Source organism: Nuphar pumila, chromosome 3, assembly GCF_984573655.1.
Source record: "Nuphar pumila chromosome 3, dmNupPumi1.hap1.1, whole genome shotgun sequence".
Taxonomy (NCBI): Eukaryota; Viridiplantae; Streptophyta; class Magnoliopsida; order Nymphaeales; family Nymphaeaceae; genus Nuphar; species Nuphar pumila.
In genome coordinates, this window is record NC_143251.1 from 77132255 (window position 1) to 77204343 (window position 72089).

The window sequence follows — 72089 nt, forward strand, 5'->3', positions numbered from 1 at the left end:
AGCCTGTATCATGAAACACTTTAAAAGTCCGGTAAAATCAGAGCGAGCAAAGGCATAAAATTGTTTTCCGCTTTTAGCGGTGGTCTTATATATATCAGCCTGTATCATCAAACACTTTAAAAGTCCGATAAAATCAGAGCGATCAAAGGCATAAAATTGTTTTCCGCTTTTTAGCGGTGGTCTTAAATGCCACTAAAGACCTGGGCAGAAACTAGGTCTTTAGTGGTTGTCGAGACTGCTGAAAGGTCATTTTTTAAAAAAAAAATGAGTGCATGGCCCGCACATCCAAAGCTTGTTCAACGATACCCTGCTTCACACACACACACACACATATATATATATATATATATATATATATATATATATATTGGTAATGATAAGGTGCTCCTAGATTTACCTCATTCCACCTAATAGAAGCTTTAGATTTTGAAAAAAAAAATTGGTGCATGCCCACGCTTCTAAGCTTGTTCAACTATACTGCCCTTCATATATATATATATATATATATATATATATATATATATAGATAGATAGATAGATAGATAGATAGATAGATAGATAGATACTGGTAATGATAGGGTGCTCCCGGAGTACCTACTCCTACCTAATAGAAGCTATAGATTTTCAAATTTCTTAAACTTTTTTTTGTTGATCAGACCTAATCGATATGATAGTATAAAACAAGTTTTGGGTCATGTGATTATAGCATACATGTATGTTTTTTAAGACCTTTAAAAATTATCAAAATTTCATGACTTAAAAAATCCTATTTTTATGTCAAAAAATACATGATTCAAAGCATGATTCCTATCAAATAAACTGTGTTGAGTAAATCCATAAGGTTTAATTGAGAAGATACAACCTACAAACCATGATTTATGCCACAATCGACTTAACAAAGCCCATTGTTTTTCATCCTTTTATTCTTTTTATTAAATCTAACTCCATAGACGTGATCTACAAACTCTATTTAGTAGGAATCAGCTTTTGGATTGTCTAAATCTGATACTTATACAGGTCTTTTCTGTCAATGCAAAAATCAACAGTGACAAACATCAAATTTTATCAACTTAAAAAAACATGCTTCAATTGAAAGAACATGAAATAGGGCTGGTTCTCACTAAATCGGCCATGTTGAGTACATCTACGGGGTTAGATTTACAATTAATCTATTAAAATAAAAGGGTCCGCAATTACAATAAATTATGGCAAATGTGTATGCTTATTGGTGTGTATAGGCTACATAATATTTAGTAGAGAACATTGTTTTTTATTTTTTTTCAATTTTTTTTGTGGAACTAACTTTACAGATCTGATTTAGATACTTTGTTTAATAGGAAATAGGTTTTGGATCATGTGTTTGCAACATGCAATATGATCTTTCAAGGGCTTTAAAATTCAACGGTTGCAATACATCAAAATTTCATAAAGCAAAAAAAATATATTTTTGCACGTCAAAAATTGTGACCTAAGGTCATCCCTAGAAAAAAAACTATGTTAAATGTGTATATGAGGTCAAATTGAGGATACAATTTGCACTTATGATTTTCCAACTAGATTATACTTATTGTGAATAATTATAAGTATATAATATATAAATATAAATACACACATGTACAAACATCCACATGAGATACTGTTTGCTACTCCCATGGGTAAGAAACCTACTAGTGACAATTTGTATTTTTTTTTATTTGCACATCTAACACTTCATATATGAACTAGTTGCATGTTTTAGTAGAAACTCATCCTTTTTTTTTCTCATAAAGGAACGGAAACAACACCCTAGAGTGTAAACCCATGCACACCCCCCTTGAACCCAAGGAGCCACCGGCTTCAACTTACGCAAGGAGCCACCCGACTGCCTGTCTCACACTTGAGGACTGTTTCAACTAGGCTACCCACTCAGGTCTAGTAGAAACTCACCCTTGGATCATGTTTTCTCAACGTGTATGTCAAATTTTTTAAATGTTAAAAAATCGTAGGCTTAAAATGTACAAATTTTTCAACCTCAAAAATTCATATTTTTACATTGGAAAAATATCATCTATATAACAATCAATTCTTACTATTTATTTACACCCATGTAATCAAATTCTGTGAAAACAATATCCCAATGAGTTCGATTCCGTGCCCACAAGGATAGCAAATACTCTTCATTTAAATTATCTTCCCATTAAATGGTCCTCCCACCTGTCATTCATCTTCAAAAGTCATTTGTAGGACAAAACTGACTGCACACCCACCTGTCATTCACCTCCAAAAGTCATTTGTGGAGGACATATTTCAACAAAACTGACCGAACGGATGTGATCTCCTAGGTCGAAAACGTAGACTTTTTACATCATTTTTTAATGTGTAAGTAAGACTTTATAAGAATCTAAAAATCATTGGTTCCAAAATTTTTAAAATTTTCTACAATATAAAATTCCATCTACACGTCAAAATAATTTGATCCAAAAGTTTATTTCTAGGTTTCGGACCATGGAGATTATATCCGTACGATTATATTTGCCAGAAAATACCTCCTTACAACTTTGAAGGTAAGAACAAGTGGGTGGACCATTTAGTGGGGACCTCTCGCGAGGATGTACTTTGGGTGAAGGGTCCTTTTCCCCATTCTCGAGTCCTGGCATGATTAATTTTGCACGATAGGATCCAGACCCACAATAATTTAAAGAAGTGGGGCATTCAGCTCCCGAGTTGGTGCGTGCTTTGTCAAGCTGCAGAAGAATCTATGTTTCACTTGTTCTGATCTTGCCCAATATTTGTGGAACCCTTTAGCAGGACCTGGAGGCATCCATAAGTGTTTGTTAAGAAAGAGTCTTTTGCGCTAGATCTGATCTTGGGCCCGGTTTGTATTAGGCGCAACATGAGGTGGAGGTTCATCTGGCGAACGTGGTTGCTTACTTCTTGGTGGTTTGTTTGGATGGCACGAAACGATGCTCATTTTTGTCAAATTCTGGTTAACATTCAAAACCTGGTGCATAAAATCTTGGTAAATGTTTATGCGATCTTGCGTATGCATCTTAGTGATCTTCTGCTCCCTCCTGCTGACGCTACCTCTCTTTTGCCACAATTTGGGCATGCGGCTCCGGCATGAGCCCATTTTTTCTTTTCTGCTTGCTTTATTTGTTTTGACTTTGCTTTTGTTCAGTTCATGGGTTCAACATTTTGTTGATCTTCATGGGTGGTAATGTTGAATTTCTTTTCTCTCTCTCTCTCTCTCTCTCTCTCTCTCTCTCTCTCTCTATATATATATATATATATATATATATATATATAGTAGAATGCAACTGGTGAATTCATAGCTGCTTAACCTACTTTAACTGTTATGGCCATTAGATCTAAATCAAATCCAACGATCACAAAAAAAGCATTTAAACCTTTTTTTGGATCTATCTTTACCTATTTTGGCACCCTCCCCTCTCTCTCCCTGTCCCTCTCCTTTGCAACCCTCTCAGAGCCACTCTATACCTTGATCATGTGTTTTCTATGAAAAAAATGATATTTGGAGCCAATTGAACACTTCAAGAACTGATCCCTATATGGTCAAAATTTAAAAATAAAACACAAAAAAACTTGAAAAACTCATTAAGCATATATCACAAGCACCTCTCTCTCTCTCTCTCTCTCTCTATATATATATATATATATATATATATATATATATATATTTATTTATATTTAACTTGATTTGGCGAACAAATAAGATGCCTAATGAGTGGAGGAAAAGTACTTTGGTGCCTTTATATAAGAATAAGGGTGATATACAAGATTGCACAAACTATCGTGGTATAAAACTCATGAGTCATACTATGAAACTTTGGGAGAGGGTGATTGAGTCTAGGTTGAGGAAGGTTGTCATGATATCAGAGAATCAATTTGGTTTTATGCCTGGAATATCAACTATGGAAGCTGTACATCTTCTTAGACAACTTATTGAAAGATATAAAGAGAGGAACAAAGATTTGCATATGGTTTTTATTGATTTAGAGAAGGCATACGATAGAGTACCTAGGGACGTTCTCTGGTGGACAATGATGAAGAAAGGTGTTTCTCTCAAGTACATTAGTATAATTAAAGATATGTATGAAGGAGTAGTAACCAATGTCCGCACTTGTGGAGGGGTGACAACCAATTTTCCGATAACGGTTGGGTTACATCAAGGATCTGCTTTAAGCCCTTTCCTATTTGCGATAGTGATGGATGAGCTTACGAGATCAATTCAAGAAAATGTACCGTGGTGTATGTTGTTTGCTGATGATATTGTTTTGATTGATGAGTCTAGAGTTGGGGTTAATGCTAAGTTAGAATTATGGAGACAAACATTGGAAGCTAGAGGTTTTAAGTTGAGTAAGAGTAAGACTGAATATATGAAATGTCGGTTTAGTAAGCAACGAAGTAGTGATGGGAGTGTAGTGAAGCTTGGTGAGCAAGAAATACCGGTGAATGATTATTTCAAATATTTGGGATCCATCATTCAAAAGTATGGAGAAATTGATGGAGATGTAAATCACAGGATAAAGGTTGGGTGGATAAAATGGAAAAGTGCAACTGGAGTGTTGTGCGATCGTAGAATGCCAATGCGGTTGAAGGGAAAGTTTTATAGGACGACTATTAGACCCGCTTTACTATATGGTACGAAATGTTGGGCTGCCAAGAGACATCATATTCAAAAAATGAGTGTAGCTGAGATGTGGATGCTTAGATGGATGTGTGGAAATACAATAAAAGATAAGATTCAGAACGAGGAGATACGTAAGAAGGTAGGTGTTGCACCCATTGAAAATAAGATGCGAGAGAATCGTTTACGGTGGTTTGGACATATTCGGCGAAGGCCTAATGATGCTCCAGTTAGAAGGTTAGAGAAATGGGAAAATATATTAGTTAAAAGAGGTCGGGGTAGGCCTAGGAAGACTTGGATGGAGATGATAGGAAAGGATATGAATGCTTTGAACCTCACCGAGGACATGGCATTGGATAAAAATGATTGGAGGAAAAGGATTCATGTGGAAGACCCAAAATGAATTTCTTTTTTGGTTTATATCGCTGACCCCAATTGTTTTGGGATGAAGGCGTAGTTGTTGTTGTTGTTTGTTGTATATATATATATATATATATATATATATATATATATATATATATATATATATATATATATATATAGGGCACTGGCTGGGTGGTAGGCATGGACCTCCGGCGAGCATCTGGCATAGAGGTACGGTCCTCCAGCTTGAAGCATACACATTGATTGAAAGGGCCTCCGGTGTGGAGCGCCTCTGAGAGGGTTTCAGAGGAGAGGGATAAGGAAAGGGGAGGATGCGAAAATGGGTAAAGATGGGTCAAAAGAGGGGTTTAAATATATATATATATATATATATTGTGGTCATTGGATGTGATTTAGATGCAATGGCCACAATATTTAAGTTGGGTTAAGCAGCTATAGATTCAACATCTATGAGAGATCTAATAATACAAATGTGTTTAACATGGTGTATTTAATATATTAGAAGCTTTTTATTATGATTAATACATCATAAGATTCAATTTATAAGAAAATGAAAATCAGTGGTTCACAATTCATCAAAATAAGGGTGGTTTAATTTAAAAATCGTATAAAATAATATATTTCAGTGAATTTTAACACTTAATAGTAAATAGAACATGTTAAACATGATCGAAATGTGATTATTTTGCATTTGGAGGTTAGATCTTTGTAAATCAAGTTTGTTGCCACCGTAGAAGCACCCATATATATATATATATATATATATATATATATATATATATATATATATAATCAAGAGGGGAAATATCCTGCCTCTTTTTTGTTAGGTCACCTTGAAGACCTTTCAAAAATCATAGTTTCATGGGTTTTATGCTTGATGTGAACCATTAGATGTGTTTATCAATACTTTTTTTTATTAATAAATAAGCTTTATTTTAAATTGATTTGATGTAAAAATATGAACATTTTGGTACAATATCAACCATTGATTTTTTATGTTTTTAACATATACATCTAACCATAAAGATGCTTAATTAAGCACATATTCTCTATTGAATAAGTAATGATACCTGAAACTATGATTTTTGGAAGGTCCGGTGACCCAACCAGAATGGATAATCCTTGTTCTCATTCATATTATATATATATATATATATATATATATATATATGAGTGATTAGTTCCTCCTAATGGTAGTAGGGTGCAAAAAGTTTAAATTTTTAAGCTTTTAATTTATTTGTTTGGAATCTAACCTTATGTATGTAGTCCTCTTTAGTAAAAATAGACTTTTGGATCATTTGATTATGACATGCAAGTAGATTTTTATAAAGCTTCAAAAATCAATGACTCTAAATTTCTATAAATTGAAAAACTCAAAAATTCATATTTTGTCATTAAAAACATGATCCAAGTCAATTCCTATCAAATGAAACATGTTGAACATATCTTTAGGGTCAAAATTGCCAAAACATAGCCTAAAACATAAGAATTCAACACTGTTTAGAAGGAGACAATTTTCCTCTCTCTTTCTCCCTCTCTATATATAATATGTATATATATATATATATATAGGGTTCATATTTGGTAGTCATATGTTAGGTGCAAATGCCGTTTTTATTTTATTTTTCAGTTAATTTTCTTGAAACTAACTGTATAGATGTAGGGATGGCAGTGGGGTGGAGCGGGGCGGGGGACTCCACCCCTGCCCCGCCTCAAGATTAGAACCTCCATCCCCGGCAATGATGGATTTTAACCTCCACCCCCGCCTTCATCCTTGTTTCATGTCCTCCATCCCCGATTCAAATGGGGATGAGGTGGGGCGGGGAAAAGTGGCAGGGGCGGGGCGAGAATGAGGCGGGGATCGTGGCGGGGACGGGGTGGGGCAGGGTGGGGAAAAGGGTACATCCATCCCTGAACGGGGATGGATTTTAACCGTCGTCCCCGCCTCCATCCCCGTTTCATACCCTTCATCCCCGATCCAAACGGGGCAAGGCGGGGACCCACTTTCCCCCGTCCACTGCCATCCCTATATAGATGTAATCTTCATGTTTTTGTTAATGGGAATTAGCTCTTAGATCCTCTGATTATGACATGTTTGTATGTTTTCACAAGGCTTCACAAATCAATGCCCTGTAATGTCTGGCATTTTCACAGGTTATGAAATCATGTTTGCTCCTCTAAAAACACTATTCAAAAGCCGATCCCCACAATTTTGGAAATGCTGAATCCATCTTTAAGGTCCAATTGAATGAACACAACCTGCCCCATCATGATCCAAAGGAGTTTGTATATAATAAAGCACTAGTCATATATATATATATATATATATATATACATATATATATATATATATGCTTCTTCCATATTTAGATCTACTCTGTGATTTTTGTGTATTAGGATGGTTTAGGATCGCTTAGACTCATTGTTTTAAATTTTAGATTTTTTATTTTGGCTGAAAAACTTTTTTCTTCATCGGCTGGATTTTCTATGTCAGACTTGAATTTTTTGGTCTGATAAATAGATTGTTTCGGCCGATTCAGAAGGATTTTAAGGCTGGAATTTTAGTATGTCTTAGTTGTACGTGTTTAGACTATTCTTTCCAAATTTCAACTCAATCTGACAAGGGGTTGGGATTTTACGACTATTTTACTGAAGTCGGTTTTGTGGCCCTGCAGAAATCCGACCTCTGGTTTTAGTTGCAGCGATTTTTGAAAATGAATTTTATTTTATTTTTAATTTTTTTGTAAGAGTCAAATTATATATATATATATATGGTTGCCTAGTCCCCAATCACGACTCTTACTGACTCCTCCCCACCCACCACCATCCTCTCTTCTTACTCACCGTCTTCATCTCCCTTCACAATACTCACCATTTATCTTTATCTTTCTAAGATATGGTCTTTGTTTTATGCTTGTCTTCTTTTGGTGGCTGTTTATCTTGTGGGGGAGGGTTAAGGAAGTTGGTCTTTGTTCTGAGGGTTTGAAAGTTTCTCATGGCTCTTTGTTTAAGATTCATCCATTGAAAACTGGATGTTCATTGAACCATTGACCCCAGATTATCGTGCTCTGCTGGATCCTTGTCTAGGGTTTACTGGGTCATCTTTTGTTTGCTCCCCAACGTTTATTTTGTCACTCCTTGTTTGCTGTGTTCAAATTGTGGGGGATAAAAAGGTCAAGGATTTCGTGTTGGACTTGTTCCTCACTCACAGTTGCCGTGTGCCTCCTTTTGCTTCCCTTGGTGTGGAATTCTGGGGCCTCTTGGACCGATTCAGGTTGGGAAAATGCTTCCTCCCTGTTTTCTGCGCCTCCCCAACAGTTCATTAGTGGGCGGTGGGAGGGATTCCTGATGCAGAGGGATTGAATGGTTGGTTACCATGGTTGAGGGAGATGGAGAGGAGAGCTCCCGAAGGGACGGTCTATCCTCAGGGCAGCAGAGGAAAACCTATTGGAGATCAGCTTCATGGTCGTCGCACTCCGCTTCTTCGAGCTCTGATCGTCGCGGCGACAATTCACAGCCGAGCTCCGCTTTTGTCGCCGCCGAGACGAGCAGGTCTCCCTTCTCCGTCGGCCTCCCGGCTCCATTGACCCCTCGCTCTTCTCACCACTGCTCCAAGGCGCGGTCCGCGCTTCCGCCCCTGCAACCCCTTTCCATCTCCCGGAGGAGCGTCGATGAATGGCCGAAGGCTGGGTCGGACGATTTGGGCGAGTGGCCCCATCCCCCGACTCCCGGCGCGAATATGAGGTCCTACAACATGGCTGGCCTGAATCTCGACCTCAATTCGCCTCGGCAGGGCTTGGAGCGGAAGGAATTTCTGCTCAAGAAGGACAAGATCGCCTTCTTCGACAAGGAGTGTACCAGGATTGCCGAGCATATCTACTTGGGCAGCGACGCAGTCGCGAAGAATCGAGAGATTCTGAGGCGGAATGGGATCACCCATGTCCTGAATTGCGTTGGTTTCGTTTGCCCAGAGTATTTTAAGAAGGATCTTGTGTACAAGACTCTGTGGTTGCAGGATAGTCCCTCTGAGGACATCACCAGCATCCTTTATGATGTCTTTGATTACTTTGAAGATGTGAGGGAGCAGGGAGGTAGGGTGCTGGTCCATTGTTGCCAGGGAGTTTCGCGTTCGACGTCGCTGGTGATCGCCTACCTCATGTGGAGGGACGGTCGGAGCTTCGAGGAAGCGCTCCAGTATGTGAAATCCGCTCGGGGGACGACGAATCCGAATGTGGGGTTTACTTGCCAGTTGCTGCAGTGCCAGAAGAGGGTTCATGCTGCTCCGCTTAGTCCGAGCTCGGTGCTTAGAATGTACAGGATGGCTCCTCACTCAACTTATGACCCACTTCATCTGGTTCCCAAGTCTCTGAATCAGCCTGCTGCTATGGCTCTAGACTCTAGAGGGGCGTTTGTTGTGCATGTTCCTTCGGCAATTTATGTGTGGATTGGCAAGGAATGCGACCCTGTGATGGCAAAGGATGCGAATGCAGCGGCATTTCAAGTCGTTCGATACGAACGAGCACAAGGTCCGGTGATTATGGTCGAAGAAGGTCGAGAGATGCAAGAATTTTGGGATGCCTTGTCCAGAGCTCCTCTACCTATGGAGGATACTGGCAGCGCAAGAAAGAAAAAAGATGAAGTTGATGCTCTTGAGCCTAAGGGAGCTGCAAAGGATCAGGTGTTATTGGCAATTAAGCTTGGAGTTGGTAACAAGAGGGTTCGAGCATATGATGTCGACTACGAGATCTTTCAGAAGGCGCTTTCAGGAGGAGTCGTGCCCCCAGTGGGTTCTGATACTAAACTTCCAGCAAGGGAGAATGAGTGGGGCATACTTAGGCAGAAGTTCAGCAGTGGCAGTGTGAAAGAGTTGGTAGTAGCATCCAAGATGACAGATTGTGATGCTCCTCCTGTTGAGAGCCCACTGAACAGCGATTTGGATTCCTGCAAGGAGGATGGTCTTCTTACTGCTTCCGATCCTTCATGGCCTCCATCTTCTCCTACATTATCACCTGCATCATTCACTTCTGATTCCTATACCAGCTTCAATTCCACTTCCTTATCACCTTCACCATCATTTTCACTATCACCATCAGACTTTTCTAGTTCATGTATACCTTCCCCAGTTGCATCTACATGGTCTGATTTTACGTTCATGTCTTCTCCATCACCATCTCCAACTGCACCCTTTGATAAGCCATTTCCAGTTATGAAACCCGTGGAGCCTGCACCAAAGATAGTTTCTTCCCCAACTCAAGGGCACCCTTTATCTCTTGCTGAGCGCAGGGGAAGTATGTCACCGTCTTTGAAGTTGTCTTCACTGGCTCATCATCATTTTCATGTTTCTATAATGAGGTCACGGTCCGTTTCTCTACCCCTTTCAGACGAATTGAAAGCAAGCGAAAGCAGTCACAGCGTGATTGTGTCTGAAGATCTGGACAGCTCAAGTATAAAAAAACATCGGTTGGATGCCACAGATATGGATAGCGGAGTGGAAGTTAATGTTATACATGAGAAACACATTGAGAACTTGATCCCCAGAGACTTTAATCTGAAATCAAGTATTTCAGATAGAAGTAGTAATCCTAGTGTAACTGTTGCATTGGTTAAAGGCCAAGGTTTTCCATTTTCTAACGTCCCTAAAAAACTGACATCAGATCTCACTAAGTTGTCCTTATTCCAGTGGCCTGATTTACGAGGAGTTGAAGTGCATGGTATTGGCACTCTAGACTCCAGTTCAGTTTTCCTTTTGCCAGTTCCGGCCTTAGAGCTGGAAAATCTTAAAGTTTTATATGTCTGGGTCGGGCACAATGTTGAGCTTGATAGCTGTTATAGAGTGGACGGCAATGATAACACAAGCACTGAGGAAGAGATATATTGGGAGAGCCTTGGTAGTGAATTTCTCAAACAAATAGGGCTGCCGGATGACATCCATGTACAGGTATTTTTGGTTTTTGCAACTTTGTTATTCTTTTGGTCCTGAAACAGTATCTTTTATCATTATGATTATATTCTTCTTATCATCTTGGAAACTGAAGGTCCTGAGAGTTGTAATATACTTCTCTTCTCCCTACTTTAAGATGCCATTGAGTTTAGATGTCTCCTTTTCTTTTTATTCAAACATTATCCTTATTTTCTTATTTTCTTCTCTTTTTCAAAATAACTGTAGTGGGGAGTAAATAAGATGATGATGACTATCATTGTTCATTTTGATATTTTGAGTTTTTAACATCACGTCTTCCTTTCATTCTTTAAAATTTATCCAAGATCTGCGACTGACAGCCTTATTTCTATATCTGTTGCAAATCCTCAACTGCAAATGAGTATTCACATAGTTCTCCCCCCCCCCGGGACTCATCCTTTTTCAAAACTTGTCCTTATGAATGTAGGGGTGGGCATCGGCCGGGCCCGGCCCGTTTAGAGCTCGGCTCGGAGATGGCCCAGCCGGTTTATTAACGGGCCGGGTTTTGGCCCGGTTCTTAATGGGCTCGGGTTTGAAGAGCAGCCCATGGCTCGACCCATCGGGCCAATGTGAAGCGGGCCGGGTCCAGCCCAAATCCATTTGTAAATAGTAATAATTAATAAGTTCCCAACTTTCCATCCACCCAATTAATTATCTTTCTAGTTTCCATAAAATTAATGTAACTAATTAGGTAAATTATAATAGTTACCAAGTTACTATGCAATAGTTAAATTTTTTAAATTTTATATTATTAAAAATTTAATAAATAACCCAGGCCCGGCCCACGTATATAACGGCTTGGGTTTTGGCCTGGGCCCAAAACCGGCTCATGGATGGCTGGGTCGGCTGGCCCATCGGGCCGCCCGGCCCGTTGCCCACCCCTAGTTCTATGTATGCTTCATCCAAAGATATTACCGTTGCACAAGAAGAGCATGAAAAATCAAAGACTAACAATCCTTGCACCTCCAACCCTCCCCCCACCCCGATCCTTCCAAGTTTTTGTCTTTGAAAATTTGTGGAGAAGATTTTGGTTCAAATGGTTCTATGGACCAAATTACACTAGGTTTAATTATGTTAAAATTCAAGATAAACTAACCTAACACAAATTAATACAGTGATATGGAGGTTACCCTTGAAATTCTTTGGAATTTGCCATATATGATCTCATATTTAACAAAGTCCATGCCTGAAGTTCCTGACCAATTTGTGTAAGTCAATGTTTTGGTCATTGAAAAAGTGAAATAAGGTTTAGGGTTGAATAATTAGTAGGGTATATACTGGTGGTAGAAAGAAGAAAGAATGGTGCTTCTGGGCCACCAAGCACAAAGGCAATAAAAAGAGTATAAGGTAAAAGCCATCAAGAAATTTTGCTCATGGATCAGAGGCTGGCAATGGCAGAATCTGTTCTTGTGACGAATAGAATAAAGGTAGCTACCTTTCCAATGGATCAAAGATCAATTAATTTCGAGCTTTGATGCCAAGTTATGCCCATTAGTAAACTATATGAACTTGCGATAAAATTTCTCTGAAACATAAGATAAGCATTAATCTAATTGTGGTTCTTGCTTTCACAATTCAGGCTTCACACATTGATCTTACTATACATCAAACTTAGGGTTCCTTACATTGCATCATGGAAGAAAATCTTCAATGAACAAGCTACATCATAAACCACCTTCATCATTTGACATGCTAATATCTGGATATTCTGTAAATGTGTTTGTTTGCCAGGGGACAAGAAGACACCAGCCATCTTGAGCCACATCATGACCCACAGGCAATATTAACTCCTGAGGAGGTAACCCTGGTGCAGTCGTTCAGACACTTTTCTTATATTTTGGAAAGTGAGGGTTAGGAATCTGTTTTAATGCAATGGGGAAAGGGGATAGCTGAATTGAACAATCTACTGATTCATCTATTGCCAAATGATCAATGGCATAACATGCATTTAAAGATCTATACTCTTCTATTTAGAAGCATTCATGGAAGTATTTGGCCATGAAAAGGGGAGAAGTGAGGTGGCCCCTTTTCACTTGACTGCTCTATGACTTTGGAGTTAACTCCATTCTTATCCCTTAGTCAGATCAAGCTAACCATTGATTTCCTTTTTCATTTGGAGAAAATATAAGGAGCAAAAAGGTCTTTATTACAATTACACTTGAAAACCCACTAAGGCCATTTGTATCCAATGAATAGCATTGTATCAATACTCTTGAATTCTTGTTTGATTCATTTCTAAATGCCCAATTAGGTGCTTGAGCACGACTATAGCTGCTTTTGTAATTGAATCAATGTGATTGTGTCAATCCCTTAACCCAACCAAACTAACAAAGTTTTATCTAGTGACTATCTTTTCTGAGGATGCCTATAATGACTGAAGCAAATATGTCATAAATCACATCTTTTTTTGAGAATGCTACATATTTTTTCTCTTATTGGACAGAATTGTGGAAGGATCAGTTATAATGGATTCTAAATGTTGTCCATCATCTCTAATCAAATGCATAATGTTACAAAAAAGGAATGGGTACAAACTTGTGATGAATACTCGGTATCACCAAGGGGTTTGATAAAGCCCAAAGATCTGTTATATCCTGAGGAACATATTTAGTTGTCATAGGCTTGAAAGAAGATCAAAATAAAGGACTTTAATTTAAGGTTTATTTTGTATTTTTAGGAATGAATCTTAATTTGTAGGGTAGGAAAAACCAAGTGGGTCCATTTCTATCCTAGTGTTAAATCCAAGAATACCTAAATGGTTTCAGTAGGCCCTTGTGAATTGGATCTGTGTTAGAACAAGTAGGCTGACATGCATATAAGTTGGATCTTATCAATCAATTCTGTTTTATGATGGACATCTGTGAGTCTAACCTGATCATAGTCTCGTTAGTGAATTAATGACTAAAGTAGCTCCAACCTTGATCTTACTTGGACATGTTGACTTGTGTGTGGCTTGGATGGCAAGTTGTTTGACTTGGAACTAAGTGACAATTGTTGAATCTCTATGCATTCATATGGCTTGGAACTACGTTGATCCAAGTGAAAAATAGGTGTTCATGCTTGACCTTAGATCCCACAGAACCTGCACATGGCCTAGCTGGAATTTCAACCTATTTGCATCTCTCCGCAAGCCCATGCTGACACTATAATTTGAAATTCACTCAGTTTTTTTTCTTATGACCTTTTCCCCTTTTTGGATACTTTTTAGATTGTGAATGGGAGCTCAAGAATGTGTTTGAAGCTAGATTCAAGCTTGTAAATTATATGTTTTTCTGTCCCACTAAAAAAATGTAGAATTAAGTAGTTGGTTTTAGTATTTTGTGATTTATATGGACTTTTTCCCTGCTCAATGTTTTAATGATTTTCTAGTGGTAAGATGGCTGAGATGTGAAGGTATCACATCAATATTCTTTTTCAAGTTTCTTTTTCGTCTTTATTTGGACACAATAGAACTGGATAATTTTCATTTTAACATCATGTCTTAACTCTCCTATTTGATACTCTTAAATCTTAAGTGTTGCTTTGTTTTTGTTATGCTTTGTTTAGTTCATATTTGCAATTCTATGGTTATGGCAGTTTTTTTCCCAGTTTTGTAGTAGCTGTGCATTTGATCGTTAGGAGTCATTTCTTTCTTTTTCTTTAAAACTTGAAGATTCAAGGCTCACTGTGTAGTCATACCATAGTCCACCACCATGATCCGAGTCACATGGTCCACATTTGCTTCTTTCATGTCATATGTGTCATGTTTTGTTCTATTGGTGTAGGCATAACATAGTTTATTAATGATTAATCAGCTCTCTCTCTCTCGTCCTCTTCCCATGCCTAGTGACTGCCTATCTGTCTATTTCATACACAAATACAAGGTTAAGTTTTAATAACGCCAAATTCAATGTGATTGGACCTGGGTTTGGAACCGTATTGGGTGACTCTTGGATGTATCCAGTTAGAGAACTCCAAATTTTCTTGTTTTTCCATCCATCAAGAATCAAAAGATTATATACGATTCTCTTAGAAGATAAACTTCAAATGTATAATCACTTTGACAACACAGAACTTTTAGTTGTAAACTTACAATGCAGTTCATGCATTTAGATTGTTGAACATTATTTTTTCAGTGGCAGCAGTAGGTTAGTTGCAGGATTGACACAATCCACAGGGCAATGAAGCAACTAGGGTATGCTAGGAGCTTGTTTGCTCATCCTTGGCTTCAAGTATTCTTAATGCCAATATTTTATGGTAGTAAAGGTACGCTTGTCCACTAGGTTTGGTTGTAATATTAGAAACTCTATAGATATCATATGCAGTCTAGATCTGAAGTGCATGGAGCTCACATGATTCTTCATTTTCCTGGCTAACCATTATTTCCTTTTACCTCAACCGTTCGGTGTCGTGAAATTTGAAGAAGCCTCATTTAGTAGTGTAGGCTAGACATTTGGCTTTGAACATTCGAAATTCTTCATCATATTATGAATCTCGTTTGTTAGAATTCATTTTCAGGATTGCCAAGCAATGTGGTCAAGGTGATGGTTGTTTGGGAGTCTCACTATTTAGTTTTCCCAAGTCTATGAACTCTTCCTTTAGAGCACGTTTGAAAGCAAGAAAGATGTAGGAAAAGTGACGCAAAATGGAAAATCCGTATGGATTTTCCAACCCTTCAAATGAGAGACTTTTTCGCTGAGAGAGTTTTTCTAAAAGGTACACATTTTGATTGAAAACATTCCTCCATGGGTAGTAGTGTAGGCTAGACATTTGGTTTTACAACAACAACAACAACAACAACAACTACGCCTCCATCCAAAAACAATTGGGGTCAGCGATATGAACCAAAAAAGAAAATCATTCTGGGTCTTCCACATGAATCCTTCTCCAATCATTTCTATCCAATGCCATGTCCTCGGTGAGGTTTAAAGCATTCATATCCTTTCCTATCATCTCCATCCAAGTCTTCTTAGGCCTACCCCGACCTCTTTTAACTAATATATTTTCCCATTTTTCCATCCTTCTAACTGGAGCATCATTAGGCCTTCGCCGAATATGTCCAAACCACCGTAAACGATTCTCTCTCATCTTATTTTCAATGGATGCAACGCCTACCTTCTTACGTATCTCCTCGTTTCAAATCTTATCTTTTATTGTATTTCCACACATTCATCTAAGCATTGTTAAATTATGTATCGATATTTGTAATCTCCTATATATATATATATTTTTCTTATCCACCCAAAAAGGGTATTTATGTAAATTTCTGTTTTACGCATATTCCATTTTGGAATATGCTTGTAACCTCTCTTTTTACTTTATTTTTTTCCTTTTTTTCTTTATTTTTTTTTTGTATTTCGTGCCACGTAGGGAGGCTCCCCAAAGAGTCGTTGGGGAGCCTTTAACGGTCACATATGTGATCGTTGGGGGCTCCCAACGACTCTCTTGGGAGCCCCCTATGTGGCTCCTTTGCTTTCTTATAAATAAGGGATTCTCCCTCTTGTATTTTTATGGCTTTGAGTCAAAGCCCAAGTGCTCAATAAAGTGATTCTAATATTTTTTATGCCGTTGTGCATTTGTGAGATTTTGTGAGTTGTGCTTTTGTGTACAAGTGTTCTAAAGTGTTCTTATTGTGCATGTGTGTCAAGTTTATTATCAAGAATATTAAGGTCTTGATCTTAGTATTTTGTTGGAGATACTTTTACATGGTATCAAAGCCTCGTTGAAGAAGGGGAATCGTGCATCTCTTCATTTTTGAAGTGCCTCAAAAAACGTGCATTCAAGCTATTGGAGTTTGAAGTGGATCATCTTCTTCGGGCAACATTTTAGAAGCCTCTAAAGACTTGAAAATCTTTTGAGGTACGTGTTATTTTTTATCTTCTACCCTCTCTAATGGGTGAAAAAAACTCTCACTTCTCCTTTGGTTTTAAACTTAGTGGTTCAAACTATCATGTTTGGGCCGGCAATATGGAAGCCCATATCAAAAGAAATGGCCTTTGGGGGTACGTTCAAGGTTCAATACCGGAACCCGAACCCAAACTTACTATCATTGAAAAAAGGGATATTAAGATTCTTGAGGGGGAAGATAGACAAAAAGCTCTAGAAGATTATTCAAAAAGGCATGATGAGTGGGAGATGAAGAACTTCAAAATCTTGTCTTGGATTTTTTCGTCTGTAGAAACCAAGATCAACGCCAACATCATTAAGTTCAAAAAGGCCTCCGAAGCTTGGTTGTACCTTGAAAAAATGTATACTTCAAGGGACTTATCATACAAGTATCACACCTCTAAAAGAAGGCTTTGACCCTTCAACAAAACGATTTGTCTATTCGGGAATATTTTGCCGAACTATTGTCTCTTTGGGACGAGCTTGCTATGCTCGAACCAAAATGGAGCGGATAAGCAATTGAGTTAAGACACAAACAACTAGAGGAAGATCGATTCTTCAATTTTCTAAATGGACTTAGACTCGAATTTGAACAAATTCGGTCCTCTCTTCTATCCGCCTTCACATCTCCCTCTATTGAAGATGTAACCACTAAGCTTAGTGGTGAGGAGACCCGTATGAGGATTAGTAAGAATAATCCTAGCATCCTTGCTACTTCTTCTTCTTAAGATGATTGTGAAGGGGTTAATGCCGTGTCTAGACCGGGAAACAATATGAAGGCTTACAAACCTCCTCATTTCAAAAATCAAGGACAAGGAAAAAATGATCGATATGACAAAAGAGACTATAGCAAATTAACTTGTCATTTTTGTAAACAACCTGGGCATATCAAACCCATTTGCCCCAAATGGAAGAAAATCCTTGCTGCGGCCATGGTATCCCAACCAGAGGAACGACCATCTTCATCAAATGAGCCTCTTTCCCTTCAACAAATTGTGGATGCTCTACAGCCTCTTCTCAAGGGAGGCATTTCTGGAGCTGCTATGACATCCTCCTCATCTCTCGGTAAGACATCTTGGCTCCTAGATTCCGGTGTATCTTTTCACATGACTCCAAGTGCTTGTTCTCTTTTCGATTTTTCTAAAAATTCTCTTCCATCTTTTGTCTCAACGGCGAATGGAACACCTCTTGAAATTAAAGGAATAGGCAATTTTAAAAAATAAGACTTCTTTATTCCAAAAATTCGTCTTATACCAAAACTTAACTTAAACCTTCTTTCGGTCTCTCAACTCTCGGACTATGGTTGCGATATAAAATTCTCTTCTAATAAATGTTGGATACATGATCGCCAGTCCGGGAAGTTGATTGGGGAAGGCTCTAGGAGAGGAGACCTCTACTATTTGATTTTCTCTAAATCCCCAAGAACCAATTTTGTAATGTTGCTCAAAACAAAGATATTCATGTATGGCATAAGAGACTGGGGCATCCCAACATTGTTAAAATCTCTTATTTGCCTTTTATTAAGCATCTTTGTAATGAGAATTTTGTATGTAATGAATGTATTATTGGGAAAATGAAAAGTCTACCGTTTACTCAAAGATCCATGTTCACAACAAAATCTTTTGAAATTGTTCACTCCGATGTATGGGGTCCGGCTCCTGTGATATCTAAAGGAGGTTTCATATACTATGTTATTTTTGTGGACGATTTCACTAGATTTTGTTGGATATATTTTCTTAAACATAAACATGGAGTTTTTTTCAATTTTTAAAACATTTCATATGATGATTTTAAATCAATTCAATGAAAGTTTAAAAATTCTTAGAATCGACTCCGGTGGCGAATATCTTTCAAATGAATTCAAAAGTTATTTTGATAGTTATGGTATTCTCCATCAAAAATCTTGTCCAAAAACCCCACAACAAAATGGGTTGGCTGAACGAAAACATAGGCATATCATTGAAACCACTAGAACCTTGCTCATCTCTCAGAATATTCCGAAAAGACTCTGGGCTGAGACAACCCTTACATCGGTCTATCTCATAAATAGACTCCCATCAAAAAATTTGAACAAGGTTTCCCCATTTGAATGATTGTATGAAAAAGAACCTGATTATAGCAGGTTACAGGTTTTTGGATGTAAATGTTTTGTCCTTACTGACAAAAATGATAAACTCTCCCCCAAGGCTATTCCTTGTGTCTTTCTTGGTTATTCCGAAACTCAAAAGGGTTTTCAGTGTTATGATATTAAAAATGATAAACTATATGTTTCTAGAAACGTAAGTTTTTTGGAAAATCTCAGTGGTTTTGAAAAAAGTTGAATCTAATGACGATAATGTAGACTATTCTTTTCTATTTGATCTTTTAACTGAAGGTGATGAAACTAGTGATGATGAGTCAAATCAGAATGACTCAAGTGATAATGAAACCAGTCATGTGTCCTCTTCATTTCATCAACATGTCAATGAGGAACTGCATAGAGATCCCATAACCTATACTCATAGAGATAGAAATACTTTCAGAAGTGCCCTTGAAAGATATGATGATAGGACTGCTCCTCAAAGTGAGGAAAACCTTCGTAGGACCGAAAGACATAAAAAAACCCCTTCTAGGTTCATCTCATGAGTCTTTTTCACCTAAACATAGAGCCTGTTTACGCGCCATTCATTCTTACATAGAACCTAGAAACTTCGAGGAAGCACGAAAAAGTCCTGAATGGGTAGCCGCAATGGATAATGAACTCGAAGCTCTGCGAAGAGCCAAGACATGGGTATTTCAAGACCTTCCTAAAGGTAAGAAAGCAATATGGTGTAGATGGGTATTTAAGGTTAAGACTAAGAGTGATGGGACCCTCGAGAGATACAAGACCCGTTTGGTGGCAAAAGGATATAGTCAAGAATATGAGATTGATTATGAAGAGACCTTTGCCTCGGTAGCTCGAATGGTCACTGTCCGATGTCTTATAACTGTTGCCTCAATTAACAAATGAAACATTTATCAAATGGATGTTAAGAATGCATTTCTAAGCAGAGATTTAAATGAAGAAGTGTATATGGATGCTCTTCTTGGAATGAAGTCTGCTAAAGGAAAGGTGCTTCACCTTCGTAAATCACTTTATGGTCTGAAACAAGCCCCCAAGGCTTGGTATGATAGGTTTAATTCCGTAATGATAGAAAATGGTTTTTCATCCTGTTTTACTGATACTGCTTTGTTTGTTAAAAAAACCAATGTAGGGATTGTTATTTTACTTCTATATGTGGATGACATGCTTATAACTGGAAGCGATTCTAAAAGGGTTGAAAGCATAAAATCAATTTTAAAGGATAGGTTTGAAATGTCTGACTTGGGATTTCTAACTTATTTTTTGGGTATTGAAGTAGCATACTCTCATAGAGGGTATTTTTTGTTTCAAACTAAGCTTGCATCTGAGATTATTGTCAGGTCAGGTATTACTGATGATAAGGTTTGTGAAACTCCTGCTATAGTAGGAGCTAAAATGAAAATTGATGATGGTGTTCTTCTCTCTGATCCTACCCCCTACAGACAGCTTGTAGGATCGTTGATGTACCTGAGTATTACCAGACCAGATATCTCACATGCAGTTCATACGGCAAGTCAGTTTCAACATGCACCTACTTCTGTTCACATGAGTGCCGTCTTATGAGTCGTAAGATACCTAAAGGGTACTCTAAATAAGGGAGTTTTTCTGTCATCCTCTTCTGAGTTAAAATTAATTGCTTATACTAACTCTGATTGGGGAGGTGACCCAAATAACTGTCACTCCACCACTGGTTTTTGTGTGTTCTTAGGTGATTCACTGATCTCGTGGAGATGTAAGAAACAATAAAAAATTTCTCTATCTTCGACTGAAACTGAATATCATGCCATGACAACTACTACCATGGAAATTGTATGGATTCATCAGCTGCTTAAAGACATGGGGATCACCATTAAAGGGCCTACTAAGCTGTGCTGTGATAACAAGAGTGTAATTTACATTGCCAAAAATCATACTTTCCACGAGCAGACTAAGCACATTGAAATGAACTGTCACTATGTTCGTGAAGCCTACTTGCAAGGAGTCATTGATCTACCTTATGTTACTTCAGAATATCAGTTGGCAGATTTTTTCACCAAAGCCTTATGTGCACCAAGATTCAACTTTCTCCTTGGCAAACTTTCGGTCATCATGCCCTAAGTTTGAGGGGGGGGGGTGTTAAATTATGTATCAATATTTGTAATCTCATATATATATATTCATATATATATATATATATAGAGAGAGAGAGAGAGAGATACATACACATATGTACTATATATATATATATATTTCTTATCCACCCAAAAAGGGTATTTCTATAAATTCCTGTTTTACGCATATTCCATTTTGGAATATGCTTGTAACCTTTATTGTTTTCCTTTTTTCTTTTTCTTTTTTCTTTTTATTTCGTGCCACATAGGGAGGCTCCCCAAAGAGTCGTTGGGGAGCCTCCAACGGTCACATATGTGACCGTTGGGGGCTCCCAACGACTCTCTTGGGAGCCCTCTATGTGGCTCCTTTGCTTTCTTATAAATAGGGGATTCCCCCTCTTGTATTTTTATGGCTTTGAGTCAAAGCCCAAGTGCTCAATAAAGTGATTCCAATATTTTTTATGCCGTTGTGCATTTGTGAGATTTTGTGAGTTGTGCTTTTGTGCACAAGTGTTCTAAAGTGTTCTTATTGTGCATGTGTGCTAAGTTTATTATCAAGAATATTAAGGTCTTGATCTTAGTATCTTGTTGGAGATACTTTTACAAGCATACACATCTCAACTACATTCATTTTTTGAATATGATGTCTCTTGGCAGCCCAACATTCCGTACTATATAGTAAAGCGGGCCTAATTGTCGTCCTATAAAACTTTCCCTTCAACCGCAATGGCATTCTACGATCGCACAACACTCCAGTTGCACTTTTTCATTTCATCCATCCAACCTTTATCCTATGATTTCTCCATCAATTTCTCCATACTTTTGAATGATAAATCCCAAATATTTGAAACAGTCATCCACCGGTATTTCTTGCTCACCAAGCTTCACTACACTCCCATCACTACTTCGTTGCTTACTAAACCGACATTCCATATATTTTGTCTTACTCTTACTCAACTTAAAACCTCTTGCTTCCAATGCCTGTCCATAATTCTAACTTAGCATTAACCCCAGCTCTAGACTCATCAATCAAAACAATATCATCAACAAACAACATACACCACGACACATTTTCTTGAATTGATCTCGTAAGCTCATCCATCACTATAGCAAATAGGAAGGGGCTTAATGCAGATCCTTGATGTAACACAACCGTTATAGAAAAATTGGTTGGCACCCCTCCACAAGTGCAGACATTGGTTACTACTCTTTCGTACATATCTTTAATTATACTAATGTACTTGAGAGAAACACCTTTCTTCATCATTGTCCACCAGAGAACATCCCTAGGTACTCTATCGTATGCCTTCTCCAAATCAATAAAAACCATATGCAAATCTTTGTTTCTCTCTCTTTATCTCTCAATAAGTTGTCTAAGAAGATGTATAGCTTCCATAGTTGATCTTCCAGGCATTTGGTTTTAAAAATTCAAAATTCTTCATCCTATTATGATTCATTTTCAGGATTGCCAAGCAATTTGGTCAAGGTGATGGTTGTTTAGGAGTCTCACTATTTAGTTTTTCCCAGGGCTATGAACTCTTCCTTTAGAGCACGCTTTTAAGTGAGAAAGATGTAGGAAAAGTGATGCAAAATGAAAAATCTGTATGGATTTTCCGACCCTTCCAAATGAGAGACTTTTTGCTAAGAGAGTTTTTCTAAAAAGTATACATTTTGATAAAAAACATTCCTCTGTGGGTGGGTGGGTGGGTGGGTGGGTGGGTGGGTGGGAGGGGTGGAGGAATGTTTCCTACCAAGAGAATTTATTTTTACGCTCTCCACCACCCACCATCTCACCACCATCCTCCTCTTTCTCATTTTTTCACATTTTTCCACTCTGTTTTTCTCATGCTACACAAACAAGCGAAAAAATTTCTTTTTGAGAACTTCTCATATAAAAAACTCTCAAAGGCAAAACTTTCTTTTCCAAGTGAGGAAGATGTAGAAAAACTGATACAAGGTGTGGGAAAACCGTACAATTTTTCTGACCCTTCCAAATGAGAGAAACTTTTTTTTTGAGACTTTTTCTAAAAAGTACACTTTTTGATATGAAACATTCTTCCAAGAGGAGGGAGGTGGAGGAATGTTTCCCACCAAGAGAAAATGGTGATTTACACTCACCACCATCCATCTCAAACAAGAGAAAATGGTGATTTACACTCACCACCACCCATCTCACCATATCTCACCACCATCACCATCCATCTCACCACCACCCACCACCCACCACCATCCATCTCACCACCACCCACCACCCACCTCCCGGAAAATTGCACCGGAGAAGCTCCACCGCCACCACCACTACCCACGATGATTTTCCACTACCACCTCCATCACCCACCTCCAGGAAAACCATGCCGAAGAAGCTCTACCACCACCACCACCTCCCTTCTCCTATCTTTCATTCTTTTAAGATTTTTCATTTTATTTTTCTCATGCTATCGAAACAAGTGAAAAAATTTCATTTTTGAGAAATTATCATATCAAAATTTTCTTTTCGTATGAGAGTTTTTCTTGCTTCCAAATGTGCCCTATTTGACATGGACTAAAAATCAGAAGCTAACTTTTTCTCTGAGGAGAAAAAGTCGGACCGCTGGGGGTCCTGATTTTCAAATATGAGGAGAAAACTCCCCACAAATGTGCCCAGTGTCGGGTGTTTCTTTGGTGAGTTTGATAGTGCCAGGGGCCCCCATGTCAAGAGGGGATAAAATACCCTGGCCGACTTGCCTTCAGCGCTATCAAACACTCCTTATTTTCTGTTACATTTCTCACTTCAAGGCTAGGTATTTATTGGGGGAGGGGGGCAGTGGGCCCTGTTCCTAGGCAGGCTCCTCATCAAAAAAGAAAAATTAAAAAACCTTAAATCAGAATAGTTGAAACGCAAGCTTTCACTTTCAACTTGCTAGATGAGTGTCCAAGGGAACTTTGTTGCTGATCTAATCTATTTGAATTTTATTGCTTTGTCTCACTTCATTCCCCTTTTGTTTCTGAACTTAATAAGATATTTATTCCTGTATGAACAGATAGTCAGAGAGGAAAATGAGCCAGAAGAATTTCTAGACCATCTTAAGTCTATTTCATCATACCACATGGGAGATGGCTGCCAAAGTGAAGCCACGAGCGATAAACCGGTTGAGTAACAGATGTGGCATTTGGTTATCTTTTGGTTCTTGTGTGTAGCAGATCTGCAAGGCCAAGCCATTTATCAACAGTAATCTGTTTTCACGAGGTAGGGTCACTGAATCAGATCTGCTTTCCCGTGTTAAGTCCCTGAACAGAATCTGTAGTATGTACAGCATGGTCCGTCCAAAGAAACTGCTGAATTTGATGGAAGGTTCACAAAGGTAACAGTTAAAGTGAACGGAAAGATCAGCCCTTCAGTTCTGCTGTTCTCACATGTGCATTAAAGCATAGATGCAACCAACGCCAAAGGTGTTGCGTTGATATAATGTTCAATAGTACAATAAGAATGTAAAACGCTTTCACTGAAGCACATACTGAATCCTATTTTTGATTAGTAATCAGGGGTTAGGCAGACCCCAACCAGAGAATACAAGTATTAAGAACCCAAAATGGAACATTACAAGCTGCTGGTATTTGGAAGCCAATTAGGTGGTTTATCCTTCCAGGTGCGAATTTCCCTCAATAAGCTCATGTTGGCCAATAACCTTGCAGAGTTGTTCTTATCTTTATCAGCCATCTTACATTGAAATCGAAGGAATTTGAAAATCTGTTGCAGCAGCGTTTCATTCCTTTACTCGGGTCTTCCTCTTCCTTCAATCATGGAGTTAAAATCTTATACATCTCTTCTTGATGATTCCAAAATGATATTGTTATTTTGAATCCTTGGCACATTTTATTTCTTATGTTCGTTTTTTCCTTTTAATTTTCATTAAATTCTGGTTGTTTGGTCCTGGTGGGATTGCTTACTATATTTGTAAATTTGATCTCTGCAACTCGTGTCATGATTATGCGATGCTGAAACACTAGCTCTAGGTTATGGGGCAAAAGACAACAAAGAGAGAAACAAGGGGAGAAACCAAAATGTAACAGAAACCCTTATGATGCTCTACTGTTGTGCAACTAGTTCAAGGTTGATGAAGAAAGTTAACGGGTTTGATTTTGTGCTGGCGTGTTGGGGGTGGGGAGGTGCATCTGATGGGTTCATGCCCCGGATCACTACGGAGCTCAATATCTATGTCGACTTAATCCCTAGAGGCTCGTGCGGCAGAAGGATATGCAACAAAATAGGCCGCCACTGTCTAAAGTGGTATATGCAACACTATGGTAGCGGGGCTTCTTCCGCTCACAATGATAAGGATCCAGCTTATCAAGCTAGGATCACCAGCCAAACCACAGACTGCCACGGGGTGTCTCACCTGCGTGAGCCTACAAACACAAATACTCAGCCGTGCAAGACTGGTTTACAAACCACAAATGGCCAAACGGGGGTACGCAGACCCTCAAGTACAACCCAATTAAAAATGCCTGCGAAAAATAACAAAAACACATACAAGGGATTTGGATGGATCTGAGCAAATGAGTCCACTGAATTGATCTTTGGGCCTGGGTTGACCGTGCGCAGGTGCATCCTGCTGCCAACTGACACTGCCTTAGCTGTCCCTGTATGTGCCTTGTGTGCGCGTGCATGCTGTTGTGCGCAGACAGCTGCAGCACACCACCTGTCTGCGAGCGAGGCTGTGCATCAACCTTGTGTACTTCCTGTGTGCAAGGGAGGTTCACAGCTTCCTGCAGCAGGGGTGGCCTGCGGTAAAACTGCACAGTTTAACATAATAGAGCTATTGTTATTTTTTAGCCCACTTCGCCGACGTCCACCAGTAGCTGGATGATGCGCTCCACTGATCTGGTGAGACGGTACAGAGGAGGTGCCAAAGATGCCTGCCGCTCTACCGGGAAACATCGGATGTCATCGAAGAATTGGCCAAAAAATGATGCCTGAACCACTGTTACTGCTGGTGTTGTTCCTGCTGTAACAGAAACACCTCTGTGACAGAGTGGGTGCTTTCGCGCCTTGTTGCCAAAAAACTGACCGGTCTTCAGGTGATCTGAACTCTCGACATGGCCACGAAGACAATGATACCCATCTCATTTTCAGATGTCGCCGGACGGCACCGAAAATCGCTCGTAAAGTTGGCCAAAATTCACAGCACAGATATATATTCAATTTCTCATAAACGACAAAATGGACCGATCTGTCGGGAAGCTTACGATCATGAATACTATGCTAAATTCGATAAATAAATAGTCAATTTGGTAGTACTTGGAATGAAAATCGTCAAGAAAGTGACAGATTTTATCGTACGCACTCAGGTCGACCAAAAAAGTCACCATAACACTAAAATCGTTATCACTAAGTGAAAAGTGGTAGAACGTGATTTGATGCACACAGTTATGGTGCGTAAAACTTGAATGTTTATGTTCACTAAATGTGAGCTATTAAATATCAGCTGAAATTTTATTTGAATTAATCAAAGGGCTAATTCTAGAATTTGACAGGTGTCCAAGTCTGGAGTGCCAAAGAGATGAATTGACATTCAAAACAACTTTACCATCCATCTCGAAGATATATAGTCCATTATGCATCCTACCCACTCCAATCTTCGTCTTCAAGTGAAGGTCCAACAAAATACAGTGATTTTTCATGAATATGAATTCATAGTTATTATCTCGAATGAGTTTGCTGACAGATATTAGATTGAACTGAAAATTTGGGATGCATAAGACATTTGATAGGGTGATGTTGGGTGATAGCTCGACATTGCCAGAATGTGTGACTTGACTGGTCGACCCATTAGGCATGCCTACAGGTGGACATTTGGATGGTATAGGAGATATTAGGTTGTGAATATTGTTGGTCATATGGTCGGTTGCACCAGTGTCTATGACCCATATTTGGATTGTGGACAAAAAAGCAAATTTGGGTTGAGAGGAGATTATAGCTGCAAGGTTTGCTACAAGGTTTGGGTTACCTTGGCTTATGAGAGCCATGATTTTCTCGTACTGATCTGGAGTGAATTGTGATTGGGGTTTCTCAACATTGACATTGGCAGCGTTGGCGTAGGTTTGTGTTGAAGAAGATTCTCCTTGGCGTGGTGGGAATTCATGAATAAAGAAACATTTTGCCTTGATATGACTGAGTTTTTCGCAATGTTCGCATTTTGGCCTAGGGCAATTTTGACATCCTCTATTATTAACTTCTCAGCTGGGAAACGTCTTAATGGCAACTGCAATTTCAGTTGGTGCATCGACTGATTCAGACATTGATATACTCCTTACGTCACGTTGTCGCTCTTCTTGAATAACTAGTGCATATGCCTTGGCGACAAAAGGCATAGGATCCATGAGAAGGAGTTGGCTACGAACGACACTAAAGTTATCATTGAGTCCCATAAGAAATTGAATGAGACGTCCTTGTTGTTGTATGTCATTCAAAAATTTCATGGCTCCACATGAACATGTGGCTATCAGAATGTACGTGGATAACTCGTCCCACATTCCCTTGAGTTTATTGAAATATGTGGATACAGAGCTTTGCATTTGCTTATGATTGATTATCTCGTGCTGGATCTGATAAATTCGGGGGCCGTTTGACTGAGAGAATCGGTCTCCGAGTTCATTCCAGACTTCCGCTGCAGTTTCGGCATATATCACGCTTGCCGCAAGGTCCTTGTGAATAGCATTGAGGATCCACGAAAGCACCATGCCGTTGCATCTTTTCCAGGCAGCTGCATCGGGCGAGGATGAGTCGGGCTTTGGAATAGATCCATCAACAAAGCCTAGTTTATTCTTCGCGCTGAGCGCCATATATATGGCCCGATGCCATATATGAAAGTTTTCTCCAATTAGCAAACGTGAGACCAGACTAGTTCCAAGGCTATCAGATGGGTGAAGATAGAACACCGAATCTGAGCTCGTCGAAGATGTTAATGAAGTTGAATTTCTGTATGAAAATGTTGAGCTTGATGCCATTGATAGTGCTCAATTATCAGAAGGCTCTGATACCATGAAAAGTGGTAGAACATGATTTGATGCACACAGTTATGGTCCGTAAAACTTGAATGTTTATATTCACTAAATGTGAGCTATTAAATACATATGTTTATATACAGTAACAGAATGCTTTTACAAGTGTGCTAACTGGATTTTCCAGTTTTGTAGGCTTTACTTGTGAACTAACTCGAAACTCGAATTTGAATTCAAGTTTGAATTCAAATTTGATTTGTCCTCAGCAAGCCAACTTGATTTTTTTCCCTGATTCGTAGGCTAAATTTATGAGTTGAGATTTGAATTTGAATACTAAGCCTGATTTTTTGGGCAGAAACAATAAGGAGCATCCACACAATCAAATCAAGCAATTCGAACCGTGTAAATAAGAGGAATTCACTACAGATCGGTTCTAAACTATCTGGCCTACATGAACCATCCATCTACGCATCTCAATCCCTATAATTCATGCATCTGAAACTCAGATTGTGCGTTTATGAGAGTTGTCACTGAAAATCATTTTAGAAACGTTGAATGATGAGCTTCATGGTGAGGATTTGATGATTAGCCCGCCTCCTTAAGTAATCAAACGTTGTAGACGCCGGAGCACCACCGGGCGTGTGCCTATTCTGCCAAAAACAACGATCACACATTTGTGCCAGCCCAAGTTACCGTGGACCATCAGATTCCAGCATCACTGTAGACAAATTTGGAGATGAAATCTCCTGATTCTACAGACCACAAGAGAGAGGAAGAAAACCAGAGAAAAGGGAGAAATCAAATTTCTGATTTCAAAGATGGCCATAGATCTGAAATGAAACTATTTTATATGAGGTGGGAAGTGGTTTCCCAAACTCCAAAACAGCAAAACCGAAAACCCCTACTGGTTTCCAACAGTCGACTCAAGTTGTTGTAAGTCGTCTGATCGAGCTATGCTGGACTGTGCTGACTGCATGGGGCTCAGTCGCGGGTGCCACGGGTCGGGGATTGAACCCACCATGCTCCGCATCTTCGACCTCAAAGACCAACAAGTGCTGAACTTTTCCTGTAAAATCCAAGAAGTTGTAACTTTGTCGTCCCATTTCGTAACTTCCTGATACGCTTCCCTTGCCTCATGTTGTACCGACCTTACCTTTGTTGATGCATACCTGCTACAACTCATCATTGATATGGACCTTTTCCCCTTGAAATGGCTCGCTTATTAATGGCTTCAACAATGAAAGTTGAAACACTGAGTGTATCCTGGATGTTGCTCTATCCTCTCTATCACCTTATAGGGCTCAATGTACTTAGGCACCAACTTCTCATACATAGATTTTTGACACTAGGCACGGACGTGCCCTCTTTAGCCATACCCAGCTTCCCACTTTAAATGAAGGGTCACTGTCCTCGGTCGAAGTGGTACTTCATTCTGGCATGTGCTTTGACTATGTTCCGTTTGAGGTGGTAGAAGATCTCATCATGCGTCCTCAACTCCTTGTCAACCCTCAATAGCTTGTCAACCCTCTTGCCGTCTTGCTCTCTGTGAGGGACCCCATTAGACCCGATTGCAGTTGGCAGGTGTTACTTACCTCTCTCTCTCTCTCTCTGCTGGTCGGTTCGGTGCAGCGACAGAGAATGGTCGAAAAGATTACGACAATGACATACCGATGGCCGAATGGTGGTTTGAATTATAAAAATATTTGGCCCATGACAAATATAATGGTCATCGGTTTGGCTTGTTACTAGTGAAGCATCTTTAATAAGTCTTTAGAGTCCAGTTTTCAAGCTTTGTTTGGCCGTCAATCTATGTATGAATTGCTATACTAAAGCGGATATCTGTTCTGCGCCAAAGTATTTCTATCATCTTGGGAGCACCTGCATTGTCCTGGTCGGAAGGCTTGGACAATATGAGGAATTGTAGCTCCTTTGGCTAAGGGAATAAAGTGAACATACTTGGTCAACCTATTGACCTCTAAAAAACCATCTCAAAATAATCATAAGGTCATGGCTTTAATGAAGTCCATGCTAATGTCCTGCCGAGCACCATGTGAAATAGGTAGAGGGGCCTGATGACTCATGGCCTCATACTTGTTTGCCTGACAGGTACTTCATAACACTTGCCCCTCACATGCTGGAAGCATATCAGGTCATGCTAAACATTAGTGTTTTTTGATCATGCTGGCATCGTGGTCGTCTGTTTGCATTTTGGATGAATGGTTTACAAGCTGCAAGTTGCAAGTTGCAAGACTGGTTTACAAGCCGCAAATGGACAAGCAGGGGTGCACTGACCCTTAAGTACAATCCAATTAAAAAATGCCCACGAAGAATAATAAGCAAACACACACAAGGGATCTGGATGGATATGAGAAAATGGATCCACTGAATTGATCATGGGCCTCTGTGGACCGTGCACAAGTGCCCTCTGTGCGCGAACAGCTGCGCAAGCGCAACTGTGCATCAACCTTATGCACCGCCTGGGCACATGGGAGGTTCACAGCCTCCTGACATAGGTGGCATGTGGATAGACTGCAATCACTCTGCACAGTTAAATAGAACATGGCTTCTGTTACTCTGTAGCCCACTTCTCCAACGTCCACCAGAAGATCTACCAACAACTGGATGATGTGCTCCACTGATCTAGTGAGACGATACAGAGGAGGTGCCAAAGATGCCTGTTTCTCTGCCCGAAAATACCAGATGTCATCGAAGAATTGGCCAAAAAATGATGCCTGAACCACTTCTACCGCTGGTGCTATTCCTGCTGTTACAGAAACACCACTGTGATAGAGTGGGTGCTTTCATGCCTTGTTGCCGAAAACCTGGCCAGTCTTTGGGTGAAGATCTCAGGTGATCTGAACTCTCAACATGGCCAGGAAGACAATGATACCTATCTCGTTCTCAGATGTCACCAAAAATCGCTCAGTAAAGTCGGACAAAATTCACAACAAGGTATATATTCAATTTCTCACAAACGATAAAGCCGACCGATCTTTTGAGAAGCTTACAATCATGAATATGTTAAAATATCTCTCTCTATATATATATATTCTGTTTTATCCAAAATACCTGATAGGGGTATTTTGGACTTTTCACATGTAATATGAGTTGTTTTAAAAAACTTAGTTTTAGGTTTTTCTTTTCTTTATTTTTTTTTATCTCCCTTTTGGATCATTGGGTTGTCATTGGGGTCCCCAACGACTCCTTTGTGGGGAGTCCCAACACTCCATCTCTCTTCCTTTTACTTTATATATAAAGGGGTGCTCTCCCTCTCATTTTGTAGTTGTTCTTTTACATTCTATCAATAAAATCATTACCCCTTTGTGGGTTTATATATTTGCACTTTATGTGCATGTAATTTTCTCTTTGTGGGTTTGCGTATTTGCACTTTATGTGCATGTATTTTCTTGTTCATTATTAGACCTTCAAGTGTTATCACTTGTTATTTGTATTTTTGCCTATTTTCTTACATGGTATCAGAGCTCGGTTATGATTAAGCTATTCTTTTGGTACATTGAGAAGCATGTCATTCAAATTTTGAGAAGGTAGTGAAGTATTAGTTACCTCTCCTTTCTTTTCTTTTTCTTGGATTTACTCGATATGAATTTTACATTTCTTAAGTATTCTTTTGTGTTATTTAACTCATGCATTATGCATAGAAAAATATCTATTTTCTTTATCATTATACATGTATATAACTTATTTTCTTTATTGTTATATATACATTGTTCCATATTATTTCTTTTAAATTAAAAATAAAACAAAATGGATGCTTCAAAATTTTTAAAATGGTATTTTTATAATCGTTGATTTTTTTTTCTTATCTTTTTTGCTTCTCTTAAGAAAAACTAGATATATGTATCATGTTTGAATATTGATTTTTTTTAAAAACTTGCTTTAATATATATATATATATATATATATATATATATATATATATATATATATATATATATATATATATATAATCATGTATGTTTGAACATGTGTTGTTGGCCTTAGATGGTTTGTTTAAGGCAATCATGATAATAAAAAGTCAAATCATGTTCATATCTTAAAATAATTTGATAATGATGTTGTATTTCACAAAGTATAATTTTACTTGAATTTGTGTGTATAACAATAGCGATGACATTAGGTGTTTTGGAACTTATGATTATGTTGTTGATCTCATGTAATTATCTTATATCCCTTGCATGTGATTTAATATTGTGTTGCATACTTGGTGGACATGCGTGTTCATATTTTAAAACTCTTAACTCGTTGAATACTTAAAATATAATTTTTTATATAATGCCGTTAGTGCTTTAATCTATCACTTATATATATGCTTAAATTTGTTCGTATGCATGTCTTTGGCATGAGATATATGACTTTACGTTACTTAGATTATTACATATACATGAGTCTCTTTGATCTCTTTATGAGGATATATGTATTTGGATTTTCGTATGGTTCTTTAAGAATCTCTACATATGCTTTGGTTCTTTTTAGTAAGCGTTGATTGTCTCATAGTAGACTTAGTGAGTTAAATCTAAATAGCTTCTTTTGATATCATATATATGTTGTTTCTATCATCGCTTTAAGAGTCATTAGACCCCTTGCATGTAATATGCCTCAGTGCATTTATCCCTTAATGTACCTATGAATCATTTTAAGAATTGTTTATAATAAGCATAATTCTTGTTTGCTTATTAAAAGTTATAAAAATTATCATGAGACATATTCTTGAACATATGATTCATTTTAAGATTTTATCTTAGTTGTTGAAGTTTTAAATTTGGAACTTTATATGTTCAAATTGGTTATTTTTTATAAACCAAATCAAGTTAGCTCTTTACATAACTTGCTTATGAATTAATGCTTCTTAAACATTTTATGCATGAATAAAATATTATTATTTTAGAGTGTTCTTCCATTTATACCCTTTCATGAGTTATGCTTGTAGTGTCTTAAATAGACATTTTTTGTGAAGTTTCTCGATCATTTGTAGAAGACCACCATTTCATTACATGCTTATATAATCACATGAGCATATGAGTCCAAGTTTATCATTATTGAAATTGATTTAAAACTTTATTTTTCAAATCAGTATTTTGTTTGAAAAATGATTCTTTGAGTATTTATTGCCTTCTTATGGCATTTGGGTTGTCCATCATAGACTTTTATATGATGTATCAATCTTCTTGGCCTTGTTATTTTTGAGTCAAAGGTGTTTGTTAGGATGAGTTATGTGCACCTCGTGCTATGTCATTTTAGATTGTCAACTTGTAGTTTGACTCTAATTGACATTTATGTGATCTCTGAGTGTGTTGTATCACTCATTTGTTCTTTGGACATTGATTTTATTATGAATGCTTTTAATTATGTGTATCTATGATGGCTATCTATTTTTTTTAAACCATAGTGTTTCGAAATATGGTTAAAATTGATAATGATTGCATTAATGTGTTTCCATTACAAGCTTTCTTTCCTCGGTTGTCTTTTCTTTTTTATGTCTCTTATTTAAGTGTCATTATATGTAGACAAGAGATGCTTATTCACACATTCGTGAAATTTTTTTCTGACACGGATCTAAAAAATCGTGGTTGTTTATGTGGATTTCAAAGAAATGATGATAGATGCATGTTAGAGTTTATTTTGAATCACAAGTATGAATATGCACAATATTATTTTTGAAAAACTAAGCAAATGAACAACATTTTAATTATGAGCTCAAAAGTAAAAAGAGCATACGTTTAATTGTTTTGATCTCTTCGTACTCCCCAGTAGCTGGGCTCAGACACAAGTTGAAGTGTTTGATTCTCATGTCGAAAAGGATAATGAAGAAAATCACTTTTTTGTCTAGTTGATATCTATGACCTATTTTGTTCGACCAAGTAGAGCCTGAGGGGTGTTTACACCTGGTGACCTAAAGCCATATGGTTCGGGAGCCACCGGCCCGAAAGCCCGTTACATGGACTTTATAGAGAGCCTAATAGAGGTTGACATTGCACATAATAAGAAGCAAGCTATACGTAAATTATGAAAATTGAAGGTCTAGTAACTCAAGCAATTAAGTCTGAGGGATACTTTGTATCTGGTGCTCTAAGGTCGTTTGGCCTGGGAGTCACTGACCCAAAGCTCGTTACACAAGTTATGAAAACTGAAAATTTGATATAGTGCTCAACAAAAAAAAGAAAGAAAAAGTGTGAAAAAATAAAAATCAAAGAAAAAGAAAATGAAAAGAGCGTAAAAGAAAAAGCTCACTGCTTAGAAGCAAATATAGAAAAAACTTGCATAGAAAATATATGAGTGAGGATAAGTAAATAATGACATGTATATATTTGATTTTCTAAGAATAAAACATAAATGATTATGCTATTTAGAAAAGTGAAAGAAAAGATTTTACTCTTTGGTGGCAGGTAAAAGACTCTAATCATGTTTTGATAATGTAATGTCATGAAATATTTGTGAAAACAAACTCCTTGACTGCCTAATGATTTTTGAGCTTGACTTTTTAAGCATACATGACAGAGATGTTTGTGGGTAGCATTGCTATAATCCCTCACGAGACCTTACTCATCTACTGGGGTAACTCAGGGGTTGAAAGATCTTGTTGCATACGCTAAATACAACCGTGATTCCTACGAAAGTGAGTTAGTTTTTTTGCTTTGATTAATTAAGATTTTTTTTTTTGCTTTTTGCTTCGGTTTGCTCGAGGACTAGAAAATGATAAGTATGGAAGTATTTGAACATGCATACATTTTACATGTTTATTTATCTTATTCTATGCATGATCTAGTGGAAAATTGCTTTAAAAACTCAGTTTTATCGTTAGTTTCTAGAAACCACATTGAAATAAACATTTATCAGAAAATCATATTTTTCAAAGCGTTCCCTGCGTTTTTAGTTTTTTTTTTAGTTTTAGATTTTATTAGGTGTAGTTTAGTTAGTTTAGGTTGGATTTAATAATTGCAATTTAGCTAGTTTTGATTTCTTTTTGAAACACAATTTTCATAAAAAGCCTTTTTGGAAATTATTAAAAACTTTTGGACTTGTTTTGAAAATTCAGTTTTAACCTAATATAATATTATAAATAGTAGTTTAGAAGGCTGAGAGGACATTTTTTCCAGCATTAGAAAACATGCCCCCCCCCCCCCCTCTCTTCTCTCTCTCCCTTGCTTTCTCTCTTTTCCTTTTGCCGATTTTTTTTTCTCAACCCCTTCTCCTCTTCTTCTTCTTTTTTCTCTTTTTCTTCTTGCTTCAAACTATTTTCATCATTGGCAACTTCTTTCTCTTCGTTGGGGCAGCGTGTGTGCAGCTGGAAGAACAATATTCTCTTCTCAACCCCTCCATCAGAAGCGATCCGTGAGGTGAACTTCTTCCCCCCATCTCCATAGTATCTAGGATCATAGCAGGTATCATTTTGTTTATTTTTTATGGCATGTACTATAGTATGATATTTTTTACTGTTATTCATTGCATCTAGTTGGATTATGTGTTTTCAGCTATTACCAAAAGAATTTTTTTTTTTTACGTGTTTGGTCTAGTGTATAGTTAGTTTGTAAATTTCGTGTTTAGTTTTGTTTCCATTATTTTTGTTTAGGAGGTCGCACGACCAGTGTAGATAGATCACACTCTGGTTTACTTTGAATAATTTTTTTGTTGTTGTGGATTTTAGATCATTAATTAGCACTTGCATTTTTATTTAGTTCAGTCGGTGAGTTAGCATTAGTTACTTTTATTTAGTCGTAGACTATGGACATGGTAAGTTCAGTTATGTTATAGCTTAGATTCAATTGACGTATGTTGTTAATTAGAATGATTTCTTTATTGTTTGCTTGGCAAATCAAGTAGATCATAGTACATAAATTTTGTATGGATTATCGTTTAGGTCATTCAGCATCGATAGTTGTTCAGACATTCACTGGTTTTATATGATATCATGTTCACGCATAAGCATATTTCAATGATCTGCCAGGAAGGTAAAGTTGATCGGACTGGTTTTAAAGCCAGAGGCGTCATATAGGTAGTATAAAACATTAGTTCTATTCTTTTTTTGAATTTATGATTTCACACGTAGAGTATTTTGTTTAGTTTATAATCAATTAGATAGATTGTTGCAGTTTGTTATCATTAAGTTTGACCTAACGTGTGTCTTGCAGGTTTAGTTAGAATCCTTAAAATCTTTAGCATAAATCAGCATAAGCGTTTTGACCTAATGTTTGCCATTTTGAGTAATCTACTTTAAAGTTTAGATTTTTAAATTTTGTGTTTTTTTTTTCGTTAGGCTAATACTAATATTTCAATATTGTTTTGTTAGTCAACTGGAATATTTTATAGATAGAATAGATTAGACGCTAGTATATGGTGTATCACATGGTCATAGCTCATTAGAATAATTCTCACAATTTTAGTGCTTAATTAATGGTGTCTTGTTTTAATTAGTTAGTTTGTTTACAAGTTATTAGTTTGTTTCATGTTACGTTGTTTGATTTGAGTTCATTAGCTTCATATTGGTTTCAAGTTGTTAGGTTCATACTTTGTTAAAGGTTTGTTAGTTTGTTATGCTATTTCGTCTTGTAGTTAGTTTATTAGTAGTTGTTTAGTCTTAGTTCAGTTTATTTTGCTGATTTTTTAGTAAATTTAATCTTAAATTTGTTTTAGTATGCTTCGTACTGCTGTGTTTTGTGTTTTGCAGGGAAGCATTGGAACGTACGGTAGAACCCTTTTTATACCCTCGAAGTACCCTCTGAGCCCCCCTCAAGCCATCAAAAGTGCCCTTAGAGGGACCACAAAGTAATATGCAAATAAGAAAAGCAAAAGAAGGGGACTACTAAGAACTCAAAGCACTGAAAACCTTTTCTTTTATTTTTAGAATAGGTTCTATTTTATTCAATTCAATTCATTTGGGGTTGTAATAAGGTACTTTATTTATTTGTTTAAGCCCTCTGCGTAGGGCAACACTGTCTTAGTTATTTTATTTAATTAATTCTTTTATTTTTCAAGGCAATAAAACATAGTTAGATTGTGTGTTGAATACGAAGTATTTTCCGTTCCCTGAGTTCGACCCAGACTCCACCACTCGTGCGAGCCAATTTTTATTATTTGGTGTTTGGCTTTTACTTAGTTTTCAATAAAACTATTATTTTAAAAGCATTTTCCAAAACTCACACTAGTGACTGTTGGACGATTTTGGAGGTCCTTGATAGTTAGTCAAAGGCACGTGAGCGTTCAAGATCATTTTCATCCAATTTTTAAACCATTGGATTTTTGGCATTTAATTTCATTTATCACAAAACATCTTGGCCTTCCTAAAGTCTATAAATATCTTCATTTTCGTCTTTTGGTTAATCAGATTTCCTGATTCTTAAGCTTTCTCTCTTTCTATTATTTTGTTATCAATTTGGCTTGCCAAGTTCAAGTGTAGGAGAGGTCACCTGATCTTGCGAAACAATGATGCTCTTGATGCCAAATCCTAGTTGTATCCTAGGAACTCAGTCATAAACAAACCCTTTTCGCATCTTTGGAAATCCTGAAGTGGGGCGACTGAAGTTCAAAAGATAACGATATTAAAAACGTGCCTCTAGGTTTGGGATGTCGATTCTCCTAAACCTTGTTTTGGTCCCCATTTGTTCCAACCATTTTAGAACTTCAAGATCACCTCTGCTTTAATATCCAACTCCATCAATCTGCTGAGCACCTTGAGAAACTCGATCGATTTGATGGGTCAAACTTCAAGCAGTGGCATTCAAAGATCTCTTTCCTATTGTTAGAGCTGCACATTGACTATGTCCTCAAAAAGTTATGTCCCACTATTGCTGCTGAAAAAGTTGAGACAAAAGAACAAAAGAAAGTGTGAGAGAAATAGCATAAAGACACAACTACCGATATAAAGGGCATATCCAAAACACTTTATCTGATTTCCTGTTTGACTTTTATTCTCCTTTAGAGTCAGGTAAAGAATTGTGAAATGCTTTGGAGATCAAGTACAATATAAAATACAATGAAAATAAAAGGTTTATCGTAAACCAATATGTTAACTTTTCTATTGTTGATGATAAGCCTATACTTGCTCAAATTCATGAGATTCAAATATTGACTTATTAGATCAAGAAAGAAGGTATGTATCTTGATGACGACTTTCAAGTTACGATCATAATTGAAAAACTATCTGATTCCTAGAAAGAATATAGGAATTACCTAAAACATAAAAATGAGAAAATCACTTTAGATGGTCTTCTTAAGGACATCAGTAGGACACTCGTCTTTGTGCTAAAAAGAATTTGTGTCTTAAAAAGGGTTATCCTAAAGTGATTATTATTATTAACAGGGGTGGCAAAATCATGAAAACACAGAAAAACAAAAAGAATTTCTTGAAAGGAAAAAAGCTAACTAATAAAAAAAATGAGTTGCTATGTTTGTGGCAAGTTTGGTCATTTTGTTAGAGAATGTAGAGAACGAGAGAGGAATAGTCCCAAGACATATGAGTCAGAGGAGAGGCATATTGATGTAATCTTTGAAACGTTTATCGTGGTTATGAAAAGAGACTGGTACATGGATACTGGAAGCACCGATCATATGGAAAATGACAAAAACTTGTTTAAGTTGTACACAGCAGTGGGGAGGGATGTAATCTCTTTATGAAAAACTCTTCCTTAACCAAAGTGCTGGGAAAAGGGAGTGTGAAAATTAAATTCACGTACGGGAAAGTCCTAACAATTGAGAATGTCCACTATGCTCTAGATATTCATAAAAATTTAATCTTTGCAGATCTACTATCATGAAATGATTTCAAAATTGTTATTGAGTCTATGATTGTAACTGTGACGAAAGAAAAAATCTTTGTGGCAAAAGGGTTTGCCACTAGTGGTATGTTCAAGATGAGCATAAATGAATTTGTTACATCAGTTTATATGGTTGATTCATATTTTCATTGGCATTCATAATTTGGACATATTAATTCTCACTGCATTCATAATATGAATACTTTTGGTCTACTTTCTTGCCATGTCAAAATAGAATATAATTATAAGTGTGAGCCATGCATTCAAACTACGCTAACTAGACTCCCGTTTCTTAGTGTATAAAAGAATTGTAAATTACTTAAATTAGTGTATTCAGATGTGTATACGATGGATAATGTTTTAAGTCGTAGTGGCAATAGGTATTGCATTACCTTTATAGATGACTATTCTAAATTCTGTTATGTTTATTTGATGAAATATAAATCTAAAACATTTTCAATTTTTTTTTTATCTTGCTGAAGTGTAAAATATGTTTAAAACCAAGATTGTACATTTAATAACTGATAGAGAAGGTGAATACTTAGGTAGAGAATTTAATAAATTATATAGAGATAATGGTATTATTAATCAAACCTTTGATCCTAAAACTTCTAAACAGAACACTTGTAGAAATGATGAATGTTATGCTTCTTAATATAGGTTTACATACTGACTTGTGGGTAGAGGCTCTACTTGCTGCGTGTTATATTTTGAACCGTGTTCCTTATTCTAAATCTAATAGTTCACCTTATGAATTTTGTTTTGGTAAGAAACCTAAACATAACTATTTTCATGTTTGGGGTTATTTAGCATATGTTAAAATTCTAGAAAATAAAAGAAAGAAGGTTTGACCTAAAACATTCAAATGTGCATTTATTGGATATGTTGAACATAGTAAAGCATATAAATTTTTGGATATTGCTAATGGTGTTATTATTGAATCTAGAGATGCATCTTTTATAGAACATAAAAATGCATTTGATTTTCTTCTTAATGGTAGTTGTACTGTAGTTGATGAACATCTTGTTTATGACATGATTGAATATTCTAATGATTGCAATGCTGAACTTGAAATTGAAATTAGGCACAGTAAATGCATTAAAAAATCAACTAATTTTGGTTATAACTGTAGCGCCCCATAATTTCTACTTGGGAAAATCCTTTGGATTTTTAGGATATATATATATTTTTTTTAAACAATTGCGTGAAGCGGAAAAACTGAAAGGGAAAAACAAGTGGAAACTCTGGCGGGTTGCAGAGAACAACAATAAAGAAACAACTTTTATTAAATACATTTACAAAGTGTACAAATCATTTCCATTATATAAAACCAAAACTGTCAAGATCCAGCAAGTATCAGAAGTGTGAGTTTAGAGTCCGCTGCAGCGTATCGAGCTCCATCACATGCCTAAGTAAACACCGGTATCCCCATAAAACGGGGTCAGTACTCTTTCGAGCTGGTGAGACAAACCAAACACAATATACCAAAGTGTGAAAAATGAAGTAGAGCTATACATGACATACATGACATGCATATTTACAGTAATTAAGCAGTTACAACATGAGTAAGAGTACAAAACTATAAGTGGAAATAACTAGCAGGAATTCATGAGCAGTAACAACGCTAATTCATTGCACAATCCAGATCAACTATTAAAGTATGCATCAAGGAACATAAATAACCAATGTGCTGTGAACAGTGTCAGGTAAGTGCGAGAGGGACCAATACAAGTCAACTGAAAGGTAAAAAGTTGTAGTAACCGTAACAAGAGCTGTAAAATGAGAAAGCAACTAAAGTAACCGTACGACGAGTACTAAAATAGCAAAATCTGAACTGTAACAAGTACTAACAGCAAGCAACTATAGTAACCACCGAAATAACAATAAAGCAGTCCCTCAAGGCAGTAATAAACTCTACCAAGTACTGAACAACAAGGCAACCAAAGTAATAACTGAACAAGAAAGGCAACAGAAGCACAAACTACAGTGCAAGTGAAGTAGTAACTACAATAAGTCAGCTGATTGGTTAGTCTTTAAGTTCTTCTGATTACTCCTTCGGGTACGCGATGGAACCTCGCATTCTGTGAGACATGCACCCGACGTCTGTTATTCAAGTTCTAATGTGGTAACCGGGGAAGCTACAAACCGAGTCAACCTCTTGCGAGCAACACACGGCTAGGAGAAAACACTCGCATAGGCAAGGATTGTAATCCATACAACTGCAGTAGTGAGGTACTAAAAAGGTAACCTCGACCTCCCTGAGTCTGAGTGACTGGAGGCCAAAGGACGCTACAACTCTTGTCAAAACACGTGTCGTAGTAACGACAAGCCACTCAGGGTTGTACCATCCACCCTCACCCAAGGTGAACCATTTTGTGAATGGGGCGAAGCAGGTTTATCTTTCTTAGGCTCATGTTCATCCATACCTCACAACGAGGAATTTGCCTCGTGGTCCCCGCAGGGTATGCAAAACGAGGACTTTGCCTGCCCATTCATGTGCTCAGCCTCACGCGGCCAACAGAGCACACTGCTCGTGAAAGCAGTCATAACACTATATTATTCATTTCTGTTTTAGGGTATATCACACAAGAGTCCATTCACAACACAAGGGCCACTGCCCTAGGACTCCAACTGAACCCACAATAAGTCATTTACATTTATACCCTATGGTGTTATATTTTCAGTCTTTTCATTTCATGAAGTAAGGGCATGTGGTGCGCTTACCAATGCCTTAAGCAATGTACCTTCTCAGGGTATGCACTACTCAATAATTGTGTCAGGATGTGCCAAGTGTAAAGTGTAAGAGTATCACATGTTTCTAGCTTTTGCACAAGTATAAACAACAGAGGCAATGCATATATCATTTCTGAGAGACAATTAAGTGTACGAGCAAAAGCACATTCACATGCATATGATATTTCATCATAATTCCATTATACAAAGCATTGTCTCTAAATATTAACAATGGCACTCGGATATCCACAAGCAAGGCAAAACAGTACGAGTGTGTACTGAACAATCAAGTGTGAGCATGCATCATAGTTCAATGTAATAGTACGAACTAAGCGAGTAAATCTCAAGTGCGAGTAGTCATGCATGTGCAGAATACGACAAGTACATAAACAAGCTAATTCAACGTTGCATAACAACTTGCCTCATGATGAGACAGTTAGAAACATATGGCCATTATAAGGCAGCTCTTTGAACAGATCAAGTGGTGTGCACAAGCATACAAAACATGTATCTTTAATGTTAAGCGAGCTCGTCTCGCAAGGTGGGTCTACAGCCCGAAAACCCGCCAAGGAGTTCTACGACAAGGATACACAAAGTATAGTCATACTACCACTTAAATCTCGTGAATCCCATAATTATATAACGAGGGACAAGTACATCAGGCAGTGTACAAAAGCCAATTGTCATGAACACATAGGAGGAGGCACATTGTTCGAATCATTGAACCAAAGCATTCGAAAAATCTGATCTCATGCAAGACAATAAAACACACGGCTCTCCTTGGTTAACACTGAATCACAACACACACAAGCGCTAATATGTTGCACCATTGGCTAGCCACACAAGCGGAGAGTACTAACTCCAATGAATTTAGCGTGACATTGCACGCGTGACAAATACATAGCTAACTATTTGTTTTCGCTATCATGGCTGCAACAAAGGCAATTGTTTGTGAAAAGGGTAAAGAGCAACTAAGTCTTGCAATTGGGAAATACGGCTAGTCAACTAGCTATCCCGTGCAAAAGACTACGAAACCATAATGGCGAAGCCTGAACGCTTGCTACACCAACACCGCAGTAGCAACATCCTAATTTGACTGTAACAAAAGCCAAGCTCTCACCTAAAACTCACAACACCATCCCAACTCGAATGCGGTCAAAGTGCTGCAGCCGCACAACTCGGGAAGGAAGTCTCCAAAACACCATGAAGGTGATACGGCCATGCGAGTCCACGTGGCCCGCTGGTCTGGACAACGGTACAAACCTAGGTAGTCGGATCATCGTGACCTGTGCCGTAGGCACTAATGCAGTCCCATAGGCTGCAGTCCAGAACTCTCTATTGAAGAAGAAAACGAGACTAAAGAGAGGAAAATCCAACAACTGTGTTGGAACAGTCCCCACCGGGGTCGACAACCTTACCCACCACACTGATGGAAAAGACACTAAGAGTACACAGGCATGCCCGGTTTGGGCAGTGTTGCCGAACTGCGGCAACACCCACGACGAAGTGATAACAACCCATAAGGCTTCAACTGAAGAAGAAGATGGAGATGGACAACAAGCTGTACTGTCCCACAACCCGCACACTACTGGGATAGAATCCCCTGGACCAAGTGGGTTTGACCCAGAAAGGACCATTCATGATGGTCACGACAACAAGAAGAGGTATGCATCACAGAACATAAAATCATTGATGTAACATCGCAAATTGCGTACAGATACACGTGGACATGTATGTGCATCGTGTCATAAGCGCGAGAACTGGCCAAGTGACAATGCCAAACATTGCACGTTATGATGAGACAATTAGAAGCATTTGTCACGGTAACACGTGACTCACAAGCTGTGCTAAGGTTCTTAAATCATGTATTTAAATCATGAGCGAGCTCATCTCGCTAAGCGAGGCCATTGCCTGCAACAACTCACCAAGGAGTTCCACTTGTCACATAAGTCTCACAAGACTGCGATATCCATAAGTGGGCTACAAACTCCCTCCATACTTAGGGAAAATAAATGAAATTTACCGATGCAATAGTACATTCGAATATCACCAAGGTGAACATACGATAGCATTCATTAGAGCAAAACTTATGTGCTCAAGTGTGTGTGGCCGTGTGCAGGCCGTGAAACACCAACAAAATGCCATGCCACAATATACACTGACGCTCTTAAATATAACTTATGCAGTGCCCCGGAAGACGAGGGTAAAACTACACAAATTGACAATGTACCATAACCGTGCCGACATAACTACGTATGCATTTGCTTAACATATGACATAGGGTTCCTGATCACGCAAACTCCTTGGAAGAGCTCAATAAGGAGTCACTTCCACAACTTTGCGTTCTATGCCGATGCGAACTTATGCACAGCGATATACATTTGCAAAACCCACATTGGTGGGTTGACAAAGCCAAAACATTGTGTTCTTTTACGAAGGCGGAACGCCCGTATAAAAAGGCTAAGTCCAACACTACATCTCTTCGGTAAAACTTTACCATTTATTAATGCATACAAAAATCCATACTTGCATATCTTCTTTTGGAACGTGCGCTCATGTGTGACATGTTCGATCCTTGAAATTGTCGGGTCAATTTGACTCGTACCGCAACCACTCATGCAGTCTTGGCTCGGCCAATGCTGCCGAACCGAAGCGCGGAATGCACTTTGCTGTCACACAGTGCCAAAGCAACCCTGTTGCAAGGGCCGAAAAAACAACCCGCTAAAAGTTCACTAGCTGCAGCCACGAGGACAGGGCCCAGGTCTGGACCAGAAGGTCCAGACCCACAAACAATCCGCTCTATCTTGAGCAAGGTCTGGACCAAAAGTCCAGACCCCAAACCGTAGCCCACTAGCCACTAATATGGGGCTCGACCCATAGCCCGAAATGCAAGGGGTGCAAGCTTGGTAGCTTGCACCTGAAGGCAACCAACCTGCTGCAACTTGGTTGCAGCAGGCTCACCCAATGCGGTCCAGGTCTGGACCGACTGGTCCAGACCTAAGTTGGCTTCAGCCAACCGCCAAGAAAGAAGGTGCAGACCCTCCAGCCACGCCCAACTGCAACCCAACAGCTGCGCCATGCTGCAGCAAGACCGAAACACAAAAACAGAAACCTAACAAGGTTCCACGCCCTACCAACCAAGTTCAGCTTGGCCTTTGATAGGTCTGCACCAGATTCAGTCCAGACCATGTTAGGCTCACAGAAAACCCTCATACGGGTTGTGCCAAAAAAACCTGAAAATGAAGACGAAGAGAACGTCTCAACCGAACAAGCTATGGTCACGTCTTTGACAAGTCTGAACCACATCCGGTCCAGACCGTGTCAAGGCAAGCTGGGGTGTCCGACACCCACGAACCCAACATGGGTTCAGCTCAAGGGCTGCACCAGCTCAACCGGAAAAAGAGAGGGCACCCAGGCTGACCCGTTTGTGGTTGGCTTGATGGCATTCAAAGCAAAGGTGCGTCCAGAAATTTCTGGACGCCCAAAACAGAAAGTGAATGAGTGGAAGAAGCGAATGGGGCTCAGCCCGACCACCTCGAGTCAGCATAGCCCGAACCCAAGAGGGTCGACCCAGCTGGGCATGGCTGCTGAACAAGGGAGTCGATCTAGGGCTTCCTAGCCAACCGGAACCCTGTGGAAGAAAGACTTGGCGAACACGAAACAAAACGAAGTACCAAGTTGCAACACCACAAAAGGGAACGCACAATATGGCTTCCAGCCATTGTGCGACCGAAAATTCCTTCATCATGCTTGCATTAAAACCGTAAACATGAACATATCTACTAGTGGCTTATAGTAGTTCAAAAAGATCATGAATATGGCCTCACACGTTGCAGTCCCTTAATTTAACAAAGGAAAAACAACTTCATTAGAGAGTGTTCAAACTCGCAAATCTAAAATGAGCACATGTAATGGCTGCTCGTGAAGGTGAAATGCACAGACATGAGAAATCTTGTTCAAGAACGAAACCCAAAACTGGTGCATGCAAAAAAAGCTCGATAGAATCAACAAGGGTGAAGAACAAAACTCGTCATGCTCTTAAGCTACAACCCACATCAAGGTATGCAAAAATGGAGGCTTACGAAAATGCAAAAATATATAGAACAAGTTCCTAACGGAATCCATAAACGGTACATGAAAGGAGAGCTTACATAACACAATGAGAAGTATGCACTCATGCTTAGTCACATCCACACGCACTATGCATGCTAACATAACCATTAAAATCCATAATTCTGAAATGAGACTTGCTTTAGTAGCTCACAAGAGGTACATGAACAAGAATACACTTGTTCAATTGAAGACCACACTATGGATGGGAGGGAGTGGCGTCTCACCTTCGAGGCTTTGAATCAACAATGGAGGAAATGAAGATGGAAGAAGAGATGCTGGCTAAAGTGGGAGCTCCAGCTAGGTACCACTCACAACCTCTATACTCTCACACTCACGGTTTTGGAGAAGAAGAAGGGGGAAGAGAGAGATGAGAGGGGAGAGCAAGAAGGGAGAGAGAGGAGAGCTCAAGAAACTCGCCCAAGGGGTTCCCTTTCTCTCTCTCTTCAATCTCTAAATAGGTAGGGTTAAGAACATTGGACGGCTGGGATTAACCCAGCTAGGATGGAGGGTTGGGGTGCTCCACGCCCCCCTTTTAGGTGTCCACACCCAATGCATGTTGGTTTTTTAAAACTTTTCAGAAATCTTTCAAAAATGCCACTTGAAAGAGCCTTTACTATTTTGAAATATTACAAGGGCTGCCCCTCTCTATGCCCAATCATTTTTCAGCATATGAATTGATTTAAAAACTTTACAAAACTACCATGGGGCGCCAGCCCCATGCTCTTTTTCTAAAAAGTCGCCCCTTATGATGCTTTATCATGAGTTTTTTGAAAAGACCAAGGGCCAATCAAGATTTTCTTTTCAAAATCCATGCAAAATATTTCAAAAGTGCCATGGTCAAACCTTGACCAGCTGGTCAACCATGACCAAGGATGTCCACTAGAGAGGACGCCCAATGGATTTGGGTCCTCTTCTAGTTGATCCGCTCCAAATCCAAAAATCACCATTTATAGTATTTCAAAACCACGCTTAATTAATGCATCAAAACATTAAATAAAATTCAACAAGTCGCTTAGTGCTCTATATAACCTCAATTACTATGAAATGCTCAATGCCTTTTTATAAAATTGCCTTTCGTTCGCAAGAATTAAGCGTATTATGATTTCAGGTCCAAAACTCGTAATTCACATGCACTGACGAGGTTTTTATGTTGTATAGGACCCAAATTTGGGGGCAAACTATAAAAATATATTATAAATTAACCCTTAAAATTTCAAAGGTTAATTCATCCATAATTAGGCACTTCTTACTTACACAGTAATTTTACACGATTTTCGGGTCGAACATGCAAAGCCAAAACACAAGGCATGTTCAAAATCTACTTAATTATGCGATATAACCTCGTAATTATACGAAAGCATACATATCAACACTAAGTAAGCAATAAACTTCTCAGAAAATTCGCGGGCCTTACATCCTACCCTTCTTAAAAGGGATTTCGTCCGCGAAATTACAAAACAAGAAGTACAACAAAATGGTCAGACCTCGTTTGACGACACCTACTCGGCCACAACTAAGTCTCCCGTAGACTTCTTGGGACAAAACTTGACAACATGCCCTGGTTGTCCACACTTGAAACACTTGCCATCGAAGAGAGGATAAGTTCCAAGACCGTGGTCTGCGTCGCATCGTCGACACTTCCGCTGAACTTCTGGTCGCTGTGGTCGCTTACGCTGACGGTTCTGAGATACCTTCTGACGCTTCTGCTCTCTTCACGTATCAATGATTCGGCTGTCTCACGGTCCGTCTTATCCTCACAAGCAGGAAGATTCAAATCTATGGATAGCTTATAGGTATTCGGACTATTATTCTGCCCACCTTGGGCTACGAGCTGAAGATTCACACCCAACTGTTGAATCGCAATCGCTTGTTGTTGCACAACCTCTGCAAGGTTGTTCACAACACCCAAAATATCGTTGCGTCTAGTCTTGCGTGTCATCTATCATGATAAAAAGACAAAACAAATTAATCGATAGGTCTGATAATCATGCTCGCTAAACGATAATCGCCACAATCATACAGAATCACGAGCACACAACACACATAATAAGGCAACATTCATCAAAATTCAAACAAAAGCCGCATTGCAACTCAATCGTGCAACATCACGACAAATAAGCATGTTCTACGAATGAACTCAAGCGATACCATACAAGGCTGCTATTGCTAGAAATTCAAACTTATAGATCACAACTGGCTATATCCATCAATACTAGAAAAATCAATGCTGCTCACCATAACCTTTATCAAAATCACACAAATTACCTGCCAGATCGCCTGATCTGGGAAACGTACAATCTCACACGGATTTACCGCCCTAGATGGTTTACCTGGTCTTGGACAGTACACTTCCTCACAGTTCACCATCTCCACGGCTACCCGGTCTTGGACAGTGTATCCTTACAGAGATTCACCATGCTAGTCGGATTACTTGGTCTTGGTCATTCCTACCCTCACAGATACTCCCTTGGAGATCAGATCCTCAACAGACTCCATACACAGAGATACATCAATACAATCGACTGATCAAAATCATCGACCACACTCAGGGTCAGAAGCCACTAACAAGGGCTCAAGCACATATATCAGTAATATGCATCATATCACTTCTCAAGGCAAAACAGAAAACAAAATCACATATTCTTTCAACAAGGTTCCACGAACCATGATCATACATCAAATCTAAACATCCACCGCATGCTCTCGACGATTCTATTCAGGTGGCATGACAATCACATCATACTGAAGCTAACATTGCCACAAGGAACATTACATCCTCAAAATAAGGCCTCAAAGCATGCGCAATCAAGCCATCTCATCCTTAACATGACTATGATAATAGTTCGATTGTCGCTACGATAAATCAATCGTTTCCACCAACACGATGTGGAACGGGAAGGGCGAACTACGCAAGTAGTTCCCTAGATCTCAATCAAGAGCTTCAACTCTCGCAGGAGTCTACTCGAAACAGCTCAGGAAACTTGGTCCACAAGCGCGAACGAACCCTTAGGTTCCTACAATCGGTAACTTAAGCCCGATGTACGAGGCTTAAACATGAAATGGGGTCTCACATTGGACGACACCCAAAAAACACACAAAGATCACCAAATCAAGCAGTACCAGTCATTAAACAACAAAAACTGAATTAGAAATACTTACAGTGAGATGGTCGATGCTTGCAGAGACTTGAACCACAATTCTTTAACTCCTTTAAAACACTGCTCTGATACCATATCGGTAGCGCCCCATAATTTCTACTTGAGAAAATCCTTTGGATTTTTAGGATAATTTTTTTTTTGAAAACAATTGCGCAAAGCGGAAAAACTGAAAGGGAAAAACAAGTGGAAACTTTGGCGGGTTGCAGAGAACAACAATAAGGAAACAACTTTTATTAAATACATTTACAAAGTGTACAAATCATTTTTCTTATATAAAACTAAAACTGCCAAAATCCAGCAAGTATCAGAAGTGTGGGTTCAGAGTCCGCTGCAGCGTATCGAGCTCCAGCGCACGCCTAAGTAAACACCTATATCCCCATAAAACGGGGTCAATACTCTTTTGAGCTGGTGAGACAAACCAAACACAATATACCAAAGTGTGGAAAACGAAGTAGAGCTATACATGACATACAAGGCATGCACATTTACAGTAATTAAGCAGTTACAACATTAGCAAGAGTACAAAACTATAAGTGGAAATAACTAGCAGGAATTCATGAGCAGTAACTACGCTAATTCATTGCACAATTCAGATCAACTAGTAAAGTATGCATCAAGGAACATAAATAACCAATGTGCTGTGAACGGTGTCAGGTAAGTGCGAGAGGGACCAGTACAAGTCAACTGAAAGGTAAAAAGTTGTAGTAACTGTAACAAGTGCTGTAAAACGAGCAAGCAACTAAAGTAACCGTACGACGAGTACTAAAACAGCAAAATTTGAACTGTAACAATTACTAACCGCAAGCAACTATAGTAACCACTAAAATAACTGTAAAGCAGGCCCTCAAGGTAGTAATAAACTGTACCAAATACTGAACAATAAGGCAACCAAAGTAATAACTGAACAAGAAAGGCAACTGAAGCACAAACTATAGAGCAAGTAAAGTAGCAACTACAGTAAGTCAGCTGATTGGTTAGTCTTTAAGTTCTTATGATTACTCCTTTGGGTACGCGAAGGAACCTCACATTCTGTGAGACATGCAATTCAAGTTCTAGTGTGGTAACCGGAGAAGCTACAGATCGAGTCAACCTCATGCGAACAACACACGGCTAGGAGAAAACATTCGCATATGCAAGGATTGCAATCCATACTACTGCAGTAGTGAGGTCCTAAAAAGGTAACCTCAACCTCGGACTTGGCCTGCCCATTCATGTGCTCAGCCTCACGCGGCCAACAGAGCACACTGCTCGTGAAAGCAATCATAACACTATATTATTCATTTCTGTTTTAGGGTATATCACACAAGAGTCCATTCACAACACAAGGGCCACTGTCCGAGGACTCCAATTGAGCCCACAACAAGTCATTTACATTTATACCCTATGGTGTTATATTTTCAGTCTTTTCATTTCATGAAGTAAGGGCATGTGGTGCGCTTACCAATGCCTCAAGCAATGTACCTCTTCAGGGTACGCACTACTCAATAATTGTGTAAGGATGTGCCAAGTGTAAAGTGTAAGAGTATCACATGTTTATATCTTTTGCACAAGTATAAACAACAAAGGCAATGCATATATCATTTCTGAGAGACAATTAAGTGTACGAGCAAAAGCACATTCACATGCATATGCTATTTCATCATAATTCCATTATACAAAGCATTGACTCTAAATATTAACAATGGCACTCTCATATCCACAAGCAAGGCAAAACAGTACGAGTGTGTACTGAACAATCAAGTGTGAGCATGCATCATAGTTCAATGTAATAGTATGAACTAAGCGAGTAAATCTCAAGTGCGAGTAGTCATGCATGTGCAGAATACGACAAGTACACAAACAAGCTAATTCAATGTTGCAAAACAACTTGCCTCATGATGAGACAATTAGAAACATATGGCCATTACAAGGCAGCTCTTTGAACAGATCAAGTGGTGTGCACAAGCATACAAAACATGTATCTTTAATGTTAAGCGAGGTTGCCTCGCAAGGTGGGTCTACAACCCGAAAACCCGCCAAGGAGTTCTACGACAAGGATACACAAAGTATAGTCGTACTAACACTTAAATCTCGTGAATCTCATAATTATATAACGAGGGACAAGTACATCAGGCAGTGTATAAAAGCCAAGTGTCATGAACACATAGGAGGAGGCACATTGTTCGAATCATCGAACCAAAGCATTCGAAAAATCTGATCTCATGCAAGACAATAAAACACACGACTCTCCTTGGTTAACACTGAATCACAACACACACAAGCGCTAATATACTGCACCATTGGCTAGCCACACAAGCAGAGAGTACTAACTCTAATGAATTTAGCGTGACATTGCACGCGCGACAAATACATAGCTAACTAAGAAGAGGTATGCATCATAGAACATAAAGTCATTGATGTAACATCGCGAATTGTGTACAGATACACGTGGACATGTATGTGCATCATGTCATAAGCGCGAGAACTGGCCAAGTGACAATGCCAAACATTGCACGTTATGATGAGACAATTAGAAGCATTTGTCACGGTAACACGTGACTCACAAGCTGTGCTAAGGTTCTTAAACCATGTATTCAAATCATGAGTGAGCTCATCTCGCTAAGCGAGACCATTGCCCGCAACAACTCACCAAGGAGTTCCACTTGTCGCATAAGTCTCACAAGACTGCGATATCCATAAGTGGGCTACAAACTCCCTCCATACTTATGGAAAATACATGAAATTTACCGATGCAATAGTACATTCGAATTTCACCAAGGTGAACATACAATAGCATTCATTAGAGCAAAACTTATGTGCTCAAGTGTGTGTGGCCGTGTGCAGGCCGTGAAACACCAACAAAATGCCATGCCACAATATACACTGACGCTCTTAAATATAACTTATGCAGTGCCCCGGAAGACGAGGGTAAAACTACACAAATTGACAATGTACCATAACCGTGCCGACATAACTACGTATGCATTTGCTTAACATATAACATAGGGTTCCTGATCACGCAAACTCCTTGGAAGAGCTCAATAAGGAGTCACTTCCACAACTTTGCGTTCTATGCCAATGCGAACTTATGCATAGCGATATACATTTGCAAAACCCACATTGGTGGGTTGACAAAGCCAAAACATTGTGTTCTTTTATGAAGGCGGAACGCGCGTACAAAAAGGCTAAGTCCAACACTACATCTCTTTGGTAATACTTTACCATTTATTAATGCATACAAAAATCCATACTTGCATATCTTCTTTTGGAACGTGCGCTCATGTGTGACATGTTCGATCCTTGGAATTGTCGGGTCAATTTGACCCGTACCACAACCACTCATGCAGTCTTGGCTTGGCCAATGCTGCCGAACCGAAGCGCGGTCAGCACTTTGCTGTCACACAGCGCCAAAGCAACCCTGTTGCAAGGGCTGAAACAACAGCCCGCTAAAAGTTCACCAGCTGCAGCCACAAGGACAAGGTCTAGGTCTAGACCAGAAGGTCCAGACCCACAAACAGTTCGCTCTATCTTGAGCAAGGTTTGGTCTAAAAGTCCAAACCCCAAACTGTGGCCCACTAGCCACTAATATGGGGCTCAGCCCATAGCTCGAAACGCAAGGGATGCAGGCTTGGTAGCTTGCACCCGAAGGCAACCCACCTGCTGCAACTTGGTTGCAGCAGGCTCACCCAATGTGGTCCAGGTCGTGACCGACTAGTCCAGACCTAAGTTGGCTTCAGCCAACCGCCAAGAAAGGAGGTGCAGACCCTCCAGCCACACCCAACTACAACCCAACAGCTGCGCCATGCTGCAACAAGACCGAAACACAAAAACAGAAACCTAACAAGGTTCCACGCCCTACCAACCGAGTTCAGCCTGGCCTTTGATAGGTCTGGACCAATTTCTGTCTAGACCACGTCAGGTTCACAGAAAACCCTCACACGGGCACCAAAAAAAACTAGAAACGAAGACGAAGAGAATGCCTCAAGCGAACAGGCTATGGACATGTCTTTGACAGGTCTGGACCACATTCGGTCCAAACTGTGTTAAGGCAAGCTGGGGTGTCTGACACCCACGAACCCAACATGGGTTTGGCTCAAGGGATGCACCAGCTCAACCTGAAAAAGAGAGGGCGCCCAGGCTGACCCGTTTGTGGTTGGCCTGGGGTCACTCAAAACAAAGGTGCGTCCAGAAATTTCTGGACGCCCAAAACATAAAGTGAATGAGTGGAAGAAGCGAATGGGGCTCAACCCGACCACCCCGAGTCAGCATAGCCCGAACCCAAGAGGGTCGACCCAATTGGGCATGGCTGCTGAACAAGGGAGTCGATCTAGGGATTCCTAGCCAACCAGAACCTTGTGGAAGAAAGACTTGGCGAACACGAAACAAAACGAAGTACCAAGTTGCAACACCATAAAAGGGAACACACAATATGGCTTCCAGCCATTGTGCGACCGAAAATTCCTTCATCATGCTTGCATTAAAATCGTAAACATGAACATATCTACTAGTGGCTTATAGCAGTTCAAAAAGATCATGAATATGGCCTCACACGTTGCAGTTCCTTAATTTAACAAAGGAAAAACAACTTCATTAGAGAGTGTTCAAACTCGCAAATCTAAAATAAGCACATGTAATGGCAGCTCGTGAAGGTGAAATGCACAAACATGAGAAATCTTGTTCAAGAACAAAACCCAAAACTGGTGCATGCAAGGAAAGCTCGATAGAATCAACAAGGGTGAAGAACAAAGCTCGTCATGCTCTTAAGCTACAACCCACATCAAGGTATGCGAAAATGGCGGCTTACGAAAATGCAAAAATATATAGAACAAGTTCAAAACGGAATCCACAAACGGTACATGAAAGGAGAGCTTACATAACACAATGAGAAGTATGCACTCATGCTTAGTAACATCCACACGCACTATGCATGCTAACATAACCATTAAAATCCATAATTTCGAAATGAGACTTGCTTTAGTAGCTCACAAGAGGTACATAAACAAGAATACACTTGTTCAATTGAAGACCACACTATGGATGGGAGGGAGTGGCGTCTCACCTTCGAGGCTTTGAATCAACAATGGAGGAAATGAAGATGGAAGAAGAGATGCTGCCTAAAGTGGGGGAGCTCCAGCTAGGTACCACTCACAACCTCTATACTCTCACACTCACGGTTTTGGAGAAGAAGAAGGGGGAAGAGAGAGATGAGAGGGGAGAGCAAGAAGGGAGAGAGAGGAGAGCTCAAGAAACTCGCCCAAGGGGTTCCCTTTCTCTCTCTCTTCAATCTCTAAATAGGTAGGGTTAAGAACATTGGACGGATGGGATTAACCCAGCTAGGATGGAGGGCTGGGGTGCTCCACGCCCCCCTCCTAGGTGTCCACACCCAATTAAGCTTGTATTTTGCAGAAGTCAAATGAGATAGCTGATGGTTAGGTGGCATTACATGTTTACATAATCTAGATCTAGATCTTGATTTGGAATCCTACGCATTATTTTCAGTTTACTTATAAGAGAAACCAAAGAAACTCATTTTGAGTTTTTTTTCAAAAAAAAAAAAAAATCATTTTGAGATCCGAGTATTAGAGAAGATCAGGTGCCATTACATGTCACACTTTGAGTGTGCCTCTTCACCTAGCCGCCCTCCAAAGATCAGTTGTGGGGCCCAAAATCAGATGGAGGGCAGCCAGGTGCAGAGGCACACTCGAAGTATGCCATGTGATGGCACCTGATCCTGGCTTGCGTGCCTTGATCCACGTAGAGATAGAGAAATTGGGATTTGAAATTCAATATTTGTTTATCTAAAATAATGATCTGCTGGCATTGGAAGAATGTGTGGAGTCAAAGGGCAGGCACAAAATTAATGAAGAGTTTTTTTTCTTGACGACTAAGAAACCCTCATCGAGAACCGAGTCACTTAAAACTCTAAAACAATGCAGAGGAATGCCAAATAGGAGATGGATAACCGAACAGATCAGGCTGACCTTCAAACATTGGCTCAGACCCGGCTCAGATGGGCTAAGCTGCACATGCCTCACAGGCTGCCTGCCCCAACTAAAAGACAGGCTAGCAGTGTTTACTTTTTGGAGGGTCAACTGGCTTGTTGGGGTTTACGAGCATGGATGTCAATGGGTCCGATCTGGTTTGAAACCAGGTAGGTCCAAATAGAGATGACTTTGAAGTGTTGGTACTAAATTTGGATCCAGGTCCAATCGGGTCTACCATAAGAAAAATCATACCCAAGTCCCATAAGGATTACATGAACCAGTTTCAATCCTGACCTGGTAAAATGATATTTTTTAACTTTTTTTACATCGAAAAATCATGGATCTTAATCAAAATCAAGACCCCTCAGTTATGGTATCCCGCATTTGAGCAGGTTTTAGTCGAACAATTGGTATTGGGGCACAAGAAACAAATCTCACATAAAATGTTGTAAATAACCAAACAAGTGAAGCAACACAGAGATAATGAGAAGAGAAATAAATAAATAAAAAAAAACAAAGGGGGCTCCGCTTGTCTGGTAGCAGCAGCTAGTGCACGCCACCTTGTGTTGGGGGCGTTGCAGGTTCAAAACCCAATGGTATAGTTGTTTTAAAACCCCGATACACTCAAAATACTCCTTTAGATTCTCTAAAAGGGTGGCTCCCTTTTAAAACAAAAGAAAACATTAATTTAAAAATTCACTTCAAAATTTTCTCTGAATTTGTCAGATCAGGTCATAAGGCGAAGCAGGTCAAAAATTCAAGACGTACATAATGTACAACCTTAAATAGTCTAGATTGGGTTAATGTAAAGCCCTAAATAGTTTCTATCGATGGATTGGATCTTAACCAACCCGTATAAACCCAATACTATTAGGATATGAACCTATCTAAGTTGATCTGATTAGCCAATCAGATCAGGTCCCAAGTCGAATTTGAAAGTTTATAAACCAGACCCCGAGTCCAACCTAAGACCCAATCAAAATCTGAATTTTTTACATCTAAAATATCTATGGAGATTTTATTGTCTGGTTCTTGATATCTGAGCCATCATTCAGTCCAGATACAAGCACCTCAAATTCAGATCTAGTCTGAACCCATCAGATCCAGCTTGGGTCCAACCCGTTGTCAGCCCTAGCTCAGATTGGCTGCAAATACGTTTCTATATTCTACCAATAAATTTCAAGTCTTTTTCATATTTCAATAATATAGAATCCGACCTAAGGTAACTATGCGTAGAATGGACCTCTAGATTTATATCCTGAGTTTGCTAAAGCAATTTAACAGGGGATGAAAGGGAAATGTTTATATCTGATAAAATCGATGCTGGTGTACAGTTGAAGCATTATTTAATAAACTAATTAAGAATTTATTTTAGGGTATATTAATTAGTAAAGAATTTTTAGAGACATGAAAAAAATTTGGTAAGGGAGCTTAGTAACAAATTGGAAATAAACCTATTGGAAATATAAGAAAAATGATGCCGGGGATTGAACATTCAAATATATATATATATATATATATATATATATATATATATATATATATATATATCGAATCCATAATGATATGGAACTAACTCTCTCTCTCTCTCTTTATTTGAGGCTAAAATAGAGCCTCATAAGTTTGCAGCAAATAAATGTTTTTTAATCCATAACTATATAACAATTTCAACATTTAAGCTCAAATATTATTATGTTATGAGAATTGTGTTTTACAGCTCTTGATATATCAAAATGAAATGGCTAAATGGAAAATCAGAGATAATAATAGAAAGAAAAAAAAGAAAAAGCCAGAGAATCTCATTTCAACAGTTACACATGAAGAACAAGTCGGCATTATTTCTCCACTTCCATAAGCATGGGTTAGCAATAACATCCTGACTACACTCATTACACTTCTTGATTACACTCGGATCAGACAAAATTTGAAGGCACTGCGCCTATCAAAGATCTCCCTTTCCAGTCAGGCAATTTAAAAGGTTCTGAAGAATCAAAATAGCCTTAGAATCTGAAATGCAGAACTGTGGTTTAGCACTCTTGGTGCTGGAAGGCGACAAATCACAGCAGCCTTAGTCTCCATCCTTTTCATGATAAAGAAATGCAGATGAATCACTTTACAGCTATGTCGCATGGGTGCGGGTGCAGGGGCAGTGGTGCGGAACTTTAAAAAAACTTGGGTGCAGGGTGCGGCAAAAATATAAAAAATTATATATATAAAGTCCAAAAGTTGGATATAAATGACCCTGGGTGTGTTGACCGCACCCAGGGTCAGGTTGACCACACCGGATACCACACTCGCACCCGCACCCGAGGCGGGTGCGAAACCTAGTTGGCGGAGTCCCTGTGACATAGCTTTATAGGTTGTGCCACCCAGATCATTAATGTGCTTCAAACATTCTCTTTCGAGCGATCAATACTTCCTCTTCTGGTAGCGAGAGGGTGGTGTATGTTCCCCCCCCGATGATTCACTGAATCCCACGTCTGTGTTCGGGGCTTTGAATGAGCACCACGTATACAAGCACATGGGGCTCGTATTCCCGTGTATGTTGACATAACTTTGCATCGGACTCTGGTGTTGTTGCAAAGACTTAAGTACCCTTTCTTGCTATTTTTCTCATAAAGTGATGGTTTGAGAAAATGACAAAAATGCCCTTCATTCAAAAAAGAAAAAACAAACAGTTCAAAAAAAGGACAAACATGTCCTCCATCCAGAAAGTCGAGGATGATGTTGACTCTTCAAAGTCTTCTTCTTCTTTCTCTGTAAAACACTGTAAAACCCTTTTTCTCTCTAGAGAAGAAATCAAGGGAGGATTCTTGAAAAGACTTAAGTGCCCCAAAGATGATTATTTAAGACCCAGTCTTTGCACTGCAGGATTATCCGAGAAAGAAATCTCCCCTGGAGGAGGCCATGAACATCAACCCTCTCACTCTCTCTCTCTCCCTTCTCTTTCTGCTTCTGTGCACATCCAGCAGAAGATCCTACATTGCTCCATCAAGCACCGACTGACTCGCACATTGACTGTTGTGGAGCCTGATTCAGAGTTTTTACCCTTACAGGAGGAGGGTTTGGGGGCTCCTCCCAGCGTGGGTAGCATCATTCAACTAAATGAGTTGTAGATCCTGATTCAGAGTTTTTACCCTTACAAGAGAGGGGTAAAACCTCATCTCACTCTCTCTCCCTTCTCTCTCTACTTCTGTGCACATCCAACAAACAATCCAACATTTCTCCATCAAACACCGACTGACCTGCACACTGACTGTAGTATCGTTCAACTTGATGAGTTGTGGAGCCTGATTTAGAGTTTTTGCCCTTATAGGAGGGGGGTTTGGGGGCTCCTCCCAGCGTGGGTAGCATCATTCAACTTGAAGAGTTGTGTAGTCTGATTCAAAGTTTTTACCCATTCATATTTTAAGGCATTAGATCTCATGTTTGAACATCCACGCATGTGCAGTTTGCTTTCATCATGTTCAGTTGCTTTCTAGATTATACTTTGAATTCTGGTGCATTTTAGATTTATCGATTTATATGTAACCAGAGCTCATTTTAATCTGAATTTTTTATTGCAACTTCATGCATATGTCTTCATGATCTCCACCAAAAATCAGATCATTCTGAGTTTGTTTGACCCACTTTAAAAATCGAGATTCAGAACCTGTTATTTTGCACCGTCAGGATTTTAGCAGAATCAGGACCAACTTACGGGAGTGATTTCTCCCTAACCAGAGATGATCTTTCCGATCCGTAAAAAAAGTTGTTTTTTAAATTGAATTTAGTTTGTTCATACCAAATTTCAGCGATGTCTATGGTGTTTTCATACCAGTTTTGGGTCAAAAACCATAACCCTATCACCCTGTATCATTTTAACAGCTCAGATTTTGATCCATTTTGTTTGAATTTTATTTCTCTAATGGGAGATCATTTTTCAATTCTGTAAAACGGGTTCTCTTCGTTTATGTGTCTAGTTCATCACTGTAAATTTTCAGAATTGTTCATGGTCAATTACTATTTTATTTTGATTAAATACCAGAACCTTGTATCCTGATTTTATAAATGTTCTGATTTTGGCCCCCATATCATAACTGTTGTAGCACTTCTTCAACAAATCACTATTTGATTGGCAATATTCTTCAGCAAATCGTTGTTATGATTTTTTTGGGTCTCTAATGAGTCCCTACTATGATTTATAGTATTTTTGGGTCTCCAACGAGTCTCACAATGATTTATAGTGTTATTCGGTCTTTTAACTACGATTTATAGTGCTTTGGGGTCTCCAACGAGCCTCACAACGATTTGTAGTGTTTTTCGGTCTTTTAACTATAATTTATAGTGTTTTCGGGTCTCTAACGAGACTCACAACGATTTATAGTGTTGCTGGACCTCGCTATAGCGATTTGTAGTGTTTCTCGCTAAACACTACAACGATTTGTGATACAAATCGCTATCCGAATCAGGACCAACTTGTCCGGGCCATATCTCTCTAACCAGAGATCGGATTTCAAATCCGTAAAAAGTGGTGTCTTTGTTATGAAGTCTAGTTTATTCTTATAAATTTTCAAAAATTTCTATGGTCATTTGATACTCCATTTGGATCTAAAACCAGACCCCTATCAGTCTGCCTTATTTGAGTGACATAGGTTTTTATTTCATTTTGTAAGAGTCATAATTCCCCAACGGAAGATCATTTTCCAAATCCGTAAAAGGGGTTTTCTTCATCTATGTGTCTAGTTTATATCTGAAAACTTTTATAACTTTCTATGCTCATTTGATATTTCAAACCTGTTAAAAACCAAGACATGTTATTATTCCCGTTTAACTGAGTGAATGAAAGTTAATTATAACTTGTTGGAGACATGTCTCGGTTTTTAACAGGTTTGAAATATCAAATGAGCATAGAAAGTTATAAAACTTTTCAGATATAAACTAGACACATAGAGGAAGAAAACCCCTTTTACGGATTTGGAAAATAATATTTCGTTGGGGAGATATGACTCTTACAAAATGAAATAAAAACCTATGTCACTCAAATAAGGCAAACTGATAGGGGTCTGGTTTTAGATCCAAATGGGGTATCAAATGATCATATAAATCGCTGAAAATTTACAGGAATAAACTAGACTTCATAAAAAAGACACCACTTTTTACGGATTTGAAATCCGATCTTTGGTTAGGGAGATATGGTCCTCACAAGTTGGTCCTGATTCAGATAGCGATTTGTATCACAAATCGCTGTAGTGTTTAGCGAGAAACACTACAAATCGCTATAGCGAGGTCCAGCAACACTATAAATCGTTGTGGGTCTCGTTAGATACCCGAAAACACTATAAATCATAGTTAAAAGACCGAAAAACACTACAAATCGCTGTGGGGCTTGTTGGAGACCCCAAAGCACTATAAATCATAGTTAAAAGACCGAACAACACTATAAATTATTGTGAGTCTCGTTGGAGACCCAAAAATACTACAAATAATAGTAGGGACTCATTAGAGACCCAAAAAAATTATAACAACGATTTGTTGAAGAATATTGTCAATCAAATAGTGATTTGTTGAAGAAGTGCTACAACAGTCATGATATGGGGGCCAAAATCAGAACATTTATAAAATCTGGATATAAGGTTCTGGTATTTAATCAAAATAAAATAGTGTTGACCATGAAAAATTCTGAAAATTTACAAGGATGAACTAGACACATAAACGAAGAGAACCCGTTTTACAGAATTGAAAAATGATCTTCCATTAGGGAAATAAAATTCAAACAAAATGGAACAAAATCTGAGCCGTTAAAATGACACAGGGTGATAGGGTTATGGTTTTCGACACAAAACTGGTATGAAAACACCATAAAAATCACTGAAATTTGGTATGAACAAACTATATTCAATTTATAAAACAACCATTTTTACGAATCAGAAAGATCATCTCTGGTTAGGGAGAAATTACTCCCGCAAGTTGGTCCTAATTCTGCTAAAATCCTGACGGTGCAAAATAATAGGTTCTAAATCTCGATTTTTAAAGTGGGTCAAACAAACTCAGAATGATCTGATTTTTAGTGGAGAGCATGAAGACATATGTATAAAATTGCAGTAAAAAATTCAGATTAAAATGAGCTCTGGTTACATACAAATCGATAGATCTAAAATGCACCAGAATTTAAAGTATAATCTAGAAAGCAACTGAACATGATGAAAGCAAACTACACATGCGTGGATGTTCAAACATGAGATCTAAATGCCTTAAAACATGAATGGGTAAAAACTTTAAATCAGACTCCACAACTCTTCAAGTTGAATGATGTTACCCACACTGGAAGGAGCCCCCAAACCCCCCTCCTATAAGGGCAAAAACTCTAAATCAGGCTCCACAACTCATCAAGTTGAACGATGCTACAGTCAGTGTGCAGGTCAGTCGGTGTTTGATAGAGAAATGTAGGATCGTTTGTTGGATGTGCACAGAAGTAGAGAGAGAAGGGAGAGAGAGTGAGATGGTTGATGTTCATGGCCTTCTCCAGGGAGAACTCTTTGCCTCCCTTGATTTCTTCTCTAGAGAGAGAGAGAGGGTTTTACAGTGTTTTACGGAGAAGGAAGAAGAAAAAGATGACGATGAAAAGTTCAAACAGACATTTTTGATGGCTCAGGTTTGTTTCGTCGGATGACCATCGGGAGGAGCCCCCAAACCCTTCTCTTGTAAGGGCAAAAACTCTGAATCAGGCTTCGCAACAAATCAAGTTGAACGATGCTATCCACATTGGGAGGAGCCCCCAAACCCTCCTCCTATAAGGGTAAAAACTGTGAATCAGACTCCACAACTCATCAAGTTGAATGATGCTACCCACGCTAAGAGGAGCCCTCAGACCCCCCTTCTGTAAGGGTAAAAACTCTGAATCAGGCTTCGCAACAAATCAAGTTGAACGATGCTATCCACATTGGGAGGAGCCCCCAAACCCTCCTCCTATAAGGGTAAAAACTGTGAATCAGACTCCACAACTCATCAAGTTGAATGATGCTACCCACGCTAAGAGGAGCCCCCAGACCCCTCTCCTATAAGGGTAAAAACTCTGAATCAGGATCTACAACTCATTTAGTTGAATGATGCTACCCACGCTGGGATGAACCCCCAAACCCTCCTCCTGTAAGGGTAAAAACTCTGAATCAGGCTCCACAACAGTCAATGTGCAGGTCAGCCGGTGCTTGATGGAGCAATGTAAGATCTTCTATTGGATGTGCATAGAAGCAGAAATAGAAGGGAGAGAGAGAGTGAGAGGGTTGATGTTCATGGCCTCCTCCAGGAAGATTTCTTTCTCAGATAATCCTGCAGTGCAGAGACTGGGTCTTAAATAATCATCTTCGGGGCACTTAAGTCTTTACAACCACTCCTTTTCAAGAATCGTCATTTTTTTTTGCACCAATGGAGGAGAGGGTACTTAAGTCTTTGCAATCGCATCAAACTCCAATGCTAATTAATGCTGACAAACATGGGGATACGAGACACACATGCTTACATACGTAGTGCTCTTTGGGACCCCCTAACATGAGATGTAGCTAACTGCCCTGTTCGGGGGGGGAACATATAACCTGCTTTGTCTGGTAGCAACAGAGCATCAACACCGGGCTCAACTTCCGACAACCAACTATCCCAACACAAGGCTATCAAAAACCTCCCGATGTAATCTACAACAGATTTCTTGTCTCTAATGATGACAATGCCAGAAGGCCGTAGAATTCTATCAATTTCAATAAGCAGATCCACAATACTGCATCCCCGGGTCTCAATCTCAGAAAACACAGTCCAAGCATGAAGGAGATCATAAGTTCGAGGATATGTTGAAAATGATTCACACCTGAATCAGATGCAGCAAATCGGCTTTAGATTATTACAGACAACACTTTCTTTGAGCTAGATTGACATTAAAAAGCACAACCACAAGTCTACTTCACATCAAGTGTCTCCATATAAGCAATGAGGTTGATTAACCTCGTAGAAGCCATCTTCACGTTCACTAGTGAGTAGAGACTAATGAAGGGTGATATACTAATCACTGGCATTAAAACAGCAATCCAAACACTATGTTTCTGGCAAACAGACAATAGAAAATATGGAATCCCCATAACAGCTTTAGTTTGAAAGATGGAATGCTAATAGTTTCATGAATTATTTTGGGACAGCTTGAAATGCAAAATGGAGAAACAACTTGCAAACGTATGTGTGAACACCCTAAAATTTTCAAAAAATCCAAAAATTCCTGTTTCACTCCTAGCATTCACCTTCTGAGATATTCAGAAGGGCAATTAGGTCAATTTCATTCATTTCTCAGATTCACTGGTTGAAGATCCGAAATCCAATTTTATTTCCTACATCTGACCCAATTTTGAATCTTGATCAAATATTCAAATTCAATTCTGAGCTAGATTCTCCTATTTTCAAAATTTAAAAAAAAATACAAAATCAATTTTCTGAATAGCTCAAACATTTCATCCAGTATCCATTTGAATTCACTCATTTCATTTCCTAATTTTCGAGATCCAAACTTGAACGTTTACCAAAAATCTTGGATCCAGATCCATTTTGAAATCCATTTTCTGAAATTTAATCATGTATTTTCACAAAACCTCATTTTCAAAAATAAAAACCTTAAATTTCAAAATAGATATCTTACAAAAACCTTCTAAAGATTTCATTTGGATACTCTCTTTCGAATTTTTAAGATCTTCCTTCAAAAAACTTAAAAGGTAAACTTTCAGAAAAGGGATTCTACCCTCATTTTTGAAAACTCTCCTTTTTAGACCTTCTTTTTGAAAATTTTTGAAGATTGAAGGACCCCTGCTGAAAAATCCCCAACGGCTTCTTGTTATAAAAGAAGTCGCAAAGGAGGTCAATCTATCATTCATGATTCACCTCCCCATCCTCTCGATCCATTCTCACCCATCTGTTTTTTTTTCACCTCTCACATATCCTTCTTCTCCCCTTCCCATCTCCTCTTCTTCTTCTTCCCCTTTGATTGACTGAAGGAGCCTCAATCCCAGCAACAGTAGCCAAAGGTAAGTAGCTTATTCTCTCCCCTTTTCTTCTATATTCTTTTTTTTTTGTTTCTTTGCCGCATTTTCTCTGATTCTTCATGATTTTATTCTCCTTCTTGTTTGGCCCTATTCCCTGAAAGCATGCTTGTATCATCGATCTGCCTTTAGCAGCCTCGATGATACATATTGCAATAGTATTGCTGCCTCTGTTCAACATTTTTTACAATTGAGGCTACAACGCATGGCATAATGTATCTTATGTTTTACTTCATCGTGTATTGTTTTCATTTCCCTTTTATTCTGTAGGTTTCTTTTTTTTTATTTCACGATTAGCATTATCAACAATATCTTATCACGATTTCTACATCAATCACATTTTAAGCACAATAGTATTCAGAATCTCCCTTTTGTTCATCTTTGTTTCAGTATCACCTACATCATCTGTACATTTTCACATCCAATTTTTCTTACATTTGTGTGTTATTAATTCATCACGGCACTTGTGGTTTTGATTCATCACGGCGTCAATCCCTTGCATACATGTATATGCCATTTTATTGTCAATCTATTTTTTGATTAAAATCATTCGAGCATCAAAGCCTAATTCATTGCCATTTCAATTACATCAAAATACTTTGCAATGCATTTACCTGTTAATTCCACCAGGCTGTAGACAACATTCTGCATCTTCTTTTTTTATTTTTTTTTTTTGCTTGCTTCAAACATGTTGCATCCCATGCATCAACATCTGATTCATCCCCTGATTCACTGCTAATGTCATATGTCATTTATTTTTCACATTTCCCCGTGATTTTGATTTGCATCCATCGTTCAACCTCTGTTGTATTCACACTGTTCATTTTGTCACAACATCTCTCTGTTTTGCATCATGTTCAGATTTCAACCTTAGCATTGTTTTCCCACAAATTTTATGCTCTTGCATCACCCTCTGCTTTGTTGATGTTTATTACATTGCAGGACTGCACTGGCTCAACACGTCCTTGCTCAAAGTTGTGCATCTGTGCACTTTCTTAATTAATGATATTTACCCATCGTCCACTCTTATTTCGCATATAGTTCTACATACCTACATGTCATTATGCTCATTTCATCTTGCCTTCACTATGCATACCCGTACTAAGTGTACATTCATCACCTCTCACAGCCACGACTACCTGTAATCCACAGGAGAAATGATAAGAGATAAGAAGTTCATCTCTGAGTTTTGCGCATGGGCGCTCTGTGGATAACAAAGAAATGGACCCCAAGATCCTGACTCTGCTAGGGGCATGTTTCTGTGTGATGCTTGCTATGCAATTCACAACTCCTGAGACTTTGAAAGGTGACAATAAGTACCTATGTGGGAGATGTGAATCTTATGTGAGAGCTTGAAAAAGGTCGACAATATATGAAGCTCCTAATGTCCTTACAATTGCTTTAAAACGGTTCTAGTCTAGGAAATTTGGAAAAATCAATAAGTCTGTTTGCTTTCCAGACGAATTAGGTTTGACACCTTATATTAGTAATCCGACTGTTAGATCCCCTTCATGCAAGACTTATGCAGTTGTTGCTCATACAGATGTGATGAATGCCCCTTTTTCTGGTCACTACATTTGCTATGTCAAGAATGAGCATGACAAGTGGTACAAGATGAATGACAGCAAGGTACTACCTGTGGATGACAGTCCAAAAAAAAAAAACGTAAATACATCTTCAACTTCTGGAAATCATATGAACTCGAAGGGTGTCATACCTGGTTCTTTGGACAGAAATCCACAGTCTAAGATCATTACAAATGTGTTGCATCTTACCACGCAGTTGAAGAAGTATTTTGCACTTCTTTAGCCTTTGCAGCAGTAGCTTGGGATGTTTGTAATTCAGGACCCTTCATAACATTTCCTGTGCTGCACTCATGTTGCCACTTACACACATCACACTTCACCTCTCTTCACCACAACACATCATTTACCTTGACAAATAACATTTGTTAGCTCCACAACATATTACTTCACTTCCTGTGCGCCAACACCTTCACCTTCATCTTCTCACCTCATTGTGCACCAACACCTGCATTCTCATTTTCAGCATTCACACACCACTGCACCCATACTTTTGCACTTTCATAACACTTATACCTACACATTGTTGTGTATTCACATCCCCTTCACATCTTCACTTCACTCTATCCAATTGCTGCACTTCACTTCTTCACTTCGCACCTTCTTCACCACTTGCATAACACTTTCCCTTGCACATTTCACTATACATCACTTGCACAGTATATTTTGCACATGGTGATCATCATTTTTCCTGACTGAGAATTACAACACAAAGTCGGTTTGCTGTTTCTTTGGATCTGTGACATCAAAGTCACCATTTCTTCTGGCCTAAAGTGGTCTCTTCATCGGTGGAATCTTAGCAATAGCTTTTATCAGCAGGAATTATCAGTCAATATTTTGTTGATTTCGTTGCATTTCAGTAGTTATATGTAGTGTTTGCATTTAGCAGTAGTGCTATCATTTGCATATAGGTTTAGCACTAATAGGGGCATTGGCCATTTGCATTGGATTTCATCTTGCTGTCACTTCTCATTTGTTGCAGCAAACTTAGAATGAGTTCATTTAGTGCTTAAGCTCATCGTTGGGGATTTGTCATTAGGCCCTACACAGTGTGTGTATTTCTGAGATGTTGTGTATGTATCTCTGCACTTGCATTGTCACCTACACATTCACATGCATTATATTTCTTGCATTTCATATTATTATAATACATATAGTCGCCTTGCATTTTTTTGTATTTCATCTCAACATAATGCATATACTTATATTGCATTTTCTATAAGTATTCTCAGTTTCTCATATCCATATGTATAATTGGTTTTGACATGACATTTTTTATTTTCCTCTACATTTTTGTATTTTTGCCTTGCGCTAACTCATTTCTTTACAGAAAAATCATGAAAGACTTAGATTGCTTTTCTAGTTTAGGGAATTTGAATTTCAATATTCAAGATTGTAATAATTCTATGTTAATGAGACTTTTTATCTTCTCAGCTTAGAATATAATGTATGAGCATATATTTCTCATAATTGCTTGCAACATCTCATTTTATTTTTATTTCAAAAATTCATGAATGGTGAAACACGAATGGCACATGCACCTTTCTAATAAGAGGTAAATAATTCTAAGTAAATAATTTACATTTATGGCTATAGTCAAAATGTGAACAATACTTAGGATTTTTATCTTTTACAGAATAACATTTGATTTTCATCATATTTTTCTAAATATTCTTTTCTTCCTTTATTAGAATTTGAGAAGTAAATTAACTTAAGATATATTTGTGGCCATAGTTATGAATATATTAAAAGTTAATTTTATTTTAAATCCTATAGAGGCAAAAAAATTTATTTTATTCTTTATTAGAATTTAAATATAGATTAGATTATAATATGTTTGTGACCATAGTCATGAATGTATTATGATTTAATCTTATTTCAATTCTATTAAAGAATAGAATATATTTTTAAATTCCAGTCTTTAAATAAATTTCAAAGCATTCATCATTTAGGATAAAATTGCATTCTTTCTCAAACTATTTCAAATCATCTTCAAAATTTCAAGTGATTTTTGAAATAAACTTTCAAAAATATAGTTTTTATTTCTAAATTCAAAATCATTTTTTTAACTCTTATTTACAAATTTAAATTCATCTTTTATTCTCAAATTCCATTTAGTTATAAATCTTATTTCAAAATTCTAACTTTCAATTCTTATTTCTGAATTTCACCTTTCTGAATTTCATATTTTAAATTTTATTAAAATTCATTATTTCCATTTTCAAACTCTATTTCAAATCCTGAGTTTTAATTCAATTCTAAATCAAGGTTTTGAAATTCACTGTGAAATTCCAAATCAAATTTCAAAATCAATTCAATATTCCAATTTCAAAGTTAAATTCAACTTTTAAGTTCCTTTCTGATTTCAAAGTCCAAGTCCAACTTCAAATCCTAACTTCAATTTCGAAATCCAATTTCGAAGTTTATTTTCAAGATTCCAAAATTTAGATTTCTAAATTCATTCTTAAGTTATAATTTCAATTTTAATTTCAGATTCTAAATTCAATTTTAAATTCCAAATTCATTTTCAATTTCAAAGTCGAACTTCAATTCTAAAACCAAATCAAGATTCCAATTTTCAATTCTATTTCAAAGTTCAAATCTCAATTTCAGTATTAATTCCAAATTCAACTCTTATTTTCAATTTCCATTTTCAAGATTTCACTTCAAGTTCCAAATTTCACTCTTTTCCAAATTTCATTTTTGACTTCAAAATCCTCCTTCTTCAATTCAAATTTTGATCTATTTTAATCTTTAAATTTCAAATTTCCTTTTCAAATCTCAAATTCATTTCAAATTTCAAGTTTAGATTCAAAATTTCAATCTTCCAAATCAAGTTCAATTTCTGAACCACTTCTTCAAAGATATTTTCAAACTTATTTCAAAATCACTTGAAAAAATCCAAATTTCCGAAACATCTTCAAAAAAAGCATACATTACAGCACAAGCATGATTCAATGTGCATTTAGGATTTCAGAATAATCACTTAGACAAATTTAGGCAAAGCAAAAGGCATTGATTCGATCCTTGGTTCAATTACCTCTGGTAAAGGCATCAGGAATGGTTGAATCCCGTACTGACGAGCGAATCCCGTCTCTCCATTTTTGCCACAAATTTTCAAAAGGGAGGCGAGTTAATTTTCAAAATCTTTTTCAAATAAAGGTCAAGTGAGACTTTGCAAAAGAGTTTCCTTTCTTCTTTCTTTCTCTTCTCTTTCTTTCGTTTTTCCCCTTCAAAAAGGGGAAAAGGGTAGAAAGGAAATAAAGAAGGAAAGAAAGGAAAAGAAATTCTTTTGCAATGATCACAATATGTAACTGGAAATTTTTGCATGAAAAAAGGACATGCTTTAAAACTTTTTCAACAACAGGGTGCTTTTTCTTTTCTTTTTTCTGTTAACAAGGATCAAGAGGAATAAAAAACAGCAATTTGCAAGTGGCTAGTAGAATTGTCAACCAAATAAAATGTGTTTGGACTTGCCTCACACACCACTTATCAACAAAGACTCCAAAGCCAACACAACACTATGAACAAAACCACATCTGGTGTTGACATGGTCAGTGCCATGTCTGGGACTTCATCCACAATGGATATGTAACAATAGGCCACTCTGATGCATGACAAGAGGTAAGGATTTTGATGAACATTCTTTAGGAAATCACTAGTCTCACTTGAAAAAAATGTACCATATTTATGTAACCATCCATGAAAGCCCAAGATCTGCTTGAAGGTCACCCAACAAAACTATTTTCCCGACACAAACAAATGATGTTCCAACCAATAAGCTCAAGAGATGCAAAGTAAAAGGCATATTTACCGAAGTTTTCATAGGAAAGTGTTATGGAAACCATGGTTATTGGGTCGTGGTATATGATCACGATCCAGTGGCCTCCATATTATAGGCTTCCATAGCATATCCAGTGACCCACACATACTAACATACACATTTATACTTATTTCATTTTTCAGTTTGAGTTACAACAGGAGCACAATTTTACTAGATTGTATTTTTAATCATGTGTGCACACACATGCACACAAACATGTATGTAAGCATGGACACACGAATTTCACACATGCAGAAAGTGTTTTAGGAAAAGAAGAGCAAACATGTTGCCACAATAATTACTATGCAACGATAAATGGTTTGTGTAGAAAGAAAATTCAAAAACAAAATTCTCTTCAGCATCCAACTGACACAAGTAACAACTCTTACTGCAAACAATGGATTTATTCTTACCAGTCATGCATAGTTCCGATAAGGCCTCTGTCATAAATGATTTTTAACGTGCTAGAGCGGTTCACAGGCACAACATTCATCACCCATACATCTTTATCTTGCTTCCAATACTGAATAACCCTCCAATGCCATATTTTCGGTATTGTATAGGGCCTTTCTTCTTGACTTAATTTAGAAATTAATGAAAAAGTTAAAGGAAAGAACAAGATTGAATATGTCATAAACATAAAAATTAGTAAAAAAAATTACCTTCTTCAACAAATCCCTCACTGCTAATATCTAGATCTGCTAAGCAAGGTGGTGATGTTGAAAGCCTTTGAGGCCATGGAACCAAGCCACTACCTTTTTCTTGATGCATCGCTTTGTTGCCAAAGAAAACAAAATAATTTCAGGGAAACAAAAAATATATACCTAAACCCCAGCATAATGCAAAAGAATTCTGCCAAACAAATAGTCAATAAGAAATTATGTACATGCACATACAAAAACACACATGCACACAAACACACAACCTATTCAATTGTGAAATTTCTAGCTATAGAGCAAATAAAGTCAAAATTTTCACATGTTAGAAAAACATCAACAAGATTATCTGAATTAGACAACATCAACAACTTTTCAATACTTAACTGCTTGATTCTTCCATTGGGATGATATTTTGCATGCATGCTCTTGATCTCACTGTTTGGGAAATAATTCACACCGCACCCTAAGCTAGGCTCACTCTCAAACCCTTCCAGCTTAACATACAAAATAGTACAAGAAAGACAACAAATAAGGTATAAGGCTAAGCTGAACCAAAATACAATCATATTGAATATTCAACACATAAAAATAACTTCCTGAAGCTGATGTGGGAGGTCATTTTTCATGAAGCTCCCGCTGTCAATACTTATACAAAACACAGAGATTATGACTTTAATGTTAGTTAAAATATGTCTTAACCACTCAGTGCTTCAGCCAACGCATCCGACATCATGATGTCACTCCCCACTCAATGAACTTTTTGTTAACATATATATATATATATATATATATATATATATATATATATATATATATATATATATATATGTATTCCTTCTTGTACACCATAATACTTGATAGCGGTATTATGGTCTTTTCACATAATACCCGATAGGGGTATGTATTTTCTTCTTTTCTTTTCTTTTTTTGTATTTCTTTTTCTTTTTTAATTTCTTTATTTTAAGCCACTTAGGGCCCCCCACCATAGAGTCGTTGGGGGCTCCCAATGACTCTATTGGGAGCCCCCTTGTGGTCCCTTGAGTGTATAAAAAGGAGTATTCCCCCTTGTGTTTTGTCATGTTCTTAAGAGCTTCTCCTATAATAAAAAGAGTGTATCTTTTTTATGTGTAGCATTCTTGTAAAGCCTCTTCATATTATCCTTTAGTGGATTCCCTCTTTGTGTGCCTTTGTGCCAAGTCCGTTGTTGGACATTGTAAATGCATTTGCATTTTTTATTCTTCTGCATACTTCATTACATGGTATAAGAGCCACTCAACTCTCGTAAGGTGAAGTTGTGATTCTCTCTCTTCTTTATTCTCATACTTCCTTATTGGAGCAATGGAGACCAAGATTATCATTCAAGTTAAATGGCGAAAATTCCATGATATGGGCATCTGCAATGGAGAATAACCTCAAAGAGAAAAAACTTTGGGGTTATGTAATGGGGTCCATTCCGAAACTTCAACTTGAGCTCACCAAGAATGAAGGAGGTCAAGAAAAATCTCTTGAGGGAGATGCTCGCCTCAAAGCAATTGAAGACCATCAACGACAAATGGAAGATCGAAAAAACAACCATGAAAAAATCTTAGCATGATTTTATGAACAATGTTAAACTCAAGGTATGTACAAATATTGCAAAATTTCGTTGAGCCAATGAAGTTTGGTTTTTTATGAAGGGTATATATACCCAAAAAGATCTTGCAAGAGCCTATTTTTTACAAGAGAAAGTTAGAACTATGAAACAAGGGATATGAGCATCCAAGATTACTACAGTGCTCTAAACCCTTTGTGGGATGAATTGGTTCTTTTAGAACATAAATGGGTGGCTATAGAAGATGTGGAGCTTAGACAAAAATAAATAGAACAAGATATATTGTTTCAATTCTTATTTGAGCTTCATCTCGAATTTGAACAAGTAAGATCCTCACTCCTTCATAGATCCACTCTTCCTCCATTAGAGGATGCCATTGCTGAAATTACTCAAGAAGAGACTCGACATGGCATGAGTAAATGTGTGGATGAAGTTCTTGCAGTATCAAAACCCGACAATCATGTTAAGACCTACAAACCTCCCCATTTTGGAAAGCAAGGGAATAGTGGAAGGAAGATAATTATATGTCATCATTGTTATGAGCCGAGACATATCAAACCTGCATGCTCAAAATTGAATGAAACTTTCAAGCCTAATGTGACTTCTGTTAAGGAATCCTTCACTAAAGAAGATGAAGGCA

At 38.2% G+C, this 72089-nt stretch overlaps 1 protein-coding gene across 1 annotated transcript; it reads left to right on the forward strand.

Annotated features, from left to right (window-relative positions):
- Positions 1-7782: 7782 nt before the first annotated feature.
- On the forward strand, positions 7783-24915 carry LOC149843056 (protein-tyrosine-phosphatase MKP1-like). Its single transcript, XM_089999564.1, has 2 exons — positions 7783-10949; positions 24047-24915. The coding sequence occupies exons 1-2, from the start codon at positions 8388-8390 to the stop codon at positions 24161-24163; spliced, it is 2679 nt and encodes an 892-aa protein (XP_089855690.1). The 5' UTR covers positions 7783-8387; the 3' UTR covers positions 24164-24915.
- Positions 24916-72089: the final 47174 nt, after the last annotated feature.

What these genes read in the sequence shown, in the direction of transcription:
- LOC149843056 (XM_089999564.1), top strand. Translation starts at nt 8,388, where the DNA reads ATGGTTGAGGGAGATGGAGAGGAGAGCTCCCGAAGGGACGGTCTATCC. An exon ending in CGGATGACATCCATGTACAG is followed by an intron (nt 10,950 to 24,046) that starts GTATTTTTGGTT and finishes CTGTATGAACAG; the next exon opens with ATAGTCAGAGAGGAAAATGA.